Source organism: Peromyscus maniculatus, chromosome 15 (assembly GCF_049852395.1).
Source record: "Peromyscus maniculatus bairdii isolate BWxNUB_F1_BW_parent chromosome 15, HU_Pman_BW_mat_3.1, whole genome shotgun sequence".
In the NCBI taxonomy this organism is placed as follows: Eukaryota; Metazoa; Chordata; class Mammalia; order Rodentia; family Cricetidae; genus Peromyscus; species Peromyscus maniculatus.
In genome coordinates, this window is record NC_134866.1 from 1,295,817 (window position 1) to 1,366,851 (window position 71,035).

At 49.2% G+C, this 71,035-nt stretch overlaps 1 protein-coding gene and 1 long non-coding RNA gene across 4 annotated transcripts; one reads left to right on the forward strand and one right to left on the reverse strand.

Moving 5' to 3' along the window:
* Positions 1–3,762: 3,762 nt before the first annotated feature.
* On the reverse strand, positions 3,763–13,105 carry Irx4 (iroquois homeobox 4). Of its 3 annotated transcripts, none has more exons than XM_076551665.1 (6): positions 13,016–13,105; positions 7,855–7,986; positions 7,185–7,436; positions 6,313–6,425; positions 5,200–5,528; positions 3,763–4,859 (listed from the first exon to the last, which is right to left on the reverse strand). In XM_076551665.1, the coding sequence occupies exons 2-6, from the start codon at positions 7,897–7,899 to the stop codon at positions 4,060–4,062; spliced, it is 1,539 nt and encodes a 512-aa protein (XP_076407780.1). In that variant the 5' UTR covers positions 7,900–7,986; positions 13,016–13,105; the 3' UTR covers positions 3,763–4,059. The 3 variants fall into 3 exon arrangements, with proteins under 3 accessions (XP_076407780.1, XP_042117279.1, XP_015863770.1); XM_042261345.2 differs by lacking the exon at positions 13,016–13,105 and adding an exon at positions 12,295–12,818; XM_016008284.3 differs by lacking the exon at positions 13,016–13,105 and adding an exon at positions 12,074–12,264.
* LOC143268621 (uncharacterized) lies at positions 8,603–10,042 on the forward strand. Its single transcript, XR_013044659.1, has 2 exons — positions 8,603–9,483; positions 9,866–10,042. It is a non-coding gene; the product is annotated as an uncharacterized LOC143268621 (long non-coding RNA).
* Positions 13,106–71,035: the final 57,930 nt, after the last annotated feature.

The window sequence follows — 71,035 nt, forward strand, 5'->3', positions numbered from 1 at the left end:
TCAGTCCTTGATCCTTGCTGATTTCTCATGTGGTGACCCAAGTTCTGTCACTTGGCAGGTACCAGTGGGAACAATGGCCAGGTCAGCATGGGGTGGAGAGAGGCATCTGGCTTCAGAGGAAGGGCTTGTAGCTTCTAGGGATGCAGAGAAGCCACTAAACCTACTAGAACTTTGGAAAGGGAAGAGAAGAGAGCCACTTGGGTCTGGGAAGGGGAGAATGAGTGGGACACCCCTGCCTCAGCCGCTTCAGGTCGACAACTTGCAGCTTCTCCCTGATGTTGTTCACCCTCTCTGTTCCCATGCTGGAGGCCTGTCGGGGAGAGACCACCCTGGGCGGCTGAGGACACCCCGTTGGCTCCGGCAGCTAGATGTCTGTGAGGAAGGCAGAGGCAATTTAGCCTCTCTTCATTAGCTGTTTGTGACCTATCCTTAGGAGACAGTTTCGCTATCTCCTGGTGGACCTGAGGAGCCTTGCTCAGAGGCTCTCTCGTGGGGAGGAGTGGGGAGGGGCAGGAAGAATACCTTGCTGTCTGCTCTGCCACAGCACGGCTCTCAGGCGGGCATGCCCGGGGAGAAGTAGGTGGCATAAATCGCATGCATAATCTCAGGAGACGACCACTTTAAATCTTAATTGGTTGCCTTTTAAATATCATTTAAGGGCCGGCTTCTCTGCTTCTCTCTAGTTAAGAAGGTGTCGTGTCAAACTCTATTACCTTGCAGTATGTCTCTCCCTTACTTTTTTTTTTTTGGAAAGGGAGAGAAAAAGAAAAAAAAAAATGGAGCCGTCAGCCGCGTTTGAGGGGTCGATAAAGCTTTTAGATTTGGAGACGGTTTCCGGAGCCAGTTTCCTGCGGCTACGTGTTGTTAATGGAGCTTAAGGAATTATCTTAGACTGGGCCGGCCGGGAGCCGTATATTTCCCGCGCCTGTTCCCTTGTCGAGTCTGAATATGCTGCTGTCAGACTCGCTTAATGAAAAGTAACGCGCCGCTGATTACAGTTTTATTTGGCTCTATGTAAAGAGCGCCGTTAATTTAGCCTCTCCTCTCAGTGTGTTTGCGATCGCCACGCCTGAGCGACTGAGCGCGTCCCTGCGCTGCCGCCTCGCGCGGGCGCCCAGGGCAGGCTGACAGCCTCCCGCAGGGGAAGTCGCGGCTACAAACCCTCCCCCGTCGCGCCCTGCTGGGGGACCTAGACCTTTCCCCTCCCCAGCGCCCTCATCCTGCGCAGGCGCCTTGCTTCATCTTGGGCGTCACGCTGGTTCCTGTCCGGCGCCCCCATATTCGGTGAGCCTAACAGCACATCCTTCAGATTGCTCCCCTAAGTCAGAGGTGTCTTAGGGTGTCCCTTATTGCATGCCGAATCCTGGAAAGTGGCTGAGTCCCACCCCCACCCCCACCCCGCCCCATATATTTATTCACACTGGAGTACGGTTTATTCAAATAAGCTCCCTTAGTTGCTAGGGTCACCAAGGTCTGGGGCTCTAGAAACTTGTTATTCCGACTCCCGAATAACAGAGCTGGTGCAGGCGCCAGAGACCATGCCCGGAGGTTCCAAGCTCAACAAGCTTGGACGAGTGCAGAAACCTCCTTCCCTCCGAATATTCCCCAGGAGGAGTAATCTTCCCCCAGAGTAGGAATCTGGGGGCCAAGGCCCGCGTGTGGACCTGAGCACTGATCAGAGAGAGCCTAGGCTATGTGAGCCCAAGGCAAATCTGTCCGCCAGCCGCCGGGACACAGGCTTAGGTTCACGCTTGAATTTCTGACTCCCCGTCTTTATCTTACCTACTCCTAGCCTGAATCTGTGAAGCCTAATTTTTTTTTTTTTTTCTGAAAATGCTTGGCTTTGTCTAAGGTTGTGTGGGGGCGCGCTTGGCGGCCGCATTAAAATTCCTCGCGCCCCAGCTTGGGCAGCAACGTGTCTCCCCTGAGACTCCACTTTCGCTATTACTGTCAAGTACCCTTGACTCTTTATTTTTGCCCTTTTATCTATTACAACTAATTCGAGTTCTTTTGCCCTTTTCAGTCTAAGACGTGGGCTTTCTGCAAAGCCTCCCCTGCCAGCGCTCTCTCAAAGCGCGGAGCCTTTAGAAATTGAGGGGTTTACTGTCAAAATGAAAATTTCACTTCAAATTATCTTGGCTGATGCTCGCTTGCTAGGCCGGGGGCTCCCGCCGCAGCCTTTTGACAGGCACATCAGCGGCAAGCTTCCGTGTCCCGATAATATCATCCAGGAGAGCGAAAGTCAATGCGGTGACAGCGCAGGCTGGGACAATCCAATTACTGAGTGCTGGCCAGGGCAGGCCTCCAGCTTGTGGGGCAGTTGGCCACTCAGTGTGCAAGGGCCCAGGGCTGGCAACCCGGATCCAGGGTGCGGACCATAATTCAGGGGACCCTGTCAGTTCTAGGGGTTGGGTTCCAGCAAGGGTAAGTTTCTTTCCTTGGGGTCTGTAAACTGTCCCCAAAGCTGGCCCTACAGGCTCATTAGTGCCACTGGGCTCCCGTCTAGTATCATCCCTAGGATTGCAGAAGAAAGACCTGGCACCTATTAAAGGTCTGGTGTCTCTCAAAGGCCATTCTCTGAGATGAAAAGTGGTGCGTGTAGCACACACAGCTGGAGTCTGTGCTATTAGAATTTATTCTAGTCCCTGGGCCCCCTTCATCTCACAGCAGCTTGCCCTGGGCTTCCTGCCTTATAACTCCTCTGCTTGCCACTCCCACTTCCCAAGGAACATTGGGGACTTTCATGAAGTCCATAAAGGCCTGAGCAGAGGTTTGTATGTCAGCAGAGAGCCAGGGATGGATGTTGGGCAGGTGCCTCCTGGAGATGCAGGGAACCTGGTAAAGAAGAGCCACAGAGGACCTGAGTCCAAAGTAGCTGCCACTAGTGACTGTCCTGGAAAGGGTATGAAGAGTCAGGTCTGCCCTCAACCCAAGCCCTTGTGTCCTCACCCCATGTCTCTTCAGCTCTGCTCCTGATTTCTGCTACTAAGGTTTCCCCTCTGGAGTCATCAGAACTTGAGGGACATAGAAGCTACATTTAAAGCAAGCAGGGCTCAGGCTGCATCTCTGGATGGAGATGATGGGGTCAGGTAACACAGCAGCTTTTAAGAACCTCTTGGCTCAGAGAATGATGCCCTTAGGGCACTGTCCCTTCCCCAAGCAAAACTCCACGGGATTTAGAAAGCCTAAATATTACTTTAATCCAGTCAAAGAAACCCTTATTTGCTCAGAGTTCTGGTGTCTGGCAGTGGGAAATGTTTAAAGTTTGGGGTCTCACATCCAGTTATGGGTTCAGAAGAATGCCCCTGCTGTGCCTTTAACATCTCAAACATGGTTTGCTTAGACTTGGATTGGCAACTACTTTATTGGGGTGGAGTTTGGGTCAGCCCTCCCATTCTTTCTTCCCGGGGGGGGGGGTCAGAATCACCCTTCCAGCCACACCTGTAGAACCCAGCTGTGAAATGTGTTCCTTCTGTAATGCAAACACCATCACGGGAATTTATTAGTTTTGTTGTATTAGCCTCTCTCTGAAACAGGCAATTACTGGTGTGAATATACATCTTAGAAAACATAATTTTGTTGAGTCAAGAGTGTGCAACAGTGTAAACACGGTGGAAGTGTTGTTGGTGAGCTTTATGTGCTGAGGATGAAGTCCGAAGAGAAGCTGGCTGAGGAGTCTTCGTAACGAACACCGGCATGCCTCAAACCCAGAAGGAGACAGCGACACAGAACAAGCCTCAAAACCCAAATGCCTTCTCCATGTAAACTTTGGATGTAAACTTTATTCTTCAGGGGGGCTCCCCTCTGCTTTGAGATTACTCTCTTGTCTTCCTGGAGTTCAGGGATGGCTCAGGTGGACGCAAGATCAGGTGAAACCTGGTGATAGAATGCGAGGGGATTCTTCCATAGCTCTGGAGCCTGAGTTCAGATCCTCTGCCTCAGATGGGCTGACATCCTTGCCTTGGAAATGCCCCCTTCCTTTGGAAACCCATTAAAATCAGTCCAGAGTCAGCGCCTGTAGCCTGAGCGCCAGTTCCCTTCTCCACTGTGCAGGTGGTGTTAAGTGCAGAAGGGTTTGCCCCCTGCCTTGGGCGTAGGCAGCAGCTCCCGTGCAGCCCCGGCAGGTGGAGCGTCAGGGGGCACCGTGGGCGGGAAGGAGCAGGCCAGAGGCGTAGCCAGTACGTTGGTACCCGCCCCCAGAGAGCGCCCTAGAGGACCCGGATCCAGAAGTGCGCCCTTAGCGGTGGCCCAGGCTTGGTTCAAAGTGCTGTGCCTAAGGATGGGGTCGTGAAATACCCCGTCCACCCAGTTTCTGAGACTAGTTACTGGGGAGTCCTGGTGCCTTTCCAGGACTCCTGAAGGGGCTGGGACTGCAGGTGAGGACGCTGGCGGCGCCGAGGATGCCCCCGCGGGACCTTGGCGTTTCAGCATGCAGGAGGGAAACTCAGTCTGACTCAGAGCTGTAGCTGCAGCAGCAGTGGCTGTGTGCGCCAAGGACCAGATGCGCGGCTTGGTCTCGAGGCTTGGCGGAGCCCCCGCCGCGGCAAAGCTCAGTTTGGCTTGGGGACCGCCCTCGGAGCCAGAGTCTGGCGCAACCACTGTGCTCCGGAGGCAGCTCCGGCCCCTCTCCAAGTCCTCATCTATGGCAGCTCCACCAGTGGTGCCCAGAGGCATCCGGAGTGTGGCGGAGGCCTCCTTGCCTGTGCCAGGGCCATCGGATGAGGCAGGAATCCTCTCTGGTCCACTGTCCAGGGGCTGGAAGGGTGTCTTCAGATCACACTCTGAGGTCTCTGCATCTAGAGGGTCGAAATCTTCCAGGTCACTGAGTTCTAGCTCCTTGTCGTCTTTGCCAACGGGACCTGTCAGGCGACAACACGTGGCCAGTGGAGGGAGACAGGATGGCATAACTAGCTTCCTTTTATCCTAAGACCAGAGTTAGTGGGACCTCACCCCTTCCCATCACCAGGGCTCAAGTCTTAAACTAGTAACACCAGCTGGGCAGATCTGGACTCAATGGTGTATGAAATGCTTTTTAACTTGACTTTAAGCATGCTCACATGGTACCACCTCACTCTCCACTCCCCAGGCACCAGGTCTGACTGTTTACCCGTTCACTCATGTGCTGCCCAGGCACTCATTTGCCACCCGACAGCTTCCAGAGGACCCCCCCCCCCAAACATTACAGAATCTCCAGCCCACCTTCACTCTTGGCACTCTTGAGAGGCTGCTCCTGTGACTCCTCCTCGACAGCCTCCTCCTCCTCACCCTCTCCGTAGGGCCGCTTCTCATCTGCGCACTTATTTCGAGGAGGCCAGGTCATCTTGTTCTCCTTCTTGAGGCGCCGGCGTGCGTTGGCGAACCAGGTAGAGACTTGTGTGAGGGTCATCTTGGTGATGATGGCCAGCATGATCTTCTCTCCCTTGGTGGGGTACGGGTTCTTTCGGTGCTCCTGCAGCCAGGCCTTCAGCGTGCTGGTGGTCTCTCTGGTGGCGTTCTTGCGCCGTGTGCCGCTGTCCACGGTTCCATACCTGGAGACAGGCTCTGCAATGGGGTGCCAGTCGGGGCCCGGGAGATCACGCGGAGCGAGCAGGTGCGGGGTGTAGGGACAGGTTGTGCCTCCCGGGGTTGGGTTGCACTTATGGGCAATGCCTTGCCTTTTGTGGGCCAGGGGCGAAGATAATGTCATTAAAATAAATGACAGGGAGTAGGTCATGGCCTCTGTCACTATGTAGACACATTTCTTTGATTTCCTCTGTGGGGCTTCCCTCTTACCACCTTGATCCGCAAACCAAACCATAAAAAGGTATCACGGATCTGTAAACCAGCACCTGGGAACCTGAGCTCAGAGACAGAGGAGGAGCCAGGTTCAGGGATTTTGGTTGAACTGGCAATGGTTCCATAGGAAGATGGAATGATTGGCTGTTCCCAGCATGGGCACCGCGAAGGCCAAGGGCTTTTGTCTTTTGATTCCCACTGTAGGGCTTAGCTTGTGGCCCTGGCTCAGACACCTATCTGGGTTGAGCTTCTTGAGGCATGGAGGTGCCTCAGGCCCTTCAAGGAAGCAGCCTAGTGGACTGAGCTTTCTAGAATCACTTTGCTTGAAAAATCACAGCAATGGGGGAATTTCCACATTCCCAACAGTATGAGGAGTGTGGCAGGGTAGGGTAGACCACCTGCTTCAGGGAATTGCCCCCTCTTCTGATCCTCCCCGCCTCCCAGGAGGGGGCCTGGTGGTGGTAGCGGTGAAGGGTGGAGTGGTTGGTAGCTGATACTGGACTGGCAGTGGGGGAGGAGGGAGGTCTGATTCCTCACCTGTCATATGGGTACTGGCCCAGAGCTGGCTCATAAGGGTAGTAGGCTGCTGCTGCGGTGGGGGCTAGGCCAGCGTGTGAAGATCCCGTGCCATCCTTGGACTCGAAACTGTTCTGTAAAAACCAAGGCGTCTGAGGCCACAGCTTCTGGAGACTCAGCTAGAAATTCCCCGTTAATCCTCCGTAGCTTCGCTCAGATCCCCGACTCTCGACTCTCCCCAAACTTCCCCAAGGCCCACAGACTCCAACCCATCTCCTGTTGGTCTCACTCAATACTCAGTTCCAAGAGCGGGGCTGGCTTTAGGTAGGGAAACAGGGATAGACCCGGGGGTGAAGATGAGGTGAGAAAGGGCAAGAGGAGGAGAGAGGTCTCGAAGAAGCCTGGAAGGGGAGAAAGAGGGCGGACTTGTAAGGACATCAGAGAGGTCACCAAACCTAGGGATAAAGAACAGGGGGAGAAGAGGCCAGAGGGAGGGAAAGGGGGAGCGGGGAGGAGCTAGGGTGTGGGGTCCGGAGGGGAAAGAGGAGAGGGTGGGGGAAGGGTGTACTATGGGTGAGAAGGGAGAGGTTGTCTGAAGCTGTGAGGAACGCCTCTGGGGAGTCAGGAACCTGATCAGAATTCCATGGCAAACTAAAGAGCCGCAACATCTTAGGCACCGGGCCTTGCGGGCGGGCCACCCTGAGTCTGAACCAGGGCAGGGGTGCTCTGAGGCTTCGGGCCGGGCCGGGAGGCACAGCTGAAGCCCTTCTTTTCATCTCCTCACCCCAACCTGTAGGGGATCCAGGGCACTCCCGCCCGGGGCGGAAGTAGACTTGGCAAACCGAGAGTTCGGGGCGGGGCGCACGGCGGTGGGAGGGGATTTGACCCCTTACCAGCGAGTAGAAAGCAGACGCCTCAGAGCCATAAGTCACGTAGTTTCCATAGCCCTGCGAGCTGCCGTAGGGGCTCCCGTAGACGCCGAGCGCAGCGGCTGAATTGAGTTCGTGGCGCGCGGTGGCCAGCAGCCGGCTCTCGTAGACAGGGCAGTAGACGGGCGCCTGGGCCGAGGCCGCAGGCCCGGAGTCGGTCAGTGTGCGGCTGCTCGACTCGCAGCACGTGCTCAGGGAGTTGGTGGTCATCAGAAACTGAGGACAGAGGGACCACAAAGAAGCATGGGCACCTCGACCGAGGCTAGGGCGCTGGACCCTCAAGGACCTCACGGGTCCCTAGGGGCCTCCTGCTGTCTACACCAGACTTGAGTTCTTCCCTCAACAGCCAGCTTAGGCCTTGCCTTCTCTGGCCACGTGGGGCCCAGCCGGCTGTTCAAATCCTCCACGGGGTTAAGTGCGTCTGGCCCAAGTGCTTCCCAGGGTCCCCCAGGGCACAGTCTGATGGGTTAAACCAGAGGCAATTCAGGCCCACCCACAGTATTGTACTAGCACTCCCTCAACAGTGTTTGGCTAGTGCAAGGGGCCACCAGGCAAGGACCCTGGGAAATGACAGCCAGGGGTGGCTCGACCCTCTCCCACTCCAGCTGTCAGACCCTTGCAGGAGTCCCTTTACCTGGGGAGCAGAGGAATAAGGGTATCCAAACTGCGGGTAGGACATGGCGGGCACGGCCTAGGAAGATTGGAGGGGCCGTTGGGGTCCTGTGCACGGTGTGGTCACTGCTCCGGGGCTTCAGGCTCCTAGGCTCTGGGAAGGCGAAGCGAGAGGTGGTCAGTTCACCCACATGCTGCGCAAACTTTCCTAACCAGGTAAGAAAGTGAGTGGCCTTGGTCTCAGCGATCCTTTTAGCTTCGATGTCTGAACCCTCCAGAGGCCCCTGGGACCGACTGGCGTCGCCGCGAGGACAGAAATACATATTTTGCAAAAACGAAAGGAAGAGAGGAAGGAAGGAAAGAAGGAAGGAAGGAAGGGAGGGAGAGAGGGAGGGAGGGAGAGAGGGAGGTAGGAAGGGAGAGAGGGAGGGAGGAAGGAAGGAAGGAAGGAAGGAAGGAAGGAAGGAAGGAAGGAAGGAAGGAAGGAAGGAAGGAAGGAAGACAAAACATAAAACCGAGTATCGCGGACTGTCAAGTCAGTTATGCCTGGCTTTAAGCGGCAGAAGCGCTGACGTCAGCCGACGCCTCAGCTTGGCCTGGCCGCAGACCTGCGGGTCATGCGGCTGCTGGCCGGGCGGGGCGGGGACAGTCCATGTCTGCGCCAGCAGGGCGGAGGGCCATCGAGCTTTAACAAATGAACTCCATCCAAGAAGTCAATATCGCCCCCGACGAACGGTGTTTCTCCTTAGTCACGGAGGACGGAAGGCACTTTTAATTAGAAATTAATTAACGAGCAGCTGCTCCTTCACACCCCACTGTAATCATTAGTCTCAATTACAAATGAGACCTATGAAGGGACACACGAGTGAGTCTTCAGTGAAGATGTAATCAACAGTTAAATTAGCCCGGGCGCAGGCTGCAGCCGTCGTACCCACGCAGCATAGCGCTCAGGGTGAAAGGACGCAGGCCCTGCAGATACCCCGCAGGCCCCTCGTGCTGGGACGAAGACAGCGTGCCTGGTCGTTCCACACATTTCTTCACCACATAGATTTAGGAGAATCTCAGCAACGCCTCTCACCAGTTCCATTTCCAACTCTGCACCAAGCAGAGTTTTAGAACCAGCTGCCGCCACAGGAGAGCCCGTATTCTGATGGCGACCTGAACTTAGGTGTGTGTGCGTGTCCCCCCGGGCCTCCCCAGAGTCCCACACTTCCAGGATCGGTGGGGCCAGGTATTGCGGGGCTTCCGGGGTCTAGCATAGGTTGACTGTGCCATTCTGGGCAGCTGGCTGTCTCTGGAGACGGCCCCTCCCCTTTCTCCACTCCAGGTCAGCTTAGGGCTCAGCCTGGCTCCATTTCCTCTCCCCTCCCTCTTCTGGTCTCCATCGGTGGCCTCCTTCCGCATCCCAAGGCTAAGACAGAGACTGCCAGACGCCGCTGCTCGCTGGGAAGAGCACATTTCTCAACTTGGCCCTCGGGCTCTTCCCGTAGGCTCGCTGAGCCTAGCGAGCAGCCGGCCTGGGTAAAGGGAAGGGGGCGTTGGGCGCCTAGCTCGGGAGTGTGAGGAACTGTCCGAGAGAGGCCCAGTGTCCTCTCAAGACTTCCCGAACTAATCTGGGCGCTGCATTATTGCCCCGGAGTTCAAAGCGGAGGTGAGCGGAGCGTGCAGGGAGCTTGGGGTATCAGGCCACCCTGAATTCTCAGGCCTCCTTTCGTTCTGATCTTCCCGGGGCCAGGCTCGTCCCTACTTTTGGCCCACCAGGCCAGCCTCTCTCGCTCCCCGCCGGCAGCAGAGCCGCTCATCACGGAGCTGTGCAGACTTGCTCCGAAAGATTCTTGGGTTCAGACCTGTGAATCGCCCCAGGGCCACCCTCTAATTAATGATGACGTTCGCGCCCTCTCCCCAGCTGCAAGGCTGCCTCCCAGAAACGAAATCTGCCGGCCCTGACAGCTTGGTTGAAGGTGATGGATGACTATCTGGAGACCGCAGTACACATCATATAATATCTGCTGCGTAATTGCTTTAATTTACAGATGAGAATACGAGTTCTCCGATCGCGCTGGACCGCAGCCGGCCACGTCCGAACTGCTTGCAAAGGGAGAAACCATCGGAAATAATGAATAGTCGCCCCATGCAAATTATTCAGACAGTTTAGCGTTGGTAGCCGGGAGAGATATATATAAAGAACACGAGTCGAATGACATTAATAATTGTTTTTGAATTCTGTATTGATTTCGTGGCAAGCTGTGTTTATTTCTTTCTCACCTGAATTGCTAATACCACCTTCCTGTAAATAATAAGAAACTAGCCACCGGGGCTTCTCGAGTAGAAATGAATCTCAGCCTCTCTTTCTTCCTGCTTCCTCCCCTCCCCCAACTCCCTTCTCCTAGCCTCTTTTTAGTTTCCAGGCTTTACAGAGGCTTCTGCGGAGCGTCCGTCTACTTTCACTATTTATTGTTTACAAACAACTCTTTCTTTCGATAATGAGGTGCTCTGTACAGGACGGTGCAGGCTCAGGGGCAGGCGGCTGGGGACAGAAATCCAGCATGGACTAGTGTTCCTCAGTGACTGGCCTTTTTGTCACCTCATTCCTGAAGCCCAGGCCTTGGGGACTATAGTAAGCACAGGCCGGGTGCAAAGGAGAAAGAAGACCAGGCTGCTGCCTGTGTGTGACACTCTGGGGACTTCAGCTAGCAGCCAGCAGCGTACCCAGAATGAGCACTCCCTGTTTCCTTTCCCGGACACCTGATAGGGCTGGGGTTAGAGTGTTGTCCCCAAGGACTTCCATTTATCTCCTGAGTGGACTCCATACTGGGTAGGGTACTAAGCCGCCGGAGTCCCCCAGGGTCTCTGGTCTCTGGGGAAGGAGTTTCAAGGGTTTTCCTTGGGTCCTCAATGCAACATTCTGGTTTGCCTTCCAGTCAGAGCTTCTAGGCCCCAGGTGCTGTTCTCTCTAGCTACCCTTTCCCTGGGTCTAGGAATCACGCACATTGGACCCCACTATCCCTGAAGATGCAGACTCATGCTCCACACTCTGCCTGCTCCATGCAAGGGCCAGTCAGGACCCCACTGGCCAGTCCTGTCTCTGACCAGCACCCACTCCAGATCTGCTACCTGGCCGAAGCCCTCCTGCCCAAATGAGATACTCCCTAGGCCATCCTCGCTTCTGATATAAGGGTGCCTTTCTTAAAGACGAAGCCTCCAGCAGAGGCACAGGGCTCCCCAAGAATAGACAGGAGTCCCAGAATCTCAGGCACCATCAACTAAATAGAGCTTGCATGGTCCATGCTGCGCCCAGAAACTCATAGGGCTCCCTGAATATAAGTACACCATTCAGCAGGATGGCCAGTGTCTTAGCTTCCTGCAGGCTGGGAAGCTGATCACCTTTGAAAGGGCTTCAAAGGGTCAGAGACTGAAGGCCTGATCAGCTCACAAAGCGGTGGAGCAGGGAGCAGTTAGCCCCAAGAATTAGGAGCCGGGGACTGCCGGTATTTTCTGAGGCTGATGATGGCCATAGAACTGGTGAGAGCTTCTGGGGAGTCCGGCCTGGCCTTGCTATTCCTGCCACCAGCCAAATCCTGACTCTCCAGAGTAATTCTTGGACCACTTCTTAGCCACACCATGAGCTCGATGGGAGCTCATTCCAGCCCAGAGAGAAGTTGACTACAACCCAAGGCCAAGACAGAAGCCAGGCATCAGGAAAGGACCTTTTTTTTGGTCTGAGGCTAGGCCGGAGCTTGGGATACCTGGGTCCATGTTGGACAGGCAGCTGGTATAGGCTCAGAGAGACACCTCAGGTGCCAGAGATACTAGGTGGTTCGGGCACCCTCCTCTCTGCCTCAGTTCATTCTTTCATACTCAGCCTCTGTTCCCCTTACCCAGCCAGTGGGATGAGCTGCTGGGACATGTATTGAAATTCCCGTTTGCTCCGCCAATGCCCTCCTTTCTGGCCCTCTTTCCTACTGCACCCCCACGGACCATCTATTCGGCGCTGCCCAAGGAAGGAAAGAGCGCACTCCGGGCGTCCAAGAGTACAAGCTGTCCTATCCCACTCAAGCCACCAAGGTCCGCGGGGACTCCTGCATTTCCGCACCCGGATGCCGGATCCTTCCTTTCCCGCTTCCCCAAACTTGCAGCAAATGCAGAGGCCTCCGAAGACGCTATCCGCTAGAAGCAAACTTTGTCCCCTCCGGCACAAGAGCGATCCTAGCAAAGTTTGCGCGGCAGAGCCGGTTCCTTACCTGTGCTGGGAAAGAGCCGGCCAGTGCGGCTCTGGCGCCAGGGCCTCCGGGAGCAGCGCGCAGCCCGGGACGCACCGGGGAGTCGCCGCAGCCGCCGCCGCCACCGCCGCCGCCCGCGCCCCTCGGCGGCCGCGCGGAGCCTCTGCCTCCTCCGCCTCCTCGAAACGGGGGGAGGGGTCTGGGAACCCTGGGGCGGGGGCGGGCGCGGGGACCTTGCCTACCTGAGGTGGTGCCGGGCCACTCCTGGCCGCCCGCTAGGGCTCTGCGCGGCCGCTGGGCGCGCGCGCTCCGGCGGGGAGCAAGCGACAACTAATGGAGACATTTCCAGGCGGAGCACCTGGAGAGCGGAGCGCGCCGGCGTCCCCAGGCGCCGCGGTCGTCAGCCGAGCCCGCACCGGCGTGACGTGGGCGAGCGAGCGAGCTGCTCCCACCCGGCCGCCCATTAACGCTTTCCCCCCGCGGGCGCCCAGCGCTTGCCAACTTTCCCCTCCGCCCTGGCCGCGCACCGGGTGCGCGGGTGTAGGGGCTGGGGTGAGGGGTTCCCGAGGGTGAGGGTTCAGGCTTGGCCTCCTCAGGATGGTTGGGCGAGGGCTCCTGGGCCCTGAGAGGACACCCCAACCCTACCAGGACAGCAGGCGACACTGGGCCCTCATTTGGCCAAGTGCTTGGCTTGCTGTGTGGATCCAGCGGCCTTGGCTCGCTCGTGGGCCTGTCTCTAAATTCTTCACTCCCACTGTCTGGCTGGGAGATAGCTCCTCTCCTTTTAGGACAGAGATTCCCCTCCCCAGACCATATTTACCCTGCCCTGCATAATGTTATCCTTGGGAGTAGAACAGGCTCTCAAACACACCCCTTCTTTTCCTGTCTCTTCCTCAACACACCATCTGCAGTAATGCAGCGGTTCTGGTCCCCTCCTTGATGTCCACAGTAGTCCCAACCAACCTGACTCTTGACTGTTTGGGCAGCAGGCCTTCCTCACAGGCTTGAGTAAGAGGAATGAATAGTTCAATTTGCAGAAACCGCTTAGGGGCTCCGTAGATCCGTGACCTCTTTGGGAGGGAGCTTGCTCAGGACTGTCCAGAGCCAGTTAGCTGGGCTTCTACCCTGGGACCAACAAGAAGACAGATGTCCTTTGGTTTCTTCAGCCTGAGGCTGGAGCCCAAGGCAGGAGAGGTAGGTCCAGGCCCAGACCCCCTCACCTCCTCCTCAGCAGCAGAACCTTTGCCTTTTGCCTCCCTGAAGACTCCTTTTGAGGACTTGCTGCCCTGCAGGGGTCTCAGGACAGGACAGAAGCAGGGTGGTGAGCACCATCTGTCCAGGTTGGAGCAGGAAGGGGCTGTTGCCTGTAAAGCCCCCGGGCTTCTGCAGGACACCCTTCCTCCCGCATAGTTTTCACTTCAAAGGGCCAGCTTATTTCTCTTCATCATCCATGGCAGTGCAATGACAGTTGAGATTTGTTGATTTAGATAATCTCCGAGAAAGTTATCTCGGATTCCCACCCCCCACCCCCTTTGCTCCTTTTCCCTCCAGAGCTTTTTGCAGGTGCTGGAGGGGTAATTCCAAACTGCCTGCTTCCTCGGCAGCATGGAGCTGGTCTGTGGCTGCAAACCTCCCTCATCTGTCTTCTCCACTGGGAGAGAGGAGGCCAGCAGTGAGTGCCCAGCCATGCTGAGCTGGAGTTCCAGGTGCTGCTGTGGGTGACATTGCTTTAATCTTTGCCTGTTTTGGAAACCAGAAGGGAGCTAAGTCACCAGTGTGGCCCAGTGAGCTAGAGGAGGGGGCTTGGATTCTGGGTCTAGGTCCCTGTCCCTTCTGTTTGGTTCCAAGCCTGGGAGGCAAGCGGGGGAAAGGGTGTTTTTTATATAGGGACAGATGGAAGCATTCACTTTGGAAGGTGGGAAAGGTTCCCTAATTCCAACTGGAAGGAAGTAGAGGAAGGATCTGTCTGCCTCCAGGGAAGGAGCAGGCATTTCTGGTTTTTCACTTTTTTCTTAGCTCCTCTGAGGCTACCTAGGAAGCTCCTCACACTCTGCTGGGTAGACAGAGACAGGCCCATTGGCGCTTCTCACCTGAGTCTTAGGCTCTTTTTAAAGCTGATACAAGCAAGGTGCTGTGTTCATGAGTGTTACAACCGTAGCTGACTTGACTCATTTCATGCTCACCGAGGCTTCCCATCCCAAAGTACCAGCAACAGTCTAGAAACATCAAGGCTCACAAATCATGGCCACCAGCACTCTACAGGGCTGTTTTATCTTCGTGACCCAGACCACGTGGGATACACACACCACCATAGGAGTTTAATTGTGAGTCTGGTGCCTTTCATGGGAGGAAAGAGCAGGTGCCATCTCCTAATTTAGAGTTCAGTTGGCTGAATGCTGCCAGGCCTGACCTTGCCCTGATTACCGGATGAAGTGGTTACAGATATCAGCCACTACCTAGTGCCCTCAGCCCTTCACTTGCTGGGCAGGGCAGTTTTCCTGAGCCCTCTTGCCATCTTCTGGAGTCCCGGACTGGCATTCTGTGGAAATGATGGAAATACCCCAGGTTTTGGCCAGGGAGCCTGTAGGGAAAGTCCCTTTTCTGGCTTCAGAGTGGGTGGTCAATCTGGAAAGTGGGTCTGCAGCTTGAGGTGTGGCTTTAGGGAACAGTCCTGGGGACCAGCAGGTGGGCGGCTCTGGCAGCTGGTAAGGCTGGTGCTGCCCACACTGCAGTGCCCCTTAGATCCTCCTTCAATCCCTCTTTTGTCTTTCCTCCCTGCGCAGCTGCCAGAGTGTGATCTGGAATGAAAGTCTCTGCGCCCTTGGGGCTTGGCCACGTGGCTGCCTCCTCCTCACCTGGACTCTGCTAGAACACGCACAGGCATCTGGGGCTGAGCCTCCAGCTGGAGCTTACAAAGGCCTGGCCTCAAAGCTTCCTGGTGTCCACTGTCCCTATGGGGTCCACGGTCTTGTCTTCCTGCCCAACCCTCTCTGGGGACCATGAAGGGAAGTTTTTGGTTGGGCCAAGAGGCATCCTTGGCTAGAAGGGTCACTGAGGACAGTTGTCCTTGGGGGCTGTCCTCCAGCAGAAGAACAGGGTGGCATCTGGGGAGACACAGTAACAGTGGCCTGGGCCAGGATTGGTAGAGCGAGGTCAGTGGTGAGAGTGACTGCGTCTGGGACACTAGTGAAGGCAGCTCCCAGCCCAGAATCTCATTTCTTCCTTCGCTCCATCCTTGTAGCATATGAAAAAGGCCCAAAGAGGAAAATCTAGGTTTCCTCTCCTCCATTCTGGGTCATCAGGCTGGCTCTCAAAACCAAAACACATCAGCACATTTTCCAATGCAAATTTAACAATGAAAGGCTATTAGCTCAGGCATCATCCATCCTTCTAGATGTTTGAGTGTGGAATGCTTACCAAATAGAGTCTCAGATTATAAAGACCCAGGCTGAAAAAGTGTACTTCGAATCTTTCAGGAAGATGCCAGCACACACAGGGGCCTGTGAATACCACATACACCTTTGATCTTGCATAAAATCAAAGCGCTTTAGTAGGTAGAGAAGAAATGTACAAAGATATCCTATGTGAATGAGCTAATATTTGTGGAAGGACTCACAGAAAAATTAAACAGCAGTTAGATGAGGAGCCTTAACATAGGGACCTTGTAGGTTTCCTGTCTGGAGTTTTCAGGAGAAAGAATATGCCCCTACAGTGGTTTGAATAGGAATGACCTCCATAGTCTCATGGATTTGAATGCTTGGTCACCAGGGGATGGCAACTATTTGAAAGGATTAGGAGGTGTGGCCTTGTTGGAGAAAATGTGTCACTGGGGGTGGACTTTCAAGTTTCAGAAGCCCAAGCCAGGCCCAATGTCTCTCTCTTTTCCTGCTGCTGAAGATCTGGATGTAGAATTCTCAGCTGCTTCTCCAGCACCATGTCTGCCTGCATACTGCCATGCTCCCCACCATGATAATAATGGACCAAAACTCTGAAACTATAAGCAAGCCACAATTAAATGCACACACACACACACACACACACACACACACACACACACACACACACACACAAGTTGCTGTGGTCAGAGTGTCTCTACATAGCAATAGAACACTGGCTAAGACAGTACCCAATGGCGAAAATAAAAAATTGGCTGCTCTCCAAAGGCTCTTACACACATGCATACATGTGATTGCAGGCAGAAAACACTTCTGTAAATGGAAGGTGTCAACACACCCAGTGATGCTTTCACTGGCAAGTATAGAAATAAGAGTGGGTGGACACAAGAGGTTGGGGTTCCCCGGCAATCCGGAGGCCTGATCTCTCGGTGGATTTCCCACTTTAGTTTGTCATTTGGACCTGGTTCTAGTACTCCTCACCAGGGCTTTCCATCAGCTGGGGTCAAGTCAGCAATACCTAGAAAAAGCCTATAAAGTTAGGGAACATTTATGGATTGGTCCGAGTTTGCAGTAGGCTGCCCTGTTCTTACTGGTGTGGCTCTTTAAGTGGTTATTTAGGGAAGTGACCCAAAGGCAGCTCTGAAAATTTAAGTGCTGTTCTGGCCAGTGGAGGGAACATTACAAATCTCCAGTTAAAAAACTCCAGAGTAAGCTGGGCCATGGTGCCCACCTTTAATCCCAGCACTCGGGAGGCAGAGGCTGGCAGATCTCTGTGAGTTGGAGGCCAGCCTGAGCTACAGAATGAGGTCCAGGAAAGGCTCCAAAGCTACACAGAGAAACCCTGTCTCAAAAAAACCAAAAACCAAAAACCAAACCCCCCAAAAACAAAACCCCCCAAACACAAAAACAAAAAACTCCAGAGTAACTGGAGCCAGTGACCAGTGTAATGGCCACCACCGACTGTGGCGGTAGATCACACAGGACGGTCCCCAAGAAGTGGGCGCACGCCGGCAGGCACACCCCAGCGCACACACAAATGTTTCATAGTATTTTTTTGAAATTCAATTAATTGAAGGCCCCAGATAAAAGGAACACATTCTTAATGGCTATAAAATCACCTGAGGGGGGAGATGGAGCTGTGGAGCTCAACTTCAAAGCGTGACAGAAATACTTACTGTCTTACTTAAAAAGTAGTCAGATCGATGAACGAATCAGTTAAAATTACTTGTGCATTTAGCAACCTTTTCATTTTTCCATTTGGGAAGGATGAGGATATGCGCTTATTGTCCGTGATTCAATCTCCTGAGAGGAAATTGTGGCTGACACCAGGTTGGAACTGGCCTGGGCTCTAGACTCCAGGTTCTTTGGCCAGGAGGCTGCATGTGTCTTTGCTGAAACACAGGCAGAAGGCTGCGCCTCAGACAGCAGAACCTCTGTGTCTCGAAGTTTTGGAGGCTATAAACATGAGCTCAGGGGCTTGGCACCAGGGTTCTTGGAGGAGCAGCTGGCTCGGGTCCCTTCTCCCTCAGTTGCTGGCAAACTTCGGAGTCCCTTGTGCACGTTGCAGGCCCTTCTGCCTTTTCTTCCTGTGGAGGGCTCCCTGCACTTGTGCTTTTTAAGGACTGTAGTCACATTGGTTGGGGCCCATCCTGCCCCAGCATGACATCATCATGATTGTGTCTGCAACCATCTTGCTTCCAAATAAGGTCACATTTTGATATGCTGGACATTAGGAACACAAACCAACTCACAATGGAGGGGTGCCTAGAAGTGCCATCCCTTAGCCTCACTTTATTTTGTCAGCTTGAACATCCCAGACTCTAGTTACTTCATTACAGCTTCCAGAAGTGTGAGCTTCTCCTTCCAGAACTCCCCACCTCTCCTCCAGTGTCCTCTAGGGCAGATCCCACTGTATTCTTGGCCTCTGACTTCATGAAGTTGCCCCCTGAGCCTTTCGACCATAGGAAGTAACGCTCAGCATTCTTACTTGGTCAGCGCCTGACATTGATTCTGAGTAGTCTATTTTTTCTTTGCTGTTCCCTCCCTGCTGAGCTACAATGGGTGCTCCTCAATATCTGCGTTTGTTGTTTTCTGATCTTCTGGTGTCTCTACTGTACAGCTCCTGGCACAGAGGATATGACAGACATCTGATGACGTAGGTACACAAAGAAGCATGGCTGACACCCTCCAGGAAAGGAGAGCAAAGAGCACATTTAGCAGCAGCTTAGACAAGGAGACACACGGTCATTCTGGATGGGACCTAAGATTGTTACCTACCCCTCGGTTGCCTGCCACCTCCTGATGTGAAAAAGACTCCGGATGTATGCTGTGAACACAGGAAGAGAAGGTAGATGCTGTGGTCTGAGAGCACCCAGAGAGAGGCGAGAGCACCTACCACACTGTGGATGAGTGTGTAAACGTGACCAGGAAAACTAGTGCAAAGCATGCTCCTCAGTCTTCCGTGCTGTAGCAGGTGTGACTTAGCCAGACACAGAGGCTCACAGGGAGTCATGGAGAGAACCAAGAGGCAGAGATCCAGGGTGCCATTGTCGAGGACAAAGAGGCAGCAAAGGACAGGCACAAGACTGGGGCTGATTCTGGCGCTTTCCTCACTTCTGGGCAATACTGGGCTTTCACTGTCAGGGAACCGTGGCACGCAGCAGGCTGTGTGAGGTCCTAGTGCAGCTCACCTCATTTTGTCCCCCTGGGCCCCAGAATGTCCTTGGCTGAAGGAATGAAATGGGTGACGTTTGACCCTTGCATGCAGAAGCCTTTAAGAGCCACTGAGCGGTGCACCCTGCCCTTTCCCCTACTGTGGCAAGAGGTGTTCCCAACAGCAGAAACCCTGCAGTCACCTGATACGGTGACAGGGAGCAGAGCCTCTGCACACCTCTGTGATTCCAGGGCTGTTAGCTGCAGGAGCACAGGCTGCTCTGTCCCACAAGCCAGATAAGTAAGGTCACGATGGGATTATATGTCATTAGGGAGGATGCCATACTAGAGCGGTGAATTATAATTATATATTATAGTACCATTGTGGATTATGTGACTACATGTTATGATTTTACCACGGAGGAAGCAACAATACGGAAGTATTATATGTATTATTTTGTGGTTCTGGGGATGGAGCTAGGCCAGTTCTCTGCCCCTGAGCTATATTCCAAGTTCTTGTTTTTTTTTTTCTTTCTTAAAATATTTTTTTCTTTTATTCTTAAGATGATTATTATATCATTTCTCCCTTCCATTTCTTCTCTTCAAATCCTCCCATATACTCCTCCTTGCTTGCTTGCAAATTCATGATCTCCTTTTTTCATTAATTGTCATTACACACATATATGTACATGAGTGTGTATGTATACCTATATGTATATACACATACATCTTATTAAGTATAACCTGATAGGTCTGCATAATGTCACTTATATGTATATGTTTTCAGATCAGGGAGACATTTGGTACTGCATAACCAATTAATGCGCTTTTCCCTTGGAAAGACTATTTCTCCTGCTCTCAGTTTTCCTTACTTCCCTGCAGTTCTCTGTGCAGAGCCGAGGCCTTGTGAGTGTTCCTCCATCTACTGGGGCATGCATATTGCAACTGTCCTTGTTTAGCTCATGTTTGTGAGACTTTATGAGTGTAGCTTCCAACATTCCTAGAAGACAAAATCTCATGGCAAACTCCTTGAGCCTCTGGCTTGTACAATTCTGTGCCATCTTGCAGAATGTTTCCTCCGTCTTAGGTGCGGAGTTGTTTATAGATGCAGCTATTGGAACTGGGCTCCACAACTCTGCATTTTGAATGGCTATGGTTTTTTGTAATGCTCTCCCTCGTTTCAAAGAGAAGTTTCCTTGATGAGGAGTGATGGTTACATTTATCAGGCTAGATCCTAGAGGAGGACATGGGAAGATTCACTCTCTCTGCCATGTAACTCAGGCTTGACGTAATGCTCCTCTTGTCTCCTCCTACCTGGAATTACAGGTGTATGCCACCATGTCCAGTGTAGCAGGAATCTGGCCAACTTCTCAGTTGGTTTTGTTTCCTCAGACTGGAAGCTTCTGTATCCTCATCCCAATGTCTCTCAGCTGAACTGCTGCTCGAAAGCCTGAAGCTTAACCAGCCAAATGCTTAACCAGCCAAATGCTTCTAGTTCCTGGTCTTCACGCCTTATTTACCTTTCTGCTTTCTACCACCACTCCCTGGGATTAAAGGTGTGTGCTGCCACTGCCTATCCTCTATGTCTGTCTAGTGGCTCTTCCGTTCTCTGACCCCAGATAAGTTTATTAGGGTGCACAATATTTCGGGGAACACAATACCATCACAGTCCAGCTCAGATTGTTATTGTGTGTGTGTGTGTGTTACACATGTGAGGTCATAGAGCAGCTCTGTGGAGTCAGTGTTTTCCTTTCACCTTTGTGTGGGTTTTGAAGCTTGAACGCTGCTCATCAGGCTCTTGAGGCAAGTAGGCAAGTGTTTTATCCACTGGGCCATCTCTGTCCAACCACAGATATGATCTTACAGGAGAAATATAATGTAAAGACAACATATACAATGTCAAGGATGCAGCTCAATAGTAGGATGCTCATTCAGGATGTGCAAGATCTTCAGTTTGATCTTCAACACTATAAAATAATAATAAAACAACAACAACACAGTTGTATGAAAACACACACACAGCAATGCTAATTGAAGACTGGAAAACCAAAATTTATAGTCTTTTGTTCTCACAGGAACCTTGAACAAGAGCACATCATTTTCAAGTTTGTTTTATTCTTTTGGCCTCCTCCACAGGAGGCTATTCCATGATCACAGTTATGAGCAAATTGTGTGGACTGAGGGATCCGTCAGTGTGTCTAGAAAAATACCAGTAAAACTCAGGATGCCGGCTCAATGTGCAAAAGACCAGAGATGTTCTGATATTGCCTCCCAAATCCCAAGCCGTTGTTCTGTAGTTTAAGGCAAGTAAAAACATTTAATATTTGATAACTTTAATACCAATGGTGCACACTAATGGTTTAACATAAATGTTTCATTTTGATGTGGCCAAATCCATCACCTCCTATTAAGTTATCTGCTCCCTGTTATTTCTTTTTTAATAATTTCAGTTTGCACATGCAGGCCTTTGATATCTGTGAAGTTCATGCTTTGGGGACATGGTGTAAGGCAGGACTCAGAATCTTTTTGTTTATGGCTGATCCTCTGATCATCACTAAAGACATTGTCTTTATCACATAGATCTGACATTCCTGTTTATATTCTTCAAGTATAAATCTTTCACAATGGAATTTGTTATAATATATAAAGTGACTGGTCTAACTGTAGGAGCATGTAAACCCTGTCACCTCTCGGTTGTCCACATGGCATATTGATTTAATAACAGATGTGCTGTATGGAGTGTGGGGGAGATTAATGATCCCAGAAGGAAGTGATGGCATTAGAAAGATCCGGAGGGTCTCTAGTAAGCCAGACACTATGTTCATTGCTGTGTGCCTCCACTTTCTTCTTTGTAAGGAGAAAGCTCATGGACTGCACTGTTTGGCCTCTTGTAGCTATGTGTGGTTCTGCAATGAAGCTCACCATCGAGATGTGGGAGGAAGTAATGACCGCAGTTTTCACATGGATATGACTTTAAAGAAAGTAGTTCACTGCCCTTTCTGACTTGCCCTTTGGCTGATATATTAATTTTAAATCTATTTGTTTATTTGTGTGTGTGTGTGTGTGTGTGTGTGTGTGTGTGTATGTGTGTGTTTGTGTGTGTACAAGTTGTGCAGATGTGGGCATGGTGTTACACACATGGAAATAAGAAAAAGCTCTCAAGAATCAATTCTTCTACTTTGTGGGACCTGGGGATCAAACTCAGGTCATTAGTCCTGTACACAAGTGCCTCTCTCTACTCACTGAGCATTTTGCTGCTCCTCTAGCCCACCAATTACCTTTCTCTTAATGTCATGAATTCTCACTAGGAACAACTTAAGGGAGGTGAAGTTCACTTTGGTTTAGAGTACATTGTCCTCCACCATAGCTGGGCAGCCAAAATGACTGTCCATGGCAGCAGGAACTGGGAGTGTGGCTTGCTAGATCTCAGCAATGAATTGGAAATGGAGAGGTGGAGGCTCAACATAGCTCTCAAGACCTGCCCCTGGTGGAGGCTCAACACAGCTCCCAAGACCTGCCCTGGTGGAGACTCAGCACAGCTCCCAAGACCTGCCCCTAGTGGAGGCTCAGCACAGCTCCCAAGACCTGCCCCTGGTGGAGGCTCAGCACAGCTCCCAAGACCTGCCCCTGGTGGAGGCTCAGCACAGCTCTCAAGACCTGCCCCTGGTGGCCCTTTTCTACCAGCTGTGCCTGACCTCCCAAAACAGTGCCATCAGCTGGGGATGAGGTGTTCGAATACATGAACACAAGGGAGTGTAATTTCACATCCAGTCACAAGAGCTGAAGTCCATCTGCTGATCAGGCCTAGCTGGTGTTCTGGATGGACTCCGGCCCCTGTGTCTGCTCTCATATACAAGAGGAGTGACATGATTTTCTCTGCAGCCTCATGTGTGGCACTTGCTGTACAGTAGATAAGATGTTTGAATGATGACAGAGGCTGACCTGGGTACTGAGAAAGGGAATAAGGAAAGGGAATAAGCATCTACAGTTGGTGTACCCCGGCAGGAGCAGCATGCAGGGTGTGTGTTACCTGGGCAGGAGCAGCATGCAGGGTATGTGTACCTGGGCAGGAGCAACATGCAGGGTGTGTGTACCTGGGCAGGAGCAGAATACAGCATGGGTGTGGGTGTGGGTGCACATGTATAGAAGCAGCATGCAGGGTGTGTGTGCCCAGGCAGGAATAGCATGCAGGGTGGGTGTACATGTACAGAAGCAGCATGCAGGGTAGGCATACCTGGACAGGAGCAGCATCCACAGCTAGTGCAGCTGCTCAGGGAAAGCATCATGGGTGGGTGTACTTGGATAGGTGTGAGCCTTTTCCCCGGTCAGCAGCTGAAGGGCTGGTGGGTCTGAGAGCATCAGGTGAGGCTCCTCTTGGTTTTCCGGTGTCACACGTTCTGTGATCTGAATTGTCCATAGGTGGAATATACACATAAAGGTTTTGGTGGCCACAACCAAACTTGTTAAGTTTGGAAACTTGTTAAGATGATTGAATGCGGTGAGTTATTCTCCTGACCTCCATCCTTTGAGCTGACCTCTTCATGGCATTGCTACACAACATACATTTGTTACTGTGTATGGTGAGAACACACGCTCCAACATGTAACTTTCTGAGACACATACCCCAGACACTACCTGGTTAGCTGGGCTTTGAGTGTGGGGCCACATTCCAGGAGACATCAATGTGGCAGCTTGGCATGGAGAGCTCATCTTGTTTTCCTTGGGGAGAAGGGCCCATGGGCTGAGGAGGCCAGTGGCTCCCTCTGTGGATGTCAGACACTGACTATGCAAAGTGCTGACACAATGCGTGCATCAGCATCCTGCTCTAGTTCCAACACATGAGTCCGACCAGGCTCACAAGCTACGTGTTGAAGATTCGATAAGCTTTGGCTAGCCAGAGGCTTCCCACCTATGCCCAGCACACTGTGCAGGCATGACCACGGGATGGAGGCAAACAGAGACGTCACTGCCCACCTCTGGGCTGGCTGTGTTTCCTCTGTGGCTCCTGAGAGGAGACCCTTCTCAGCTTAGCCACACTGTCCTCTCTTGGTTTAAGGTAAAGAAGTTGTTTGGCATTTGGGGGGCATTTGACATCCAAGGAGGCTGTGAGAGCTGAAGCAGCTAGTGACTGAAAGGTAGGGCTAGCTGAAGTTGCACATTAGGTTGTCACTTTCCTGAGTTGCTGAGAGGTCCATGGGCTCAGAAACTGGCTGGACAAAGGCTGCACCTTCTGGCTGTGCTGTATGGAAGAAGCCATTTGTTTCCTAGGCATCTCGGTCTGTTCTCTGTGGGCACCCCACCTGGCCTCAGACTATTCCTCAGAACGACTCCTCATTTCTCACAATGACGCTTGCTCTAGGGTCCTTGAGAGATGTAGGAGAAAATGCAGGCATGACCTGGCAACCAGCCTATCTGGCACACTGCTTATAAATAAGAAGAATGGCACACCATGCTTCAGAAGCCAGGACACTGAGTTCTGAAGTAGCCTGAGTAGCTAGCAGCTGGCCTGCTGATGAGTCTGCACTCTCCACATCTCCTTTAAGGTAAGCACACAGAGACCCTGGTGGTATGGGCACTCATTGTCCAGTCCGAGGTAATGTGCTAACCAATCACAGCTGACGGGCTCCCACGATATAAGTAGCTGTTCACATACAATCAAGCAGATGCTGTTCCCTGAAACTGTCTCCAGAGTGGTTTATCTCCACGTCCTTTACCAACCTACCCACTGGCACCGCTGTCCTGTCAGGAGATGCTCCAGTAATGACAGAGAGAGAGAGAGAGAGAGAGAGAGAGAGAGAGAGAGAGAGAGAGAGAGAGAGACTTCTTTTTTTCTCTTGCTCACTCAAGCTCACTCTGCATTTGTATAGGCAAACAGGACTGTTATTTTGTTCAGATGGAGGCCCTCCAAACCCAGGCTACCCTCTCCAGTTGATGTCCTAGGTCTTCATAATTTGGATTGCCTTCCCACGGCATTTGGACACATTTGATGTTCTCTCTTTGCCTCAGTTTTGAGAGCTGTGGTACCAACTGAGCACTGGGTGAGCCAAAGAGATTTCTGTGGGCGACTCGCTGAGAAGCACAGAGTATTTGGTTTGCAGACACGGATTTTGCCCTAATTCTCATTTTGTACCTGAGACAAGACGGAAGTCCAGAGAGGAGGCAGGAGCAGCCACATGCAGCTGACGTCATGAGAATAGCAGATGCGGGGGAGGGGCAGTTTCTGCGGGAAGTTCGGAAATAAAAGACTGTGTTCAATTTGATGATGGCTCTAAGCTCACCTGTAAGTCATGGCAGCTCAGTTCAATATTGTGAGTCCTGGACAGCTTGGATTATTGTCACACAGTGGAGCAAGATCTCTTTATTGGCTGCGGATCCCTGAAGCCTGTGCCCAACAGGAAATCAATGCACATCTTCCTGGCCTCACTGCCTCCAGAAGCCTCATCTTCTGATGTGTGTGTGTGTGTGTGTGTGTGTGTGTGTGTGTGTGTGTTTGGTCAGCTTCACAGTCTCCTCTGTGTCTGGATTATGGCTTTGGTTGGACTCTCATTTCTCCGTCCCAAATTTGCAGGTTCTCACTTCTCCTTGGCATTAAGTGGCAGCGTGTGGTTGGTGAGCACCAGGCTGTCTCAGAGCACTACCTGCACAGATAAAGTCTGTATCCATCTAGTGCTCACCTTTAGCTCTGCTTGGTTTAGCATAGCAAGTGTCCTGTGGACAAGAGGCTAACATTACAGGCAGCCTGGAGAGTCAGGGAACAGGCCAGGAAGTTCCTGTGGGTTGTATCTTGGTTGTGTGTCTTCTCCTCAGTGGCTTGGCTACACAGTTCACAAAAGAGAAGACAGAGCAGAGTTTGACAGGCAGATGGGCTCCAGGTGTGACTGTCACTGCAACACAGGGCGTCCCTAGAAGGTCCAGCCCAGTGGCCAGGCCACGCTGCCAAGAGTGGACATCAGGGGGCAAGGGTGGCTTTAAAGTTAGCTATAACTTGGATTGTCTGGAAATGGAGTGCAGGGCTCAGAGGATTCCGATTTCTTCTTCCAACAGCTCTTCTGCTAGCTGGAGTAGTTTTGGGGACCTGGGTTCCATGGTCAGAGATTGCGGAGACTCTGTTCCTCCTTTAACTTAAACACGGTCCACACGGTCTGCACTTTTGATCCATCTATTCTTATCCTAACAGAGGCTTCAGCAGCACCTTCTTGGGTGACTAGGAGCCTTGCCAGCCTGTTTACTGGGTTCTTCTGACACGGCCCTTGGGGTTCTGATAGCATCTACGTTTGAGAACAAGATTCTCTGGACTTATCTTGGATACCTTTCTAATCAATGGAAAGAGACACGGTGCTAATGGATGGGGGACTCATTTCAAGGCGGTGACTGAGAAAACACGCTTTCTTTTTCTCAAAGTGAATTCTATTGCCACCATCCGAGTAAGGCCAGCAGATTTTTACTCTTATGGTTACCTCACAAGTCTGGCACAGTTTTCTTTAGCATGGAACAAATCAGCACATGGAAGGTGCTGCAGTTGACATCCACGGACGTGGGGCTTGCTGTGTGCTGGGGAGGTGGATGCATGTGGCAGCAGGGGTCTGTGGCACAAAGGGGAGTCTTGGAGGAACTAAAGAACTAAAAACCTAAAAGACTCTGTTTAGGACACCCTGGCACACGCTCCCCAGAATTCTGTTGTGATATCCAGAGAAACACATTGATCACCTTTCTGCCTTCTGTTTGTTCTGAGTAATTCACCAGGTCCAACCCTTGCTCGAGATGAGGGCTGCACAAGGCCATGACTACGTGAAGTACAACCCCAGCACTGCAGGAGGAGCTGCTGGGTGCTGGAACAGCTTTACCCCCTGGGCCAGAATAAGGTCAGGTTGGGCCACTGCAGCTGAGGTTGGCCAACTCTGGGCTACCTTGTGTCTCTGGGCTTCAAGTCTGCTGGTGTCCCAGATCTTGCTAGTCTGTGCTTCCTTGGGCAACCTCCCAGGGATCTCTGGAAGAAGAAAACCTGTGTGGGTGGTCTGCTGTGGGAGAGAGAGGGTGGCTGGCAGAGAGGTGTTCAGCAGGAAGGCAGATCTTCCACAGGTTCCAGGTGTTTCCAAAGGCAGAGGACAGTGCTCATTAGAGGGTGCACTGTCTGTCACTGTTTACCTCCCTTAAAGTCTTACCATAAGAACCATTGCATTGAATAAGAAAACTGATTGGCCCTATGGGATGAGGAGCTGGGTCACCTCTTCAGGTAGGGCTGGGGTACTCCTTGTGGAGGGCTCACTGTGGACTTGCCTCCCCTCTGCTGCTTGCTGAAGCTCTTTCCTGACGAGTTTGTAGCAAAGTTCCATGGAACTGCAAGCATTCTCGTCTAAACAATTGATTTTATGGTACTCAGAACTGTTTTTTTTGTAAGCACCTCATTGGAGAAATATTCTTCAGTGTGTCTGCCAGCAGGCTGATGTAAAAAAAGGACAGAATTCTCTCAACCACTTTTCCATGGTTTAATTCATTGCCCCATTTCTGAGGCTTCAGGAAGAGTCAGCCAACGAGGGCTCTGGGGGCACCACGGGGAAGGCTCTGATCGCAGTGCAGCAGGACGCCAAGCCCGAGACAAGCCAGGGTCTTCTCGCCAAGAAGCAGCTTTGAAGCCATTCCTCAGACACATGAAATTCCTCCCGGGCTCTCACTAATATTTCTGAGGCCCTCAGAAGAACTTGAAGGTGGTTGTTCTTAGCAGATGTGTCTGAATGAAGGGGCGAGTGTGCCCCTCTGTTCAGTCACTCACACATGGCCAGTGCACCTCTGCAGATGCGTCTGAATGAAGGGGCGAGTGTGCCCCTCTGTTCAGTCGCTCACACATGGCCAGTGCACCTCTGCAGGGACTCTGTTGCTTTTACTCAGTGAGGATTCCTAGTCAGGCCTGATGTTTTTGTCCCCACAGGCTCTTCAAGGCATCTGCATCCACAGCACCCAGGATCACCACATCTGCAGGGCCTTCCTGCTGCCTTGGTTGGTTGAGTCTTTGGAAGTGGGGCTTAAAGGTGCATAGGGAGATTCGTGATTATGAAGAATGCTCACCTGAGTGCTGGGTCATTTAGAGTCTCCAGAGAATTGAAATCCATGTGACTCAGAAATGGAGGGGACAGGGAAGAGAATCATAATGGGGTCAACTCACATCTACCCGGAGGCCAGAATGAAGCCAGGGGCTCCAGAACGTCCACATGGTTCGACAGGAATGTGAGCGTCATGGGTAGTTCCTGTGACCTGAGGGGTAGTTGGTGTATAGCTTCTCTCCAGAGGGATCTGTACCTACAGTGTGTTAGTTGGCTTTCTCCGGCTGTTGGAATAACTTGCCAGAGAGAGCAGCGGACAGGGAGAATGACTTTATATTGGCTCCTGGCTTCAGAGGCTTCAGTCCCATAAACCTGGGAAACCTACCATGGTAGGAGGAATGTGTGTGTGGTAGAGAATGGTTCATCTCATGGCAGAAGGGAGCAGAGAGAGGAGAAGGGACTGGGGACCAGGTGTGACCTTCAAAGGTACAAACCCCAGTGACCTCTTTCTACCAGCCAGGCCTGCATTCCAGGATCTCAAAAGCAGCACCACCGTGTGGGGACAAGCATTCAACGCACAGGCCTGCCAGGGAGATTCCATATTCAGCTGTAGCACCTGCCTCCTTGTGGCTGGATGAGGTCAGGAGGATGGTTTTGAGTCTCACGGTGTCTCTTCTGAGTGGAGGTGGTGAAGAGGCCTTGGATGGTTGTTCAAACTCTCTCTCCCTAGTCTTGTAGCTCACAGGGACCTCAGGCTGAGGTGAAAAGGCTGCTGACTGAGTCTCAGTGTAGAGAACAGCGGCCTCATGAGTTGTCATTGCTGATCAGACCCAGGGGGCTCTGAAGAACAAGTCCCAGATTTGTAGAGGCGATTCACCAGACTAGAGGATGAGTGATTCTACAGGGTTATCTCAGCAGACCACAGATAAAGGCTTGCCTAATCCCAGTGATGCACAGAGATTGGAAGTGACTGGAGGAAGATGGGAGGACGTGCATGTCTCACGGATGCCAAGTCAAGGTCTGTGATTTGCAGATTATCTTACCTTATCAACTCCATTTAAATCTACCCTGAATGTAAAATATTTGAGATAAAATGGCAAGTTGTTAGTGTGCAAGTTCAAAAATCAAGTTCTGAGTGGGTTTGCTGCGAAGATTCATGTGTTTGAGGCTGCCTTGGAAAACATCTGCCAGAACAAAACCCAGCACTCTGTAGTGGAAGATATTGGCATGTAGATTCCCTACAACTCTGTTTCATATCTGCTATATAAACCAGAATTACTAGACACTCTATAAAGGTAAACAAGGAAAGCAGGTGGACTCACATCCACAAATGACCTGCATGTTGAATAAGCAAAAACACTGACTGAGTTGTAAATCCATTACAGACAGAACTTACAGGAGACCACCGATGGAGAATATTAGCAGAGAACCAGAGAGCAAGAAGGCACAAAGAGGAGTCCAGAAATGAAAATTACAGTTTCTTACATTAAAACATTTTCTCAGCTAAAAGCAAACTGGACGTAGAAGAGAGGACACATCCCCTCAAAAACAGGCCAATAGAAGGGATCCAGACTCAGGATCATGAAAGAAAATGGATTGAAGGGGAAAAGAAGCCACAACCACGTGGACCACCACCCACAGAACAGATGTGACAGCTGGCAGCCCAGGAGGACGTGAGGGAGCAAAGGTGTAGAGTTCCTCTCAAACCTGAATGTTCAGTCTTACAGTACCCCAAGGTCCAGAAAGCTGCCAGTAGGAAAAGTACACCATGAGAATAGAAACAGGGATGTGATAGGCAAGTGTCTATGACCCTCGAGTGTGGAGGGGCTCTGCAGTCAGTCAGGGATGAAGTAAGATGTGCACTAGAATGCCCACTGAGGGCTGACCCCAGCAGGCCCATGTGCAAGGGTGGAAGGGAGTCTCTGCTAGGGTCCTGAAGCCATTCAGCTAGCTAACTCTTCATCCCCTTCTTCCGGGAACAGGGGCACTGACAAGACTCAGAAAGCTAGAAAACTAGATTTACAAGGCTTAGTCCCCTCATAAACAATTGCTAGAGGAGACTGCTCAGTAGAGCTGCCGGCTAACTGCACAGAGAACACAGGGATGTGGCTTTCTCGAGTTGCCGTTCACTCCGAGATGGGCTTCGCAGTGGTGCAGAAGCCTCACCCTTTGGCTCACCCTCTCTTCTGCAGGCAACAAACTCACAGGTCCACCAAGCCGGACTTCTGTGGGGCCACATCTTTGGCCTGTGATTGGTGCTATCTTGTTCATGTGCCCCAAGAAAAAGTCACAGGATACCACTAAAGCCATCACTCAGCTCTGAGCATTGCACCCACACATAAAAAAACAAAAACAAAAACAAACAAAAATATAAGCAAGAATTAAGTGATTCATTTACTTTAAAAATTTTTTTCTTACATACCAACTACAGTTTTCTCTCTCTCCTCTCCTTCCATTCTCTCCCCTCACCTCCCTTCTACTTCATCCACTTCTCATGTCTCCATTCAGATGGGGTAAGTCTCCCTTGGGAATCCACAAAGCATGGCATATCAAATTGCACAAGACCAAGCTCCTCCCCGCTGCATCAAGGCTAAACAAGGCATCCCACCATAGGAAATAGGTTCCAAAGAGCCAGCTCATGCATCAGGGACAGGTCCTGCTCCCACTGCTAGGGGCCCACAAACAGACCAAGCTACACAACTGTCACCCAGATGCAGAGGGCCTAGGTGGGTCCCGTGCTGGCTCCCTAGCTGTAAGTGATTCATTTTCAACTGAGCTAGTACCCTGGGAAGTCTCACTAATTGTAAGAAGATGGCAGAACACAGAGGGGACGGTATTGTGTTCCCCAAATATTGTGCACACTAATAAATTTATCTAGGGTCAGAGAACAGAACAGCCACAATATTAAACATAGAGGATAGGCAGTGGTAGCACACACCTTTAATCCTAGCATTCCAGAGGCAGAAATCGATGTGTTCAAGGATACAGCCAGGCATGGTGACTCACGCCTTTAATCCCAAGAAGTGAGCTTTTAATCCCAGGGAGTGGTGGCAGATAGCAGAAAGGTATATAAAGAGTGAAGATCAGAAACTAGAAGCTTTTGGCTGGTTAAGCTTTCAGGCTTTCGAGCAGCAGTTCAGCTGAGATTCATTCTGGATGAGGACTCAGAGGCCTCCAGTCTGAGGAAACAGGATCAGCTGAGGAATTGGCAAGGTTAGGTTGCTGTGGCTTGTTCTGCTTCTCTGATCTTCCAGCATTCACCCCAATACCTGGCTTCAGATTTGATTTTATTAATAAGAACTTTTCGAGATTCATGCTACAGGATGGTTCTGGATATAATGGCGCCGGAGGACAGGAGGAAGATGTCAGGTGCTCTGTGAAACAGTGGGATGAAGGTGGCCGGCAGCAAACAAGTGTATTCCAAAGCAGCAGATGGAAAGGATTCCTCCCCATTCCTAACAATAACAAATGATACACACGTAAAGTGGTGAGCCTGCTGCTGACCCCGACCCCACCACTGCACGGTATACATAGATGCGCATATCTGTGCCCCATTAGTAAACGCAGCTTAACTATTAGAAGTGAAACTTGTCACAGAGAACGATAGCAGTGAGATAAACATAAGTGCCCCCTTCCTCGGGTCCTCTTAAACTTACCAAACAAGCAAAAGTAATTAAAAATGCATAGTGAGTTCTTTGATAGATGTAGGAAAAAGTAAAATTATAAATAGAGAAATGGAATATGTTAAAAAAAAACAGCAACACGAATGTTTGGAAGGGAAGAATATGGCATTGCTCATGAAGCGAGGTAACATGAATTCAAGGTTTGCAGTGTAAATTAAGAGAGTGGAGGACTGCTACCAGATCAACCAGAAAATCCGGGAGGCTCAGCTACAAAACAAAAACGTGTTTAATAAAACATCACCATTAATGAAATCCCACTGAAATGCCAGGCAGAGGGAAACAGGGTTTCAGCTGACGGAAGTGGAACACATCAGAGTGAGTTGGTTGCAGCCAATGCAGCAGCTGCAGGGGAGCACATAGCAGCAAACAGTGACAGCAAAAGAGAGGCTGAGAGCCAAGCACGCTCTCCTTCTCAAGAACTTGTAAACAGAAAAGGAAATGAAATCCAATCCAATCACCAAAATTAAAATAGGAACTGGATTAGACAATGGAGCAAAGCAGTAAGACTACGAGTCAGTTCTCTGAAAACTTAAAATAATTGATAGGTCTCCAGAGACTGGGCGAGACAGTGTTAGAAGACACAGACTTTTGATTTGAAGAACCAAGACAGGAATGTTCCTGAAGAATGGAAGAGAGGTGGTGTCATGTCCATGTCAAGCATGTGTGCACAGCAGTCAGTGTGCTTAAAGCCACACTGTCTTTTCTACTATCCCACCTCTGACATACAGCTTTCAAGCTGTTTCTCCCTCTTCCTAAACCTCATGCAAATTCATGAGTTTGTGTGTTTTGCATGCCAATACTTCAAATGTTGATGTGGAGGCCAGTGTGCTGTGGTAGAAGTCTCTGCCGGGTGAGCATGGTGTGTCACACGGACTCTGGGCTTTGCAGATGCCTAGTGTTGACACAGCACAGGTCACTTGATCTTCTTTTAAAAAAATAAATAAAATAAACCCTTTAAGATGCCAGCACTCAGGGAGCAGCACGCATTTACTTAAACATAGTGGATAACGAGAGAACTCATTGTATCTTGCAACTCTCCTACTTAGAGGCTATGTCCCCAGGGGCTATTATGGCTGTACCACCTCCTTATAATGGCACTTTTGCATGTGTGGTGGACACAGAGGCTGGACACCTGCCTCTATTTGAAGCCTATGCTCTGGCTATTGGGTCTTCTGTCATCATTTAGAGGAGCCACAGCTGGTCTCTGAGAGACACATGGCCCAGCCAGGACCACTGTTAGATCTGTGCATAAAGCCATGAGGAAGCTGAAAAGACCACAGACCCCCCAAATGAGTACACTCAAGTTTCCAGTACAGAGAGCCATGAAAAAAAAATAAGTGTAGGCTTTTAGAGACATTACTGTACAAATCCACGGGAAAGACAATAATTAAAATCAGAAGCCAAGAAACACTAAATAAATAGACATACTGAAATTAACCTATTCATATGGTGTGATTGGGTCAGAGAACACTAGGAACAACTTGACCAGCTGGATTAGGGAGTGTATTCATATAGTGACAGCATCAACAAATTAAAATGGCTTGTTCACATGAGCCACTCTGCAGGCAGAAAGTCCAAGGCCGGCCTCCCGACACTTGGCTTTCATGAAGACCCAGGCTTCTCTTGTTGCTCTACAGTCCCAGTGAAGGGATTTGATTGTGACGGCCACTTCATGGTTCTAGGTGGTTACTAGCATGCCAGCCATTATAGTTACCTCCCAGCACTAGGCCAGGAGGGGCAGACCAAATGAGCCAGCTTTGCTGGGCTAGTGTGCTCGATCACCCCTTCAATACTGGAGGGTCACAATGACTCCAAAGCAAGACTCGGCCAGCCCAGCATGCAGCATCCTTTGGGAGGTCTCTCTGCAGGTGACTCCATCTTGTTCATCCTTCTGCTGGCCACGGCCACGGAGCTCCTCTTCTACCCCAGCAGGGATGCTTCTCTTCCTCAGCCTCCCCCAGCCTCATGGCTGCGCCATGACTTTACCGTTCTTAGTGCACAGCCTGAGAGCTGCCTCTCTTGTCTTTCCCGTGGATTTGTACAGTAATGTCTCTATGTTCAGCTGAGGAACTTGCGGTTTTCAGCATCTCACTCCTGTTGTTCCTGTTGCCTGTTGCCCATGCATCTTTCAGCAGATTGGGCCATGACTGGCTCTCTGTATTGGGCCAGGTCACCACGAATGAGCAGAAGTAGCTGTAACATTGTGTGATGTGGTTGCTTGTGCCATGACAATGCATCCTGTCTGGGGAGTTCATATTTCTAGACTCATCCTGGATGTCTGCCTAGAATAGCTGCCCTCCTTCCCTGGCACGTGTCTGGTGCAGCCCTACATGCATTGTGGGAAGACCAGGGACACCTTCACGTGGACAACACGCACAGGCAGAAGGTCTGCTATGGCTGCTAAGGCATCCTGCCTCCAGGATTCTGTTTCTGCTGGAAAGAGGAAGACCCAATATCTGTGTTTGAGGACCCTGAATTCTCTCTTGCATTTCTACTTTGAACCAAGAGTGAGTCCCTTCTAAGACAGCCAGGTTTCAGATGACTGAGCAAGGAATGGCAGGCAGGACCCACCTGTCTCCATTCTTCCATCTCCCTTGTCCTTATTCCTGTGGTCCCTCTTCCTGACCCGTGATTGCTTTTTCCATGATCAGAAGTGCTGGATTTATGGAACCCAGAGACATAGAAGCACAGCCACAATTATGGCTTCTTAGTCCCTTGCTCTGTGGCCTGTGGGAGATGCTGTTCCCATGGCTGCTGGTATCATGTGGAGCATTTGGTAACTTGGTTTCAAGTTAGCACCCCACCACTGGCCTGGACCACACTGTCTATCTGCCCACCAGCTGGCAGGCACTGAGTTGGTACTAGGCTTTTGTGAATTTTGCAACAGGGAACAGTCATGGGTGAGTTAACATCACAAAAGGCCACCTGCTGTGTGGCTGTTTTCAGGTGACTGGGATGAGGTCAAGTATTGGAGATGGAGACTGAGTGTTCCTGGGTACTGGACTTCTCATGGGTGGTGGGAGCTCTCCTGTTATTGAACAGTACACGTCAAATTGATGAATTTTATGGAAAGTGAGTTGTGCTGGAACAACACCATTTTGAAGCCAGACCTGCCCTCTGAAGGCCATTTACGGAGTTGTGTAGGCTGCGGCTCTCTCTCAACCTGCAGGCATGCTGGCACCATTGTCTTGGCTTCAGCACACTGCGTGGCTGGTAACAGTCTGTGCCATGTTCAAACGTGGTCTTTGACCTGAGGAAACTGGGTGGGCCATGGAGGGCCACAATGAAGTGAGGTTGCTGTGGGGACTTGGAGATGCTCTGACGGATACAGCTGCACCGTGGGGAGGAACAAGCGGGGCAGACCTCCGTCCTATTTCGTCTGGCTCCGGAGGCCACAGTTCAGTTGCCACATGGATTTGTTCAGGAGAGGACCTCCTCACTGTTCTTCTCTTCCTCTGTGACCCTGCTGTCTTCCTGTCAGGCTTGGGCTCAGAGCTCATCAGTGAGGAGGCTTGGTGGCCTGAGGAAAGCCGGTTGGGATCCTCTAACCTCAGGTTGCACCCAGAAGGGCATTGTTTGGTTGCCTTGGATTTTTGGGCTTTGTGTCTGAAGACTGCACATGTGACCTGGCGAGCTCTGAGAAAAAAGGAGAGATGTTGCTTTGGTGGAGACCTCAACCTCTAACGTGTTCTCTCTTCTTGCCAGTCTGTGGCTCTGGCAACAAGGCAGAGGGTGGAGTGACCTGCACAGCAGCTCACCTGTGGGGGAGGGTGTTCTGTGGCAATGGGCTGCACCAGCCACACACAGGCACACGCATGTACACACATACATACACATGTACACACACATACACATGTACACAAACACACACATGCACAGAGGCACACACACCTACATGCACACACACCATGCACATAGATATACACATACGTGCACAAAGGCACACACACACACACATACACACACACATGCACACAGGCCCACAGGCATATACACATATCACACACATACATACCACATGCATAGACACACACCACACATACACACGCACAAGGCATATATACACACCACACACACAAACACACACACACATGCACACAGGCACACACATACACATGAACATAAACACACATACCATACAATCATACCACACACACACACAGGCACACAGATACACATAGGCACACATAAACACACACAGAGGCACACACAGCCCCCTCATGAACACACATGCACAGGCTTACACAACCTCCCCCCATACACATGGATATAGGCACACAAACAAACACACCACACACACACACACACACACACACACACACACACACACACACGCACACACATGCATGCAGGCACATACACCAAACACACACAGGCACACACACAGACACTCACAGCCCACCCAAACTCATACACACACACACACACACACACACACACACACACACACACACACACACACACACACACACAGATGCAGCAGCTGGGGGGAGGGACTTTTCTTGTTCTTTTTCTCCATCTAAAATCTCATATTTCAGGTGACCACCGCACAGAGTTGGAGACACATTATCAAGCCATCCCTCTCCTTGGAGGGCAGGGCTCCCCTTTCCTGAAGACAGGACCTTCTTGGTCCCACTTCCAGTGCTTCAGTTGTGGAGAGAGTATGAGTGATGAACCCTTCAGTTGGGTCAGCGTCTGTTTCGCCTGCATCATGGGGACAGGCGCAGCACACCCTGCAAGTGCCCCCCGTGGGGACCGTGGGGACAGTGGGCTCCCATGGGGACTGTGGGCTCCCACATGCCGACTCTGGCCTTGCTGAGCGGTCTCCCCTCTCTCACTGGGAGCGTGAGGATGATGAACGCACCGCAGGACCGCTTTCATTAGGTGCGGCTCATTTTACCCAAAAGAAATCAGACAAATTGGCTTTTCCTTCCTCCCCTTCCTTTCCCTAGGAAGATTATTTACAGCAGGCTTTTATTCCTCTCTTTCTATTCCTCCAAAGGCAATGAAAAGCAATTCTGAGAGCGCAGCAGAAAATCAGTTTTTAATCAAGAAAAAACAATCTGTGGGAAATAGAGATGTGCGGCTTCACCGGGGAGATTCCTGCAGCCAACAGAGTGTGCATCGCCACCCAGGCTGGGCCCTCCTCCTGACATGGCCACCAACACACTGAGGGGGGCACTCTTGGAGTCCATCCTGTTCCCAGGGGCGGGTGCCCTGCAGCCTCTCACTGGGATGGAGGATTAGGGTTTGTTCATCGATCTGTAGCATGGATCTCCTTTGCCTGGGAGTGGAAGCCCAGGTCACAAGGCGTAGTGACCTTGCACAAACGTCACCAACCTGGCTCTCCAGTGTGGCCCCTCAGCACTTTCCTCCCCTGTCAGAATTAGAGTTCTCAACAGGAGGTTTGTAATAGAGTCCTGGCACAGGGGCTTGCCTTGGCCACGGCATTTTCTGGGGTGGCCTCCTCCAGCGTGGCTACACTGAAGCCTTTCCTTTAGCTGAGCTCTTTGGGGTGTCTCTAAGAGTGGAGTGACGGTCCTCCTCAGTGTACATTAATAACTGGGTGACCCATTACCCCAGTCTCAAATTCTGTGCCCAATCCTAAACTCTCAGCACACAGGTCCAGAGTGAAATGTTAGAGAGTGGCCTTCTTTTCTATGTTGGTTTGAATATGGGTCTCTTCCAAAACCTCAGATGAGATTAATTGCCATGGTAACAGTGTTAATAACTGGAACATTCCTGGGGTGGGTCTCAGGCCTGAAGGGTTGCCCTTATGGGTGTGTTTAAAGCTACTACACATCTCTGTCTTCTGCCTTGAAGTCCCCACATCAGTTTCCCCTCTTGTGGGGTCCCCATATCCTCTTACTTCCTTGGGGTCCCAATGTCCTCTATATCTCTAAGGTCCCCATGTCTTCTCACCATTCTTGGAGATGCCTGCATCCTGTCCTCCATCGCTGGGTCTCTGGATCCTTCCTTAAGTTCTTCTCTGTGAGAATTGGTTTTGGTCTGGACACACCGGAAGCCCTGATACTTGGTGTGTAATGGCTCGGCAGCTGAAGGTTCTTGCCCAGGGCTATAGCTGCCACATTACAGTGGTGGGGACTGGAGGTGGTGGGGTCGCCCAAGTGGCACAGCTGCAGAGCCACCCAGAGCCCATGTGTCTGTGGTGTGCCTTCCTCCAGTGAGGGGCAGCAATAGGGGCCCGAGGCAATGCCTTGAGCTGGTGCCTTCTGCTTTGAGAAGACCCTGAAGAACAGTCAGGCTCATTCCAAGCCCCAGTCCTGAGGCTGACCTCAGAGGAGCTCTGTGTGTTGTCTGCATTCGGGGTCATCTGGGTGGAGGGCTGCAGCAGCAGCCACTGTCCCACACTCAGCCCAGATGTCAGATGCCTCCAGACACTTGGCCTCGGCACTAGGTGTGATGGCAAGGCCCACCCCTCCACATACCTCCAGGTGGGGCTGGTCCTGTAGGAGGGGTTCCCAGGCAAAGGCCTTGTGCCTTTGGCTGCAGGAGAACTGGATTCTAAGTCATCCACACTCTGGAGACAGGCACAGAGGTATAATAGATCTGTTTGTCTTTCTGTTGGGACGGCAACCTGCTGAGGGGCAGGAGAGCTCAGTGCTGAATGTGGCTGGACAGTGGGCTCTCCTAACACCTGAGGAGTAAAACATCAAAGACTGGAATGTGGTTGATATATTGTGCACCCCAATAAACTTACCTGGGGTCAGAGAACAGAACAGCCATTGATAGACATAGAGGCCAGAAAATGGTGGCACATAAGTCTTTAATCCTAGCATCCAGGAGGCAGAGATCCATCTGGATCTCTGTGAGTTCAAAGCTACACTGAAAACAGACAGGCATGGTATTCTTCAAAAAATTAAAGAGCTTTTAATCCCAGGAAGTGAGAGCAGGAAGCAGAAAGGTATATAAGGCGGGAGGACCAGGAACTAGAGCTGGTTAAGCTTTTAGGCTTTTAGCAGCAGTTCAGCTGAAATCCATTTGGACGAGGACTCAGAGACTTCCAGTTTGAGGAAACAGGATCAGCTGAGGAACTGGTGATACCCTTTAGGATTCATGTTACACTGGAATGCACAGATGAATGCAGGAGGACACTGATTTTCCCCTCACTCCTGGATCAGGAAACCCAGCCTCTGCCTGCTTCTGGGACTTCGGCTAGCCAGAAGGAAGCTAGGGTGGCTGGGGACCAGTGAGTCCCAGTGTTAAGACATTAACCATACAACTTAGCCCAATGCACATGCATCTTGCAGGCTTTAGCGTTTTCATTGTAATTTTAAATTATGTAAATAACTATATATTCACAGAGTGCGAAGTGGTAGCATGACTTCTGAACACCATATGAGATAATTAAGCCAAACAACTTCTAACACATTCATTCTCCTAATATTTACTGTGTTCTGGGACATCTTTTGTATAAAACAAGGTGCACTGTATCTTGAAGAAACTTGACAGACTCTGTGGAGAGACAGGATGGAGTTTGGAGGCAAGGCCCTGCAGCAGAGGCTCTTGCCTGTGCGTACTGACTGGGTTGTGGGAAAGTTGAGGGCCCACCCACCTCTAGATGGGGAAACAGCCATGATGTAGGTGGAAGAGGGGAAAGCACAGGAGGAGGGTGGCTCCTCTATCTCTCTACGTGGCCTGACGAGGCTAGACACCCTTGGCCATCTCTCCCTGACACATTAGCAGAGGTGGAAAGGGTGTGGTGTTCTAGGATGTGGGGCTCCCCACATGGCCTCAACCTGTAGGCTGCAAGCCAGCTCTGCCTCCCATTGGCAATGCCAGGAGCAACTCACTGAGCCTGAGGCTCATGGTTCACCCCCACATTCCCTGCCTGTCCACGGCCCGAGGCTCATGGTTCACCCCCACATTCCCTGCCTGTCCACGGCACCAGGCTCATGGTTCACCCCCACATTCCCTTCCTGTCCATGGCACCAGGCTCATGGTTCACCCCCACATTCCCTGCCTGTCCAGGGCACCAGGCTCATGGTTCACCCCCACATTCCCTGCCTGTCCACGGTACGAGGCTCATGGTTCACCCCCACATTCCCTGCCTGTCCACGGTACGAGGCTCATGGTTCACCCCCACATTCCCTTCCTGTCCATGGCACCAGGCTCATGGTTCACCCCCACATTCCCTGCCTGTCCAGGGCACCAGGCTCATGGTTCACCCCCACATTCCCTGCCTGTCCAGGGCACCAGGCTTCCTCAGTAAGCTCACCTCTCACTGCTCTGTTTAGAGCTCTGCAGGTTTGGAAACCGGAGGCATCTCTCTCTTTCTCCCTCCCCATTTCCATTTAGCTTCCTCTAGCTCCTCATCCTGGCCCTCCCCTCCCCCTCTTCTCCTCTCTCTGCTCTCTCTTTCCCCTCCCCCCAAGCCCCTCTCCTGCCTTTAGCTCCCTAGGGTGCATCTTTATTACTTTTCATCTGCCAGCCTTCTCGTTTGATCTCCTTACCTGACCACCTCCAGGAAGCTCCCATCTGCCTGGGAAGACACACAGCGGAGCAACCAACGTCAGTCAGTTCAGTCCCACGTGATGAGAACGTTTGTAATTTCTTTTGAAAATAAAGACTACAATGCTCATTTTAGAAAATACAGAACATTCTGCAACAGAAATTGTTCCCAGCTCCCCCCCCCCTCCTGCTCAGAGGGAGCCACTGACTAGGTGGCTGTGATTCATCTCCTCTGCAAATTTACTTCAAGTAATTCAAAACAATTTTGTATAATCCATCATTACCACCCGCACCATGGGAATGCACTGTAGGCCATGTAAGTATTCTTGTGGCTTATGAGTGTGAGGGACAGCAGGCTCCTATAAGGGCCAGGTCCCAACACTTTTGTCTTGGAAAACCACATCACTAATACCCAAATGCACAGAGTGCAGTGGAAAGGCCCTTAGGGGCAACAGGTAAGTGGAGTGTGCGGGTAAAACTATTTACAAACACGTGCAAAGTGATTTGTGTGGCATTTAGAGGATTTTTTCCTTTTCCTTTTTAAAGAAAGGTTTTCATGTAACCCAAATTGACTTCAAACTCCCTATGCAGCCTTGAACTTGACACCCCCCAAATACCAGGATTTCACCATGCCCGACTTTACACAGCTCTGGACATGGTACCCAGGATTTTGTGCATGATGGGAAAGCACTCTGTCAATTGACCTATAGCCTCAAACCTGGATAAAACTTTAATTTTAAACACACATAAGCAGATTGGTGTCCTGTGTGTGAATAATACTTCACTGGCTAACACATATAAACAGATGCTATGGTACATGCCCATACAACTCTCTTCATAAACACTGTGTCAGAGGGTTGGTTGGTATGTATTTATAAAACTCTGTTGACAAGCAACATGTAAGTGAGTTGGCACAGTGTGTGGATACAATTTTATTTGTAAACCCAAGTGGCAGGTCAGTTTATTATCAGACCTTTGAAAGCAAAGCGAAGTCTCTAAGATCCCTAAAATCCAGGTGTGTCTAATCAGACAAATGCTGTTAAGGGATTTTTGTGCCTTCCACAATCCTTGTTTCCGTGTCTGCTTCCTTTGTAGATCCAGAAGGATGAGCAGTTGGTTGCTAGGGTTCGAATGTGGGTGTTTTTTTGTTTTGATTGACAGGTTTAGGTTATGGAAACCTTTGTTCGCTGCACATGTCCTTTCTCATGATGCACCTGATTTTAGGCGTATGCATGCACACTCGTGCATAGACATAAGACGGTAAGATTTCCCCCCAGTTGCTTACTCAAAGAACACAGTGGGCATGATTGAACTTATACTCAAAACCAGTGCCAACCAAGTCGACCAAGTCAATGCACTGTCTCTGGGTCTAGGACACACTCTAGGATGCATTTGGCCACAAAAGGGCATTACTAAGGGTTGCTAGGGAGCTGTTAAGTCAGAATGACCCATTGGCTTGTTTAGCGAGGGGCGTGTGTACAGCCTGATGCAGGAGGGGTCCCAGGTTGCTAAGTGATTTACTGGGGAATGCTGTGGGATGGCCTTTCTGTATGCTATGAATATGTGTTGCTACCATTGGTTAATAAATAAAGCTGCTTTGGCCTATGGTAAGGCAGGATGAGAGCCATGTGGGAAATCCAAGCAGAGAGAAAGGGAGAAGGGTGGAGTCAGGGCAGATGCCATCCAGCTGCCTAAGGAACAAGGTGCCAGCAAACTGGTAACACCATGGCCATGTGGCAAAACATAGATGAACAGAAATGAGTTAATTTAAGATGTAATAGCAAGCTATCTAGCAATAAGCCTGAGCCATAGACCCTACAGTTTGTAATTAATATTAAGCCTCTGAATTATTATTTTAAAAGTGACTGTGGGACTGAAGGACTGGGGCAGCACAGAGAAAGGTGTCTGGCTACAGGGGAATGTGTGTGTGTGTGTGTGTGTGTGTGTGTGTGTATCAAGTCAAGTGAGTTCTCAGATTGCTAAGTATCATTATGCTTGCTTACCTCAGTAAGGGACTCTGGCTTCATCTCCCAGGTGCCTCTGCTATGTGGTACTTGGTCAGGTGCAGACAACAGTCTGCCAAGCCGACTTTTGTCCCCCAAAGGCCAACCACTTCAGAACTGATTGATTCAATGATAAAAATAGTGATTTCCAGAAACCTGTGTCCTGTAACTCCTGTGTGTGGAGAGGTATGGCTGAGGCTCTCTGTGGGATGGGCTTAGCCAGAGCCACCCCTATGTGTGTGGTTTGGGCTCTAGGGAGGTCAGAGGCACTCTAGTATAAGACCTCTGTTAATCCGAGAATGAAGAGAACGTTGCTGGGAGACTACAGGAGAAACACCCACGTCCCCATCTCCTTCTCTCCTCCATGGGCACAGAGCCCCATCCCGTGCCCTCAAGGATGTCGAGTGCAGACAATGGGCAAAGGCTTGAGTCTTGGTCAGGTGCAAAGCAGTATCTGACGTGAGGAATGCTGGCCCTGGTGCTCAGAAGCACTCAGACACAGGAGAGTCCGCCATTGTCCTAAGGTCCCTGTAACAAATACCATACACTGGTGACTTAAACCCCAGGACATATCCCCCACAGTTCTCAAGGCCAGAATCTGGAATTAAGGTGTGGTGGGGCCTTGCTCCTGTGGAGGCTCCAGGGAGGATCTTTCTTAGTTCTTCCAGCTTCTGTGGCTCCAAGTGTTCCTGGGCTTGTAGCTATATTATATTTATATGATATAAAAGGTACGATAATCTATATTCTATTACCTCTGTCTCCATCTTTTGGTGGTCTACTCCCTATGTATTATCTAATTTTATTCACCCTTAGTATAGTGTCAGGACATCTGTCCTTGGATCTGGGGCCCAGCCAGGGGCTACAGCTGAGTGCCTCAGCTTAAGACCCCAACCCCAATCATTTCTTCAGAGACCCCTTTCCAAGTAAAGTAGCATCCCTGGGGTGTTTGACGCCGATGTCCTCGAGGGTCACCTTCTTACCCCGGCTGACTGTGGGGTGCAGCTCCAGGGACTGTGGTTTCAGCAGAGAAGGGAGAAGCGTTGCCTGGACAGAGCTGGGCTTGAAGGGCCTATGAGTGTGTTTTTGCTTTATGAGGCCTTTCCAGGAGATTCCTAGAAGCCTTCACATCCCATTGGTTGAGATCAATACCACTAAAAGTGTTGCTCAAGCCAAAGCGGAAATGGAGTAAGAACCGTTGACTTAGGAACAGAGTCTGAGTCCTGGGTAGGAATTGTTGAAAAGGAGTTTTTTGATCAATATTGGAGAAATTAAATGAGAGTGATCCAAAGTGGGAATGGGCTACTCTAGAAAACAGGGTTCCAGCCCTGAGCTCCTTGCTTGACTTCCATGAATGAGTGAAGTCCTTGTTGAAGAGGCAGAGTCTGTGCTGAAGTATCCAGAAGGAAAAGTTGGGCGGCCACTAGGTGAGAACAAAAGGGAAGGACCCACGGCCTCCAGCAGCAAGAATTTGAGCTTTCATGCTAGTAAAAGACACTGGAAATGCCAGTAACTTCAATAAAACAGAACACAGTCTCAGCCTGTCGTAGGTATCCACAGACAGAAAGACAGGCCAGGGTTCGGTGGACTCCGTCTTCCTCCAGTACTGGGGCTTCTGTCCCCAGGGCCATCTCACATGGCTTCCACCATAAGTGGCCTCAGAGTGGGTACTGGTGCCCCACGTGCCTCACCTACATTCCAGGTAAGAAGGGAGCCCAGAGAAGGGCAAGAAAGTCTCTTTCCTGAACAAAGGAGTCGGGATCTTCCCATGAACTGTCTGGTGCTGCGGACTCTGGAAGGCCACCGCCCACCAGGAAGAGTTTATTCATCTGTGGCAAAATGATAGAGAAGAGTGAAAAGAGGAAAGGATCGATTTGGCTTATCTGTCTCAGTTCCAGTCCATCAGGAGAAGCCAGGGCAGGAGCTTGAGGCAGGAACTGAAGCAGAGGCCATGGAGAGGGGTGCTGCTAACTGGTTTGCTCCCCCAGCTTGCTCTGTTGTACACACACACACACACACACACACACACACACACACACACACACCAGATAGTTCTGCCACAGAGGGCTGGGCCCTCCCACATCAACCATTAATCAAGAAAGTGTCTCACAGACATGCCTACAGGCCAATGTGACAGACAGTTCCTCTTCGCAGGTGACTCTAGTTTGTGTCGTGTCCAGTGCATAACTCGGTCCCTGCCTTCAGCTCCCGGTTCCTCTGTGTTTAATCGCCTTGGCCTTCCTCCTCTGCCTCTCTTCTTCAGATCTGATCTGTGGATGTTTCCCGCAGTAACTGAAGTCTAAGTTTCTTAGATTTTTAGGCCTCCTCTTTTTTTTTTTTTTTTTCTTAAATGGCTTTCTTGTTTTTTTTCTTTCTTTCTTTCTTTTTTTTTTTTTAATATCCTTGGACCAATAGTTTTAATTGAATTGTTTTTGTTTACTGTTAAGCCAAGGGGTGTGCTGTATTTCCCCTGGTTCTACGACTTTTCATTTCTCCTGAAGTTAATGTTTGCATGATTGTTTTCCATGCTTTATTTTTCCAGGGAAGTGGTGACATGTTTTCCAAGATGTCATTGATCTATTAAACACCCAACAGCAGTGTTTCTAAACATTTAAGCCGACCAAATGGTTCAACAGCTTCTCACCTCCAGGGGTACTTCCTCCCACACAGCAGGCCTGGTGTCTCTCTGGGCACTGGATTTGGGGACCTCTGATGTCTTCCTACAAGGCAGTGAGCACTCCTTTCCTACTGGTTTACAAATCTGTACCCCTTACCATCTTTCTTTTTCTTGTGTTGCTCAAGTATGCCTCTCAGCGGCAACTTAAGAAGGGGTACATGGGAGCAATTGCCTTGAGACATTCTAAAAAAGCACTGTTTTTATCGTTGGTAGGAAGTTTGGCTACATATAGAACTGCAGGTTGTAAATCTCTCTATATTTTTTTGTTTGTTTGTTTTTGTTGAGACAGGGTTTCTCTGTGTAGTTTTGGTGCCTGTCCTGGATCTTACTCTGTAGACCAGGGTGGCCTCGAACTCACAGAGATCTGCCTGGCTCTGTCTCCTGAGTGCTGGGATTAAAGGTGTGTGCCACCACTGCCCGGCGAGAATCTCTATTCTTGAATATGCTTTTTAAAATCAGTTTTATGGATGTGTGGTTTATCTGCATAACTTTTAGGTGTCCAGTTTGAAATTTGGGAAATATAGAATTTTGGTAAATATTAACCCAATCCAGTCTTAGAATACTTTCTGTGCCCACCCCCCACCCCCCGAGTCTTGTTAATCCCAATCCCACTCTCAGGGGCAGACAGCCTCTGATGCTGTTCATGTCTACATGATCTTTGATTTTCTAAAGCTCTGACATGAATGGGTTCCCTCACATACACTCTGGTGGTTGGCTTCCATTCTGGTGCAGTGCTGAACACTGGCTATCAACTGTGAGGCAGGAAGTAGGTGGGACAAGGAGAGAGGAGAATTCGGAGAAGTGGAAGGCTGAGGCAGAGAGACACTGCCAGCCACTACCATGACCAGCAGCATGTGAAGACGCCGGTAAGCCACCAGCCACATGGCAAGGTATAGATTTATGGAAATGGATTAATTTAAACTATAAGAACAGTTAGCAAGAGGCCTGCCACGGCCATACAGTTTGTAAGCAATATAAGTCTCTGTGTTTACTTGGTTGGGTCTGAGCAGCTGTGGGACTGGCGGGTGACAAAGATTTGTCCTGACTGTGGGCAAGGCAGGAAAACTCTAGCTACAGGATCCTGATGGATTCATAATATGATGGCACCTTTGGGAGATGGGGAAGGTAGGAGGTAGAGCTGAGGTGGAGGAAGTTAGTCAAAGGCGTATTCGTAGGTATCACATCCTGGTCTCTTCTTGTGTTCTCCTTTTCTCTGCTTGCTGTCTGCCATGACCCAGGTTCAGCCCATGAGCCTGGGGCCAAGTAAGCCCAGAGTGAACCCTCTGGAACAGTGAGTCAAAATCTAACTTTTCTCCCGTAAATTGTCTGCACCAGGCAGCTGGTCACAGTGTCTTTTTCCTTTTGCAGCTAAAACTTTATGCAAAAGCCAAGAAGTATTGCTCTCTGACATCTCTATGGCAAGATGAGCATGTCCAAAGTTCTTGCTGCCATTTTAACTTTAAACTTGGGCTATGTGATTCTGAGCTAAGCAGTTCCCCAAATGTCCATCTTCTTTTATCTTAAACTGAGCATGCTTGGGAAATGTTTCCCTATTAGATATCTATAGGTTCTCCAAGTAACGTTCCTATACTTCCCTTTCAGTTTGTGAATAACTCCAGGGCTCTGCTTGCCCACAGCAAGTCTGTCTTCACTCTTGTTTCTTGACCATGCCTGTTTGGTTTTGTACTTTGAAAGGTGCCAGCCCCTGTGTTTTGTTATGGTTGGTTCTGCTCTTTACTGTTATCTGGCATTCCATAGTAGACATTTGACTTGGACTGCATAACACTGATATGAACACACACATACACACACACACACACACACACACACACACACACACACACACACACGGTCTAGTCAGTATGGATGCAGATTTTTACCGGTGCAGGATCCTAGCAGAGAGTAGTGTTTAGGATTATCACCTCCAGATAACTTCACATCCTGGGTGTGGTGGCGTATGCCTTTAAGCCTAGCACTCAGGAGGTAGAGGTGGGTGTATTTCTGTGAGTTTGAGACTAGCCTGGTCTATATAGCAAGTTCCAGGACACCCAGGGCTACATAGCAGGATCCTGTTTCCAAAAACAAAAAGGAAACCAACCACAGGATGGATGAGGCAGTAGTGTAGGCCTGTAATCACAGCACCTGAGGGTCAGGCAGGAGGACAAGGAGTCACAGGGCAGCCTGGGTACCTAGTGAGACCTCATCTCAAAATCAAGCAAACAAATAAACAACACCAGAAATCTGAAAATTTGTAAAGAAAAGCTGAATTGTCATGGGAGTGGCTTCAGGCCCTCTCTGTGGCTCCTTGTGCTGTGAGCATTTATTTTGTGGGGCTTAGTGTTGTGTAACTGAATTGTCTGGCCTTCCCCAGCCTGAGATCACACTCAAGGGGAGGGTCTAAGACTCAGTGTCTTTGAGATGACTGAATAATCAGTTGGAAAATATGCTGAGGTTTATTCTTGTCATTTTGGACACCAGAGTTGAATCCATAGAAAAACCAGTTTTCTTGAGAAGGTGGAAGGACTTATGGTTACTGTGAGTTTCCTACCAGGAGTCACTGGCTGGAGAAGGGGTTTACGCTAGCTCACCTGGCTCTCTCTCTCTCTCTCTCTCTCTCTCTCTCTCTCTCTCTCTCTCTCTCTCTCTCTCTCTCACTGTGTGTGTGTGTGTGTGTGTGTGTGTGTGTGTGTGTGTGTGTGTGTGTGTGTGTGTGTGAAATCCTTGTTCCTTCTGCCTGAGTGCAAGCCTGGTCTCTGTGGGTGTGCCCTGCTGTCTGGCCTCTTCCTTTTCAGGAAGCCCCCAGCCTTCTGCTGGTGGACCTAGTGCTGTTAGGGAGGCCTCAGGTCAGTGGCTGTCCTCCTTGAAGAGCCAATGGGGATTGGGCAGCCTGCATGGAGGTGGCCTGACCATCCAGGCGTTGGCACCTTCTTCTTCCACGTGGCAGCACAGGCCCCACAGAGGCAGCGTCCCCTCCTCACTCAGCTCTTATCACGACTGGGCCAGGCAGTGGCCAGGGCCTGTGGGAGATGCTCTGCCTCTTTCTGGAATCTGTCTGGTCCCTCTACACAGAGGTAGAGAGGGAGATTTTCCTTTGGGCTGAACATAGGTTGTGCTCACATTAGATTGTAACCGCAGTGAACAAAACTGAGCCGATTTTTTCTCTTCTGTTTGAGAGTTTAGGGTGAGCAAGTTCAGTGCACTGTCTCCCTTTCGAGTCCTGCTGATGAAAGGCAGGAAGGGGCCGGGGAGAGCTCCTAGTCACCCCTTTGTCCCCCATTTCATCATTGATGGGCTCATCCTTGTGGTGAGGCCCATGACCTGGGTGTTATGTGGTCCTAGGGCCTACACACTGGGCTCCATCAATCCCTTTGATTAATATGGTTTCATGAAACCAAAAAGCCTCTTCATAGCAAGTAAACAACCAAGCAAAGAGATAGCCGTTAGAGTGACGGAAATTCTCAGCTTGCTGTGCCTCCAACAGGAGATTAATATCTAGAACATATAAAGCACTCAAAAAATGAGTAACAAGAAATCAAGCAACTCAATCAACAAACAGGCTCATGGAATGAACAGATAGGACTCAGAAGATGGAACAAACAAACAGTAGACATGTGAAAGATGTTCAGTCATTGGCCATCAGAGACATGCAGATCAAAACTATATCCAGGTTCTATTATACTCCAGACAGGATGACAGTCATTAAGAAAACAAATAACAATAAATACTGGTGAGGATGTGGACAAAGGGGACCTCCCTCCACTACTAGTGTGAATTTAAACCAGGGCAGCCACTGTGGAAATCAGTGTGAGGCTTCTCATAAAAGGAGAGTAATAGGTCAACCATACAACCCTGGGTGCCCAGGATACCACTCCAAGTCACTCCATCACAGGGACCCTGGCACACAATGTCTGTTGCAGCACTGCTCACAAGAGCTAGGTTATGGAGCCGACCTAGGTATCTATCAAAAGAGACCAGGGTAAGAAAAATGTGGTTTAAGCTGGGTGGTGGTGGTGCAAGCCTTTAATCCCAGCACTTGGGAGGCAGAGGCAGGTGGATTTCTGTGAGTTTGAGGCCAGCATGATCTACAGAGTGAGTTCTAGGACAGTCAGGGCTGTTACACAGAGAAACAGAGAGATCCTGTCTCAAAAAACTGAGAGAGAGAGAGAGAGAGAGAGAGAGAGAGAGAGAGAGAGAGAGAGAATGTGGTTTACATATATAACAGATTTTTAAAATAGTTTTTAAAAGAATAAAGTTATGTCATTTCCAGGGAAATGTATTCAACTGGAGATATCCATATTGAGTGAGCTAAAATCAGTCTCAGATGAATTCCTCATGTTTTCTTTCACTTGTGGCTCCTAGATTATATAAAGATTATATGAAATCATTTATATGTGCAGTTTGCGATCGAGACATCTAGAGCAGCAGTAACATATAGAGCTGTCTTAGAGGTTTGAGGACGACGACCTAGTGAGGGCAAATGCCTGGCTTCTAGGCTTTGCTCTGCTGTGGTGTTGACGATGGACTAGTGAACCCGAGCATGCGGATACTGAGTTCCATGGTGATCCAGTGAACTCAAACGTGCACATTCCGTGTCTATGCTTGATCCAGGCTGCTGGATCGGTAGCTCCATCGGATTCCTGGTCAGGAAGTGCAATGGGCGCTTTTTCATATCCCTTTTCCATGCAGGCAGGTGCGTAACCAAGGAGCTAGCTCTGTGGTGTTTGCTTAGCAGGGAGAAAAAAAATCCAGCATCTAAGTTACTAGTTAGAACGATGCAGCAGCAATGTCCCTCGAGGGCATGCAGACTGGTGGTCAGCAGTGCTGTGTGTTTAGAGCAGGCAGGATCCTTTGGCAGCCGGTGCCACCACCATGCCGCCTTTCTTGTCAGCATGCATACCAGGCTGGGGGCGCCTTCCTGTCAGGAGGGAGGGGGGAGCTCAGTGAGCAGGGCTTTATGTCCTAGACACCTCTTCCAGTTTTCCCAGAAGGAGTATCTTGTACAAACTGACCCTGAAAATTCCAGGGCCTGTCTGGGACGTCCATGGGTGATCCCCCTGGGAATTGTGGGTGCTGCGAAAGTGTGTTGATATTGGAGCTGTTCTGAGCTCTTCTTGTGGGCTTCAGGTGTGGTCACTCAAGGGCTAGCCGTGGGCAGACAGCACTGTTAGGTATAGTATTGAGTCTCCATTTCTTCAGTAAAGGCCAAGCCATAGTTCCTTTCTCACGGGGTCCCATGTGTACCCCTGACAGCATGCTTCTCACTCAGCTCCCATGTATGGCTCTTGGGTATCTCTTCCCCAGTCGGCAGTTCTGTTCCAGATCTGTCCCTCTGGCTCTGCTACATGACCAGGGTCCGTTCTGAGCCAAGTAAGTGCTTATCTTCCGATGCTCTTCTGTCTTGGCACAGTGCTCCTGCATCTTGTTCACACTGATGCACAGGCCTGTGCACAGGCCATTAGAGTGATGTCCCCCGTCCTTCTTCACGTTCGTCCTCAGCCACCAGGGAAGTCTCCCATCTGCCTTCCTGTACTCTCCTGTCTTTGGGAATCAGAATTTATCAGATCTCTCTCTGTCTGTCTCTCCTTTTCTGTTTTATTTTGAACATGTTTTTGTTTCTTCCCACCCTCTTCCTACTTTGGGGACAGGGAAAGAGTCCAGAAAGGTAGGGTCTGTCCCATCACTGTCCACAAACACTGAACATAGGTACCCCAAGTCCAAAGTCAGGGAGGCTGGAACTGTAACAGCCAGTAGCACGCTTTGGTCTTCATGGGAAGAACCAGGAGTCCCAAGAGGCTTTCCTGGAACTCAGGGTTGGGTCAACCTCATCATCAGGCTGTTACTAGCTCTGCATGGTGGGGATTTAGGAATGACCACAGCAGAAAGATGTGGAGCTGTCTGAAGCTACGATGACTCTCAATGAATACTCGTCCTTCTTGTGTGGACCGTATCCATGGCCCTAGGCTGGGTGGCTTGGCCAAGTATCCAGAGGGAGGACCCAGGGATTTGGGTGCTAGCTAAGTGTCCCTCAGACCAGCTGTGCCATCAGCTGCCGAAGCAGCCTGTCCGTGCAATGAAATCAATTGTAGCCAGAGCAGACAGGAAATTTTCCTCTTGGTGCCTCAAGTCTCCCAGGCTGTGTTGTTCAATGAAATGAGTACAAGAGCCGTTCAGCAAATGTATCTTTCAATTTCTCAGACTTGTTGTTTAGTAAGAAAAAAAGCTCTAATCAGCTGGGATTTTAGAACTTCAGCAGTTCAAATGGGCTGAAAGTTGGGGTAATTTACAAAGGTTCAGATACTGCAAGTAAAAGCCAAAGAAACTCCAAGTCTGCAGAATTGTTTTCAAAATAATTTTGTCATGGATTTCAAGACAGGCAGCGTAAGTCACATGGGAAATATGGTTTTATTCCAAAATCTTGTGTTGTTCAATAAATAAATCCATCTTCATATGGCATCTGTTTGGAACATGATAATTCACGAACAGAGTGGCTGCTTTTAGAATGAATAGAATTTACACATAATTTTCCATCAGCAAAATGCCTAAGCACAACTAAGTTCAGATCCATCCCCTATATCTTGGGTTTGGGAGTGATAGGAAATCACTCTGAAAAAGTGTGATATCTCCTATGAACATTCTCAGAGTTCTCCCTTCATCCCCGGGTCCATCAATGATCTATTTTGGGGACAACTGGGGATGTGGAGGGAGAGTGTCACTGAACAAGTAAATGGCACGCCCGTGTCTGAAAGTTTCAGAGTCAAGGGAAGTGGGCTGTGCGGGTTCTGGACACTCACTGTGGTGGTCTGAGTAAAAACGTTCCCCATAGGCTCATGGATTTGAATGCTTGGTTACCAAGCATTCAGAGTGGCACCACTGAATGGTGTGGCCTTGTTGGAGGACGTGTGTGACTGGGGATGAGCTTTGGGGGCTTCAGAAGTCCGAACCAGGCCCAGTGGCTCCTCCTCTTCCTGCTGCCTGCAGATCCAGTGTAGAAGTTTCAGTTAGTCCTCCAGCATCATGTCTGCCTGCATGCCGCCATGCTTCCTGCCATGACAACAACAGACTGAACCTCTGAAACTGCAAGCAAACTCCAATTCAATGCTTTCCTTATAAGAGCTGCCGTGGTCATGGCATCTCTTCACAGCAATAGCATCTCTGACTAAGACTCTCACCAAATGAGACCACGATCTCAAGTTAAAAAGGATCAAGCCAGAGCTGGTGGCACAGGTCTGTGATACTAGATCCTTGGGAGACTGAAGCAGAAGTTCAAGGCCTGCTTTGGCTACAGTGTGAGTGTAAGATCAGCTTTGTAGCTTAGCAAGACTCTGTCTCAAAATGAAAAGTAAGGGGGACTGGGGATGCAGTTCAGTGGTGGAGTGCTTGCTTAGCATGTGCAAAAGCCTTGGAAGAATGAAATTAGACCCATATCTATCACCCTGCACAAAATCAACTCCTAAAACTTGAAATGGTGAAACTGCTAGAAGAAAACAGGCAGTATCCTGTAAAGTATAAGGAATGACTTGCAGCTCCATTTACTCAGGGATGAAAGACAACTGAAGAACAGGACCTCACAAAACAAAAGGAGACAACTGAGTGAAAAGGGACTCCCCAAGCCCCCATCCCACCCCAGCACCACCCTCTCACTCTCAGGTGCAGGCACAGTTGTGCCGCTCCCGGAATGGCTCTCCTTGGTAGGTTATTCCAGCACCAAGCCCACCCTCGCCACCTTCACACTCTCAGGCCTGGATCTGGATGGGAAAAGTGAGCTCTTCAGCACTTCACCTCCGGCACCTTCCCCACACTCCTAGGCCTAGCTGAGGCTGCCTAGATATTGTCCTGGTTTTCCCCGGTGCGTCCCCCACCAAGAGTCAAGACCGCTCATGTTGTCTCCACATTCCCAGATCCGTTTCTGGCCTGGGAATGCAACTCTTGCACCAGCCCAGCTTGAAGCAAGCTAGAATCCTATATAAGACACACAAACCGGAGATAGAAAACACAGGTATGTGGTCGAATGAAATGGTGAAGACAATTCAGTATTTGAAAACAGAATGCGGTAAAGAGAGAAATGCTGGAGAGGACTCAAGCAGACGAAGATGCACTTGAAAAACTCAGTAACTCAACTGAATAACTAAAAAACTCAGGGAAAAACCCTTTAGTACAATGGATCAGGATAGGCTATCAGGATGTGAAGATAAAGTAGAGAAGTTAGGCCATACAAACAAAGGATATAAAAATTTTCAAAATTAAAAGAAAGGAAGATTCAGGAACTGTGGGACAGCATGCAAAGAACAAATGCTTGAATTATAGGCATAAAAGAGGAGAAAAATCCCAGGTTGATGACATTGATCTTCAACAGGATCGTAGAATAAAACTTCCTAGAGTGAGGAAAGATTTACCCATACAGATAAGCACAAGAACACCAGAAAAGAAACTCCACGTGGCATATTACAAACCAAGCACCAAATATATAGAGCAAAGAGAGAAGACTGAACGCTGCAGGAGAAAAGCAACAGGTCGCCTATCAGAATAGCAGCTGATCCTGCAGCAATGCCCTTCAAGTTCCAAAAGATCACCCATGGCAGCCTAAATTACTGTCCTCAGCAAAACCATCTGCCGCAATTTAAGGAGAAAAAAATCTTGGTGTAAACAGACTAAAAGAATTCGTGTCTGCCAATCCAGACCTACAGAGAAAACTGGAAGCAATACTTGGGACTGAAGAGAGGATTACACATAGCAAAGAGGCTCTGGAAAGAAAAATAAATGAAACTGTAACTGAAAAAACATAAACGGTGAAGTAACAACAACAAAATGACATCAATCAACACATACCTTTCAATAATTACTTTAAATGTTAATGACCTCAACCCTCCAATCAAAAGACACAGGTTGGCTGAACTCATTAAGAAAGAGAACCTATCTTTCTGTTATCTATAAGAAATTCACCTTTAAAGGTAGGCCCAACATTGAAGTGAAAGGATAGGAAAAAATATTTCAAGCAAACAGGACCAGGAGGAAATCAGTTGTTGCTATCCTAATACCTAATAAAACAGACTTAAAACTAAGACTAGAAGGGATAAAGAAGAACACTCCATTCTTAGCAAGGGAAAAAGTTAGTTGGGAAAACAGTAATATCTTAAACACATATGGACCAAACTATGGTGCATCTAATTTGATAAGAACCATGGTGCCATGCTTAAAGACACAGATTAACATCAATCCATTAGTTAGGAGGTGTTTCATTACCTAACTTTCTCCAATAGACAGGTCATCTGGATAAAAATAAGCTGAGAAGCAGCGGAATTTAATGACATTGTATATCAATGACCTTAACAGATATCTTCAGAATATTATAATCAAACACAAAAGGATATACATTCTACTAGGCAGCTAATGGGAGCTTATCTAAAATAAGAGTGAAATAACTATCTGATCCTAATGCAATAAAACTCAATATTGACAGCAAACAAATCCACAGTTAGTACACAAATTATTGGAGATTAAACAACTCATTATTAAATGGTGAATGGGTCAAAGAAGAAATCAAGAAAGAAATAAAAAAATTTCTAAAACTAAATGAAAAGGAAAACATAGCACAAAAGAACTTCTGGGACATATTAAAATCAGTCCCATGAGAGAAATTTATAGCTCTAAGCACCTATATTAAAAAATCAGAAGGCGCCGGGCGTTGGTGGCGCACGCCTTTAATCCCAGCACTCGGGAGGCAGAGCCAGGCGGATCTCTGTGAGTTCGAGGCCAGCCTGGGCTACCAAGTGAGCTCCAGGAAAGGCGCAAAGCTACACAGAGAAACCCTGTCTCGAAAAACCAAAAAAAAAAAAAAAAAAAAAAAAAAAAAAAATCAGAAGGCGCACAAATAAATGAATCAACAGTACAACTGTGATTGTGAAAACAGAACAAATAAAATCCAAATCCAGTAGAATGCAAGAAGTAATAAAATCCAGGGCCAGAATTAATTACAAACAAAAAAATACAAAGAATCAGTGCATCTAAGAGCTGCTTATTTGCAAAGATAAGCAAGATTGATAGACCTTTGCCCCAACTACCCAAAAGAAAAAAAAGAGATACCCCAAATTAACAAAGTCAGACATGAACAAGGATACATTACAGCAGATACCTAAGAAAGTTAGACTATTATAAGAGAATATTCTAAAAACCTATAATTCATTAAGTTGGAAAACTTAAAATAAATGAACAGATTTCTAGATTTAGCCAAACCTCCAAAATTAAATCACAAAGAGATCTACAACATAAACAGACCCACAGCAAATGAGGAACTTGAATCAGTAATAATAAATCTTCTAACTAAATAAAGCCCAGGCTCAGCTGGATTCACAGCAGAATTCTATCAGATTTTCAAAGATGGTCTCAGTTCTTCTGAAACTATTCAACAAAACAGAAATAGATGGAGCACTCCCAAACTCCTACAAACCCAGTGTCACTCCAACACCAAACCAGATAAAGCACAACAAATAAGAAAACTAGAGGCCGATGTCCCTGATGAACATAACTAAAAATGCTCAACAAAATACTTGCAAACAGAACACAGACATACATAAGAGAGACTACCCACCATGACCACGTTGGCTTTATACCAGAGATTCAGGAGTAGCTCAACATATATCAGTCAATATATGTAACAAACCACATGAATAGACTTAAAGACAAATATCATATCATTACAATAGATGCAGAGTCTGACAAAATCCAACATACCATCATGACAAAAGTTTTAAAGAATATAGGACTAGGGGGAATGCATCTCATCATAACAAAAACTGTATAAGAAATCTGCAGTCAACATCATCCTAAGTGAAGAAAATCTTGAAGCAATCCCACTGAAATGAGGAAGGAGATGGGGCTGCCTACGCTCACCACTCCTTTTCAATACTGTACTTGAAGCACTAGCTGGAGTAATAAGGCAAGAGAAGGGAATTAAGGAATACAAATAGGAAAAGAAGTCAAACTATCCCTCTTTGAAGATGATATGATATGACATACATAGAAGATCCCAAAATTTCTACTAAAAACTTGTAGAAATCATAAACAGATTAAACAACATGGAAGGATACAGAATGAACTTGGAAAAATCAGAAGAGTTTCTATACACAAGCAAAAACATACAGAGAAAGAGATCACAGACACAGTCTCATTCATAATGGTCTCAAATCAAATAAAATAATCTAGGAATAAATTTAACCAAGGTGGTGAAGGACTTCTACAATGAAAACTTTAGACCCCTGAAGAAAGAGATTGAGACAAATACTAGAAAATGGAAAGATATCCCAAGCTCATGGATTGGTAGAGTTAATAATGTGAAAATGACTATTTTTACCAAAACCCTTTTTACAGATTTATTGCAATCACAATCAAAATCACCACAATATTATTCACAGAAATATAAAAATAAGCATGCTGAAATTTGTATGGAAGCACAAAAGATCTTGGAAGGTCAAAAGAATCCTAAGCAAGAGGAATTACCATTTCAAGTTTCAAGATATGTTACAGAGTTATAGTAATAAAAACAATATATTCCCAGCACAAAAACAGACATTTAGACCAATCTAATGAAATCCAAGATCCAAAGATGGTTGTATGTAACTGCAGCCATCTGATACTCAACAAAGATGCCAGAAAGATACATTGGAGAAAAGAAAGCATCTTCAGCAAGTAGTGCAGAGAAAACTAGATATCCACATGTAAAAGAATGAAATTAGATCCATATCTGTCACCCTGCACTCCATTCATCATCCCATTTCTATTCCCCGACTTTCATGCAAAATTTAAAATATATGGTAAATTGAAGGAGTTGATTTTGTTATCAACACGTGTTTATTCTTTTAGCCTTCTACTGACCTTTCACCATGCTTGCTTGTAATTTTTTCAGTATCTGCCTTTTTATTTGTGAAGACTGAACTTGGGAGCCTTCAGCTGCACCCAGATCTCTTTGTATAATGTGTGCATGGTGAGTGTGCTTGTGTGTGTGTGTGTGTGTGTGTGTGTGTGTGTGTGTGTGTGTGCGTGCATTTGCTTGTGTGTGTGCTCATCTGTGTGCTTGTGTGTGGAGGACTGATACCGACTCTGGGAGTCTTTGATAGATGTCCACTTTCTGCACTGAAACAGGCTCACTCTCTTAATTTAACCCAGAGGTTGTTGGTATAGCTAGTCTCTCTGGCAGTCTGTCCCAGGGTTTCCTTCTCTCTACCTCTGCAGCCTGGAATTACAGGTGGGCTGCTCTGTCCACCCAAGTATTTTCATGGTTGCTGGGCATCCACTCTTGCCCTCATGCTTTGGCCACACAGTGATCTGTCTTTCCAGCACCTTTATCATGATTTTGACATATATTCAATTAAATGCAGACCTCAGCATGACTCCCCTGACAGTTCAGCACACATGTAATTGCCCAGAGCTCACTATCTGTTCACATATTATTCCTTTGGAGGTAAAATTAGATGGAATAAAGTGCTCAAATTGGCTTCTTTTACTTGACAATGAGTACATAAGGTCCCTTGTGTCTTTTCATGGCTTGACAGCCCATTTTCTTTTAGCATTGACTCAAATCCCATTGTCTTGGAATGTCACAGTTTACACACTTACCTACAGAAGTACATTTCAATTGTTTCCTAGTTTTGAACAAAGCTACCATAAACATCCACATATAGGCTTTGTGTAAACCAAAGTTTCCATTTATCTGACCAAACACAGGCTTATGACTGATGTGTGGTATAGAGGGTGTGGGGCTTCGAATGAGGAATGTCCCCTGTGGGCTCAGATATTTGAATACTTAGTTCCCAGTTGGGCTATTTGAGGAGGTGGTGTAGCCTTGCTATGGGTAGGCTTTGAGAATTAATAGCCACATCCCTCTTCCAGCTTACTCTCTCTGCTTTGTGTCTGTGGTTGAAGATGTAATCTCTTAGTTCCCTGTCTTGGCTGTTTGTGGTCATGTCTACCCTGCCATTATGGGCTCTCCCTCTGGAACACTAAGCCTAAAGAATCTCTCCCTTCCATGAACTGCTTTTTTGTCATGGTGCTTGATCACAGCAACAAAAAAGATAACGAACCCAGAGTGGTTGGCTCGGCTTCCTAAGGGATCATTGACCTCCCCTGGTATCCTGTGTTCTTCATCCCTGTTATTCCATGTGGAGAGTGTTCGGGACTATAGCCATCTCAGATTAGTACTCTCGGACTGCAGTGGTTGTTTGGGGGCTGTGAAGCCTGCTAGAAATAGGGCCTAGCTGGTGGGTCATTGGAGGTGGCATTGAGGGTCAAGTCAGGCCCTGATCTGTCAGGATGTGAGGAACCACCACCTCTCACACTGGCTGTTACAGATGCAGTGGTTCCTGCTGTAACCCCTTCCTACTCATGATGACTGTATGCCCTGAAACTATAATCCTAAATAAACTTCCATACTTGATGTTTCTGTCGGGCATTTTGTTATAGTGAAGAAAGGAGTGACTGATGCATTAGATAATCTGCTTCCAGATTGAAGCAGCTACCATCTAATGCATGGTGGTGTTTAGACCACACTCATGTTGCCTCTTGCCCTGTTTTATAAGCTTTCTCTTCATTTCTTTTCCTACAAATGTTCCCGGTGACCCCTGCACTCTGACTGACTTGCTGTTTTTTCATTCTTCAGATGCTGTGCTGGTGTTCACATAGCTTGGAAATGCCAGTGTCTTAGACCCAGAGGACCGCTGAGATCACTTCCCAGACTGTTGTGATTTCAGACTTGTGGCCCGCTCGCTCCCCGTGACCCACACCACTGAATTCTGGCCTTGGGTCTCCTGAAGTCCCCATGGCCTTATCACTACTGGGTTTTCCTGAGCAGCTGTGCCTGGTTATCGTCCCTTGCCTTGTCTGTGCTACGTGCCCTTGTCTGTATGTCTGTCTTCACGAATCTATCCACTCTGCTCCTCAGATGTCTCTGCTTCCCCAGCTCTTCCTGGCTGTTCTGAGCGTGAGCACTAGCCTGTATGAGCTCTCTTAGTTTTGGCCCAGCTCTGAGGGAGAGGGGCTCCTATTTTTGTCCAGGGCCATATTTTTTGCTTTATGGTCCAAAGCCTCATATACAGATCCAGGTCCACCTGCAGAAGAAGCTGTGTCCTCATCTTAAAGACAGGGAAATTGAGTCAGAGATCTAAAGTGGCTTGTCCTGGCCATATGTTCGGTGGCTTTCTAGAGATGTGTGCTGAACACCAGAGGCTCTTAGAGAGCTGCCCAGTTCTTAGCTTCTCCTCGGTTTCCATCTTACTCTGAAGGGTCAGAGAGTTGGCCCAGTGGATGATATGGCAGCCAAATTCACTATAAGCTTGATGGGCTCTGGCCCATGGGCACTGTGGTGTGGTTGTGCAGCATCTGTGAGTATGACTGGATCCTATTCAAGTGACTTTAACAAGATAGTTCCTCAATTGGTAGAACTCCTAGCCAGTGCAGTGGAGGCTCCCTGAGCAAGACACTGTTCCTGAACACAATAGTCCCCACTGGTGACTCCAACCAGCTCTTAACTGCAGGCTGCCAGGACAGACTAAAAGCCAACTGCCAGACAATTCCTTACATAAAGATTTGGAGAATCCAACAGAGCTCTGAGTGATTGGATCTGGGGATACTTTGGAAAGGGTGCAAGTCCTGCCTGAAGCAGCCAGAGGAAAGACATATTGGTCCATGATGTGTATGCATCTGTACAGGGGCAGATGGACTGAGGTTGTGGGAGACAGTGGTGGGCTGTATAAGTGCTTTTTACACAGTGAGGTTGGCTACTGGTGGAGCCCTCTGAGCTCTTCATTCAGCTCTTGGTTCTCGCCTTCCGCTCAGGATATGTGTTCATGCCATCCTCAGGACACATGGACAGAGCTTCTCACTAAAGGAAGGCAGAGGGCCCAGGAACTGTGTTAGCCATATCCATGGTGTCATCCGGATTCTCAGAGCTGTCACTCAAAGAAGAGTGATACTTCCCTGAGAAGGTTTGATCTGATTTTTCTGGAAACCCGGGGAGCTGCTGTGTGCGCCACAGGAACGAGGCTGTGAGGGAGCACTCAGTGAGGATACAGCCCCACCAGACACATGAAGGGACCACAGGGTCTGGCTCAGAGGTGACACCTGAGCCCGCTGGGTGCTCAGACTTGCACAGGGCTACCCCTTTCTCTTCTGCTGGTTAGACAGTGGGTGTTGATGGAGCTCACGTGACTACCTCCTCACCTTCTCATTGGTCAATTGTGGACTTAGCCATCAGCAGCCAAGTGCACCCTCCACTCCCACCCCTAATGTCTTCATCCTCAGAATACACCAGCTGCAGAGCTCTTGGAAATGTCACTGTTGGTGAGTGACAAATGGACTATCGAACACAAAAATAGACAGGGTAGACCACTGTGCTCTACAACACTAACCTAGCATGCATCCTGCCTGTGGGGGAGCAAACACATGAGCTCTTCACATTGTCAACAGCCAAGTATTTAGGGCACGAAGTCTTCAGTAGCCAGAACTCATCACCCAGGCTTCCTTGCAAAGCCAGGTTCTCAGCTGAGCACTCTGAGCTCCTGCAGCCTGCAAGGGTCATCCAGATCCCAAGGCCGTGAGGGCTCACACAGGTCCCACTTTCTCCTTGTCTGTCCTGTACCCCACCAGAGAGCCTCTGCAAAGCAGGCCCTTGCTGGTAGGCCTGGGTTCTTCCTCCCGTGGGAGCTGCGCTGTCTGGGGATTTTCCAGGGCTTTCTCTGGAGGCTGTCTTTGCATGCCCTGCCTTCATGCCTCACCAACACCTGGGTGCTGCCTGAGGCGGGACAGTGATCACAGGCCTGTGCACCCCTGCCTCTGTCTGTCATCACGGTGTCTAACGGCCTGCGCTTCCCCCGCTGTGCCCACACTCACTGGCTTATGGTTCAAACAGACCAGACGTGCCCAGCTCGCCGCCCACCTTCCCCGCCCCCCCCTTGCCACTGCAGCCAGTGCCAGAGGCAGATCCAGGTGGCTGCTTGGTTACACTTAATTGTCCAAACAGAAAGTAAAGAAAGGAGCAGAGACTTCTTCAGCAGCCCCTCCCTTCTACCCTGTGAGGCCTGGACCTCAGCTTTGAGACAATGGAAGGCGATGGGTCATCATCTAGGCCATGACTGTGATTTTTTTCAACAGTGAGAAATTGTCAACATCACAGAATATGGTAGAAGGGATAGCTCAGTTGGTGGCTGTGTAAGCACAAGGGCCTGAATTCCATCTCCCAAATCCACATAAAAAGCCAGGTATAGTGGTACATTCTAGCAATCCCATGGAGGTGGAGATTGGCAAATCCCCGTGGCTCATTAGCCTGACAGCATGGTTTAAAGGGTGAGCTCCGAGTTCCAGTGAAAGACTGAGGAACACTACCTACAGTTGACCTCTGAACTACACATGCATGTGCACAGGTGTACACACACACACACACACACACACACACACACACACACACACACACACACACGCACTCACAAGAACATTCCCCTCCCACCGCCCACAGAAGAAGCACTTCATCTCTCTTCCCTTGGAGGGATTCTGTGTCCTCCCTGAATGATTGTTTAGGGGCGGCTTTCTCTGCCCACATGCAGAGGACATCGTCACCACAGCCTTGAGGACAGCAGTTACAGTGACAAATCTGTTTGCAGGTTTGACAATCGTCAGAGACATCTATGTTCATAGATCCAAGTTGTTCTCACAGAACGGATTGTTTTATGCTGGGAAATCTGAGGCTTAGGAACATCCTCCATGGAGACCATGATGTTTCCTCTGTTCCCTTTTTAAGCTCAGAGGCCCTCTGGGAAAACCTTCCATTGTGCTGCATTTCAGAGCAGGCTCGGACTGGGGAGCTCTGATGGATGTGAGATGTGTCTTGTGGATCAGTGTTGGGAATATTCCTGCAAAATGACCTTCTCAAGTCAGCAACCACAGTGAGTCTGCTTGCACGGTGCCCTGCTTTGACTGGGAATTGGCCTTCTGGGACATGCAGGTGTTCTCAGGCCCTTACCTGCTGTTTCCTTGAGGAATCCTCAAGTGTTTCAGTTCATCAAGCCCAGGAGCAGCGGCTAGCTGTTAGATTCTTTACACCTTACGGGTAATTTTTAAGAGTTTCATTAATTCAGAAGAGTGAGCCCAGGTTTTGTCTAGTGTGAGGAGCTGAGGAGGGTGCAGTCCTCAGCAAAGTCCTGTCGGCGACTCCTACTTGTTAATGTCTCAGCCGGGCTTTGCCTACAGACTCAGCTTCTGTCAGAGTCACTTGTGGGCCAGACCCTTAGCACAGACCCTTTACCATCCGCTCAGGAATATTACCACAATGCCCGGGGGTGACAATCAGTGGGTTATGGTCAATTCTCTGTCAGGGAAAGATGTTGCCATGATAATTGGTTCAAAATAAAACTGCGTATGTCTCTTGAACAAGCTGAGGATGGTGTGCAGTGAAAACATGGTTTCATATGCAAAGTAAAGAAATCCTTGGGATACCTACCCTCGTCCATCCTGGCACCCGACACAGGCCATGTCATACGGCTGGCACTCAGTGAGCTTTGTCAATGACAGAATGAATGCTCTTCCCCCGGCTACGCCAGGCAGCAGGATTGGCCTGGCTCCTGTAGCCAGCCTGGACAGCAGTTTTACAGTGTGCCCAACTATCTACACTTCCCCCTGCCTTGCACTGCGTAGGCCTTTGGAGACCACCACTGGGCTTCTGTCTTTTAGGAAACAGGTACCTGTTCCAAGGTTCTACCAGACAGGGAAAAGGAGCACATGGTTGAGGGAGCGCTGTGGGCTGCTACTGTCTGGCTTGGCTCCAGCCACTCCCCTCCTGCTGGGTAACTCTGTCCTTCTTGTTTTTTTTTTTTTCCTCAGCTGCCTTTCGGAATCAGTAACACCCCTGAGGCTGTGAGGTGAGCCAAACTCGCTTCTGGAGATGTTGACAGAGATTGCAGTGAATCTGGGTGTTCAATGGGGAGCAGCTGTGTGCTCTGGAATAGCTGCCTGTGGCATCTTCCTATAAGTTAAAGACCTGTGTCTTCATTTCCAAAGCCCTGTGAGTGTCTCTAGCATGGTGGCTCTGAGCTTTTGAAGGCACAGGTAATTGAATGGTACTCTGTGTCTGAACCAGAAGTGGGTGGAAATCTCGGGAGGGAGGATGGGTCAGTTCCATCTCCAGCCAGCTGAGGAGGTGAGGCTACACCATTGTGTCTAGCAAGCCTCAGCTAAGAAAGGAGCAGCAGTACACTTCGGGATGATGCGGGGTGTTGTCTGGGACAAGACTGCCTGGGTTAGCACGCCTGTTGCCCGTGTTTCCCTAGCATACAGGTGTGTAGCCTGTAAAGAATTTATCTAATGGCTTCAGATAAGGAACTGGAGATGGGGGCCTCTGGGTCAGCTTCACCTCGGCCTCTACAATGAGAGACATGGAAACTGTTACTTAAGCCAAACTGCTGTCCTGTTTAGTTTAATTCCCAGAACACAGTGATCATTTAATTGGACAATTTTTATTGATTTTTGTGTATTTTACCACTGGAAAAAAGTTGAGATAATGTGAGTTACATTTTTCAGAATTGTGGGCTCGTTCCTATTTCCCACGGAAGTAAAACCTCTTCTTGTTTCTCCATTTTAACAAAAGAGAAAAGTCTATGACTTTTTCAGTCATGTAATAAAACTACTGATTTAGCACATTGTGTGTGTCTTGTACTTGTTTGTGTTTTCAGGACAACTCAGGCTCGTCACACACTAAAGACTTCACTGTCAGCCTCTCAAAGTGCTGGGGTCAAAAGAGGGACACAGAGTGCCCACAATGGTTACTTCCCTGCCACCCATTTAATCAGAGTTTCCCCACTGTTTGGTTTTTCCTGGGAATTGCTAACGGCTGAATCCTTGCCAGAAGATGATGTGCATGACCCTGGCGCTCATCATGAATGGGAGTGGCGGTGGCCTGATGACCTCACGATGGAGGCAGAGGATGGGGTCCAGCCCAGCAAGCTCTCAGAGTGTAGAGAGGAGGCACAGAGTCCCAGAGCACCCGCAGCCCTGGGCCCTGGGAAATAGCTGCCAGTGTCCTGATAGCAATGGCTTGTAGAGCATGGAGCTTCCTCCCTGCCTCATGTGTGGGGTCTTCAGGACTCAAAAAGAGGGTGACACTCCTTTGGGCTCTACATCTCAATCTGCATCTGACTTCAGTGGCCCTAGAGAAGCATGGTGTGAGCTCCATTACAAAAGGTGCAGTGCCCTCTTATTTATTTAAAACGCCTCTAGCAGTACACTATGACCTCGTGGGCCACACGATTGTCAGAACCACAGGTGCTGATCCCAAAAGCAGGTGCCTTTCCTTGTTGCTGTTCCTCCCAGTGACCTTGGCTGGGTCCCCACGTGGTCTGAGGCATTCTCCCAGGGCGTGGCTCCTGAGCCCACAATCCTCATCTCACCAGCAGCATACATTGCTTTTACACAACACATACAGTGTCACTATTAGACACACGGAGCAGACGTGGGGCACAGTGCCACAGTCATACCAGCTTTCCATACATACCCCCGACTCCCCGCTTCAAGGTTTCTGGAATCTTCTACCACCAACTTCCTCTGCCTCTGCTCCCCTTGCTGCCCAGTGCCCTCGTCCACTGGTTCAGTTTCCACATTCAGTCTGCGCTCTGTGTGATGTGGGAGCAATTTCACCAACACACACACACACACACACAGCCTACCTGCTGCTGCAGCGTGCCTCGAGTCTTCCACCAGCAGCGTGGCACAGTTGTTATTCATGTTTTTAAAGTGAAGAGGATGGACATTCACTGTACTTTCATGACTTTCTGATGTGCTAGGACATAATGGGAACCTGTTGGGTGTTCAAAGACTGGGTGGGAATGGGGTGCGCTCTCTCCAAGCTGGGCGGAGGAGGCGGTGGTGGCTTTTGATGAAGAAGGGGTGAGAGTGGCCATAGTGGCCAAGTTTCATCAGGATCCTCCTGATGTCTGCAGGGTGGAGCTCTCTAGGAACTTAAAAAATAATAGGAAAGCAGCCCCTTTAAGTGTCTGCCTGTTTTTGTTGTTGTTAGTATCATTTGCATGTCTGCCTCAGCCAGCAGCATGCCAGAGAAGCATCAGAAATGGAGATGAGCCAAAGCGCCTTCCTTCCACCTGCTTTGCATGCCCTGATGGCTCTGGCAGGCCTGGCCGGGTGGCTGATCAAGACGGAATGAGGAGCATCATGGATGACCGCGTTACGGTTTTTAAGTATGGGCAGCCCATGCAGATCTGGAGAATATGCTAAGGAAGCTGAACTGTGCGTGCCAGTGTTCACGGTGAATGACAACCCGACAGCCCCTCAAAGATTTCCCTGCATCCCCGAGAGACACAGAACATACTGCATGTCCATTTGCTCCCTTGAAGCAACAGAGAGCAGATCCGAAATTACATTAGCCAATTAAGATACCTGCTGTGAGGGTCTCTCCTCCACGGACCAGCCCAAGAATTCTGAGGTTCTGCCAGACAGCTGGGCAGCTATGGGTGATGGTGCTGGGTAGGAGAGCAGAGGGCGAGGCTCTCGGAGCCCCCAGAAATCTCCTCCCAGAATTCTTGTGTATGCTGTTGGTAAGCACTTCAGCAGCTGTATTGGGTTGTCTGGGAAGGGAAATGCACACCCGGGCTGTGCATTTCAGTCTGCTCTTAACCAGGCCACATAGGTTTGTCTCACGGGTTCTGGGCAAGCCCTGTGGTTTCGCCTCCTTCTCACCCTTGGCCACTTGCACTTTCTGCTGCTGCTGTACCTATGTGAGCCCAGTGGTGGTGTGTCACAGGACCTGTTGCTGATCTTAATTGCTGCACCCAAGTGGCTGGTGAAGCTGTGCACCCAGAATTTACACCCCTCTAGGGTAGCACCCTCTCTTCAATCGCAGGCTATTCAGACCATTTGGGTATCTCTCTTTGTCTCATTGATTCCGAAAGGAATCACTAAAATATAATATAAACCACTATGTCTATGGAGCATGTGTGTACAGGAACATGCATGTACAGTGCACACAGATGATGTACACAGATGCGCACGCGCACACACACACACACACACACACACACACATGCACACACACATGCACACACACATACCTTCCACCATAGTTCTAATATTCTTCATCCATGCTGGGGAAAACTTCCTGTTCTCAGAGAGACTGTGATGAGCAGGACTTGGAGACTTCAAATCCTGAGCCAGGACTGTGGACAGAGCTGGAAGAGGGAATGATTCAGGGCATCACTGTCTTGTCACACAGATGGGAGTCTGTCCCTGACCCTGGGAACAGGCCATTCAACGTGGCAAAGGCATGGACAGAGAGGCCACAGGCAGGACAAGTGACTCCTGTCATGTACCCAGATAACAGCTCTATTGTTCTTCTAGAGGATCCTGATCTAGAAAGGTCCTTTTAAATGCTAGTTTTAGGCTGAACTACAAGAAAAACTTTTAGCCTGGTTTGGTGGTGACAGCCAACTTTGGATCCACTCCCTTAAGGCACACCACTTCTCCCCAGCCCTTCCAGGGACCTGTGACGGCTTGAGTAGGAATAACCTCCATGTGCTCCTGTGTTTGAATGCTTGGCCACCAGGGAGTGAGGCGATTAGAAGGATCAGGAGGGGTGGCCTTACTGGAGGAAGTGAGTCACTAGGGGTGGTCTTTGAGGTTTCAAAAGTCCATACCATTCCCAGAGTCTCTCTCTCTTTGCCTAAGATCAAGACATAGCTCTCAGCTGCTGCTCAGCTGCTGCTCTGGCACTTGCCTGTAGCGCTGTCATGCTCCCTGAAATGGTGATACTATTACACTAAACCTCTGAGACTATAAGCAAACCTCCAGTTAAATGCTTTCCTTCATAAACATTGCCTTGGTCATAGTGTCTTTTCACAGCAATAGAACAGTAACCAAGACAGGACATTAAAAGAACAGTCTTTGCTCTCACCTGGGCAGGCTGAGGCTTCTCCTTTACACCTTGCTGCCACCTGGTTCTCGTAAACTCTTTGCTTGAATGTCAGTCCAACTCTGTGTCTCTCTTTCACCTTGTTCTAAACCTACAGGAGTAACAACAGGATCCTGGAGATGCAGGAGGCATGCAAGTAACAAAAGTCAAGGCGTTCTGGGCCAAGGGGGTGGTGATGTAGGCTGGGGTGGTGATGTAGGAACCCCAGCAGAAGGAGAATCTGAGGTGATGTCCCTGGAGTACGGGACATGTCAGAGACAGAAGTTCTCAGTGGCTGGAACAGAGTGGGGCCTGATGCAGAGGAGACAATGGTCCCATCTTGTGGTGATATTGTGTTCCCCCAATATATTGTGCACACTAAAAAACTTATCTGGGGTCAGAGAACAGAACAGCCACTAGACACAGAGGCCAGAAAATAGTGGCACACACACCTTTAATCCTAACATTCTGAAGGCAGAGACCCATGTGGATCTCTGTGAGTTCAAAGCCACGCTGGAAACAGCCAGGCATGGTGACACATGCCTTTAATCCCAGGAAGTGATGGCAGGAAACAGAAAGGTATATAAGGCATGAGGACCAGGAGCTAGAGCCTGTTAGGCTTTTAGGCTTTCAAGCAGCAGTACGGCTGAGATCCATTCAGATGAAGACACAGAGGCTTCCAGTTTGAGGAAACGACATCAGCTGAGAAATTGGCAAGGCGAGGTTAGCTGTAGCCTGTTCTGTCTCTCTGATCTTTCAGCATTCACCCCAATACCTGGCTCTGGGTTTGCTTTTATTAATAAGTGTGGTGGTATTGTGTTCCCCAAAATATTGTGCACTCTAATAATCTTATCTGGGGTCAGAGAATAGAACAGCACAATATTAAACATAGAGGATAGGCAGTGGTAGCACACGCCTTTAATCCTAGCATTCCAGACACATAGATCTGCCTGGATCTCTGTGAGTTCAAGGCCACATTGGAAAGAGCCAGGCATGGTGATACACACCTTTAATTCCAGCAAGTGAGCCTTTAATCCCAGGGAGTGATGGCAGAAAGCAGAAAGGTATATAAGGTGTGAAGACCAGGAACTAAAGGCTTTTGGCCTGGTTAAGCTTTTAGGCTTCTGAGCAACAGTTCAGCTGAGATTCATTCTGGATGAGGACTCAGAGGCTTCCAGTCTGAGGAAACAGGATCAGCTGAGGAATTGGCAAGGTGAGGTGGCTGTGGCTTGTTCTGCTTCTCTGATCTTCCAGCATTCACCCCAATAACTGGCCTCAGGTTTGATTTTATTAAGAACTTTTAAGATTCATGCTACAAATAAGAACTTTTAAGATTCGTGCTACACCATCTAAGCCAGGGGGTTTCTGTCCTCCCTGGTGGGTGAGAATGCTGATGGCCAGAAACAGAATAAGCTGTGGGTCTGCTCCATTTTCTTTTTAGTTTAAAAAAATTTAGTATGTGCTTGCGTATGTGTGTATGTTTGTATGTGTATGTGTATGCTTATGTGTGTATGTTTGTATGTATGTGTGTGTATGTATATGCGTTTGTGTATGTGTGCTTATGTGTGTGTGTTTGTGTGTATGTGTGCTTATGTGTGTGTGTTTGTGTGTATGTGTGCTTATGTGTGTGTGTTTGTGTGCATGTGTGTGTTTGTGTGTGTATGTGTATGCGTTTGTGTGTGTATGTGTGCTTATGTGTGTGTGTGTTCGTGTGTGTGTGTGTGTGTGTGTGTGTGTGTGTGTGTGTGTGTAAGTCAGAGGACAGCTCTCATGAGTCATTCACTCCTGTCACCTGGCGGTATCTCAGGATTGAACTCAGGTTGTCAGATCTGCACAAGTGCCTGCCTCCTTGAGCTATCTCCCTGGCTCCGCAGTTCCACTTCTAGGAAGGTTTAAATAAGACCTCACCCCTTCCTCCGCCCTGACCCACTCTAGCTCACTCTGTGTCTTCCCAACCTGTGCAAAATAAACCTGACATCCTCCAAGTTCCTGCTGGCTGCAGTCATGGTCTGGGACCTCTACTTTGACTATAGCAATTCTCTGCTTTCTGTCTGTCTGGCCACAGTGCTGTGGGGTATCCTTGCCTTGTCTGTGGTCCTTTACTAGGCACAGTGCTGGGATGGAGGATGGGAGGTTCAGATGTAGTGTATGTGGTACCCAGTCACTGAGCACAGCAGTGGGATTAAAGGTTTGAGTGCCATGTGGCCTGTTTGTGGTCCTCCTGGATCAGTGTGGGGTGAAGGATGTAAGGATCATGTGACACATCTCTGGGCTCGGTCTACCTGCAGACGGTGAGGATCTACCCTCTGGTTACAAAGCTACAAGCTACTTCATGATAGCTGGGTTTTCTAGGCCACGTGTCCACCCATGAGACTGGAAAACACACCCGGAAGGTGCTTTTGTTCACTTGCTGAAACCCAACAAGAAATTAAGCCATCAGGGCTGGTGCCTGCTGAGGTTCCTTGGCCTGGTTAATGCTCTCCTGGGATTGCTGTCCCTCAGAGCTCTGTCCCAGTGCACCTGCCCCAGCTGACCATGCAGGGGCTGTCTCTTGGCCTGACATTTGCCCATGTATCTCTATGCTCTATCCTACCCAGGCACCTCGTTGGCGGGAAAGTCCAAAGTGACGAAGAGCCGAGAGTCACCATGTGGGTAAGTGAGCTGAAGATCACTGTCAGGGGAGAGAGCTGAAGACTGCTGCCCAGGTTACCCAATCTGTTGGCTAATCGCCCCAACTTGAGAGAGGGCCTAGAGTCACTATCACTGAGGAAAAGAACTGGGCATGTTTGGGAAGAAGTTAGATTAACTTGGTTCTCAGCACCATTCCATAGACTGGGTTCCTGGTCTAAACAAAAGGGACCAGGAATGGGAGCTGGGCATCGGTACCTTCACCTTTCTTTGCCTCTCATCTGAGGATGTGATGTGATCATCTGTGAGACGAATTGCTAAATGGTCTTATTAATAAAAACCCAGAGCCAGATATTGGGGTGAAAAACTGGGAGAGTAGATAAATAGGAAAAGCCACAGCCGACCTCACCTCACTGACACTTCAGTCTCCAAAGAGACCTACTTCCTGCATACCCATGCCTATATGCCTTTCTGTTTTGCCATCTCATTTCCTCTCTCCACCCAGCTACATCATTTCCTCTTCCTGCCCAGCTCTATCACTTCCTGTCTGTCTGTACAGACCTCCAGACCTTTATGGTTAGTGCTGGGATTACAGGTATGTACCACCATGCCTTGCTCTGTTCCCACTGTGGCCTTGAACTCACAGAGATCCAGATGGACCTCTGCCTCCTGAGTGATAGGATTAAAGGCATGTGCTACCATTGCCTGACCTCTATGTTTACTATAGTGGCTGGCTTTTTCCTCTGATCCCCAGATAAACTTTACTAGGGTGCACAATATTTTGGGGGACACAATATATCACCACAATCATCTTTCCCAGGCTCCTGCTCACATGACTTCTCTGCCATGAGTGATTCTACTCACTGTGTGAGTCAAAGCAAACTCTTCTATCCTTAAGTTTCTTTCAGTAGGTATTTTCACTGGCATCTGATATAGAAAATTGGTACCAGGAGTGGGATGATTCCTGATCACATGGTTCTTAGACCTTTGGAACTTATTTTCAGAAGTCATATGGAAGAACTTTGGATTTTGTGCTGTAAGACGAGCTGTTGGGTCATCCAGTTGGGCTTTTGGAAGACCAGAAAGTCAAGAGAAATGCAGGTGGCAGAAGCCTTGGTCATGAGATTTCACAGGGGAACAAGGTCTCTGGTGGGAACTGAGCTAGAAGTGTTCAAGTAACAGCCTGGCAAATAATTTGGCCTCATTCTTTATCCTGAGCACTTGAGTGAGGGTGAATTAAAAGCAGATCAGCTTCCTTGGTGGAGGAAATTCCAAGACAGTGCACCCTTCAGGCTGTGGCACAGTTTCTGCCCACGGTTTTCATTCAGATACAAAGTGAGAGAGTGCAGAAAGACATGGGAAATATAAAGTTTGATGAGGAAAGAAATATGAGCAAGTCAGAGTTGTGGAAAAGGAGAGAACTGTAAATGTTAGAGATTAGCATCACGGGGTGGCTTGAATGATAATATGCTCCATAGTCTCAGGTATTTGAACACTTGATCCCAAGTGGGTGCTTCTTTCTTTACTTTTCTTGAAGTTTAGGTGGTGTAGCCTTGCTGGCCCTCCACTGCACGCATTTCTTTGGATGTTCTGGTCTTCCAAATCCCCAACAGAATGAGCTTGATGAGCTCTGCTTACCACACAAAGTCCCAAACTCTTCCACATTGCTCCTTACAATCAGTTCCAAAGGCCTAAGCACTGCCTGATCATGAAGAGCACAACTGGAAGGAGGCGCTGAAATTAAAATCTTACACCACTTCCAGGCCCCCGCCACCACGATGGACTCTTACCTCCCTGGAACCACAAGCACACAAATCTCTTTCTTCTACAAGTTTCCTTGGTCTTGGTGTTTTATCCTAGCAACAGTAACTTACACAGATCATTACAGAGAAATATCTTTTTTTTTTTTTTTTTTTTTTTTTTTTTTTTTTTTTTGGTTTTTCGAGACAGGGTTTCTCTGTGTAGCTTTGCGCCTTTCCTGGAGCTCACTTGGTAGCCCAGGCTGG

What these genes read in the sequence shown, in the direction of transcription:
- Irx4 (XM_076551665.1), bottom strand. Translation starts at nt 7,899, where the DNA reads ATGTCCTACCCGCAGTTTGGATACCCTTATTCCTCTGCTCCCCAG. An exon ending in CTTATTCCTCTGCTCCCCAG is followed by an intron (nt 7,437 to 7,854) that starts GTAAAGGGACTC and finishes CTCTGTCCTCAG; the next exon opens with TTTCTGATGACCACCAACTC. An exon ending in CGTCTGCTTTCTACTCGCTG is followed by an intron (nt 6,426 to 7,184) that starts GTAAGGGGTCAA and finishes TGGTTTTTACAG; the next exon opens with AACAGTTTCGAGTCCAAGGA.